The sequence below is a fragment of the Carcharodon carcharias genome, chromosome 6, assembly GCF_017639515.1.
Source record: "Carcharodon carcharias isolate sCarCar2 chromosome 6, sCarCar2.pri, whole genome shotgun sequence".
Taxonomy (NCBI): domain Eukaryota; kingdom Metazoa; phylum Chordata; class Chondrichthyes; order Lamniformes; family Lamnidae; genus Carcharodon; species Carcharodon carcharias.
The window spans coordinates 141286276-141358364 of NC_054472.1; positions in this window are offsets into that span (position 1 = coordinate 141286276).

The window sequence follows — 72089 nt, forward strand, 5'->3', positions numbered from 1 at the left end:
AGCAGGCCGTTCTTAGAAGAAACACATTCTGTTTATTTACAAAAGGAACTCAGCAGCTACACTTGTGTGCTTACAACTCAAAACTCTGTCTTTATTCTTCAGACTCTAACTCAAGACTACTGACTACAGAGGTGCTACTCTGCGCTACTCTGCTATTGGGTATCAAGATCATGTGATCTTAAATTACAACATTTGTCTTAAAGGTATATTACACGTAAGATTACTACAGGGTTTCATTAACACAGGAACTTACAGTACTTACTGCCAACTCACCTGATAACAGGTAATTGCATGCAAAACTTTAAAACCCCTTTTACTCACCTTAACAGGGCGGTACAAACTGATCTCTTCCATTTGATACAGTTTGATGCCATCTGAGAGATAAACCTCAAATGCTAGCTTTTCCCTAAGTCATTCAATCTTATTGTTGCAACTCTTAGTGAAGCCATTCTCCATGGTAGGAGGGGTGGGCCTTATCACTCACAACTCATCCATCAACATGATCTTCCTTGAAGAGATCAGGATCCTGAATTCTGAAGGATGGATGCGTTGTGTGCGACCTTGCATTCACATTGAAGGTTCTTTGCAAGTGGTTACACACAATACGCGTACTGAGTAAGTGAGTGGCAGTCCTCTTACTTTAGGAAGTTTGATGGGGTTGATCATAATGCAACATGGATGCCATCTGTTGCACTTTGTACTTTGTAAACCCAGGAACACTCATTAAACCAGGTGGCCCTATCTTTCCACTGTCTTGCCGTGGTTCCAAATTGGATGGATTCCCCAGCTCTATGGAAAAGTGTATCTGTCACCCGATGATGAAATTCCCAGTCAGGACCATGGCTGATAAAGTACAAATCTATCATAGCTATCTTGCATGACCCAGAGTCCTAACAATTGAGTGAGGGCATCTTCTTCAAAATCAGAGCTGTCTGAATCACCTGTCAGAGGTGAATGACAATAACCACAGGTCACATTTTGTTCCTTTAGTGAAGTGGAGTCTTTTAATAGATATTGCCTCTTGAATATCTTCATAGAATAGCTGTTGCCTGATTGTTCTATGGTGTGACGAGTAACAGTAAATGGGGTTCATCCTCCTTAAATATTGCCCCATGCACCTGTCTTCCATTGTCTCTTGCTCTTCCTTTATGGAATGCCCATAAGGAATGTCATGCTCGCTCCTGAAAGGCTCTCACAAGCGGCAGAGGCACAATATTTCTGAACAGTCTCACAGTCTCATAGGCAAATCCCAGAGCTGTCTATGCTTAAAAAGGCCACTCCAAAAAGTCATTCCCAGTTGCAGTAATCACCGCTCAAACTCTCACTAATTTTCAGGCTTGAAAGATCCTAACTTCCAGCAATCTCAGCTCAACCTGGCAACAACTGTGTCTTATATTTTCCATTCTAACTTATTCCTAGTGGATTGTGTGTGTAAAACTAGATACAGTTAGGGACTGCGCTGCAATTGGCCCTCATCTAAATGCATTCAAATTAGACTCATGGTGAATCAACAGACAGATTGCGGAAGCATTTGGAAATGTGATTGCTTTTTTGCAGGATGCAAAATGCCCAGAAATAGTTTCCACTCGAATTTGTTGACAGGTACAGTGAGTTGCTCCAATATTAAGCCACAGAAAATTCAGCACTTGTACTGTTTCATTCTGAAGTGGCATGGGAACAGCAGCAAAAAAAAAAGACTTGCATTTATATAGGCCGGAACTTTATGCCCCGTCGAGGTGGGCACGGGGCCAGAAATTGCGGCGAGCCATTCTAAACACCATTGACTACAGCGGGACCGTAAAATCCTGCTGGAGTAAAATTCAGCGCTTTTCACAATCACAGAACATCTCAAAGTGCTTTATAGCCAATGATGTGGCTTTTGAAGTCACTATTGTAATATAGGAAACAAAGCAGCCAATATGCGCGCAGCTAGATCCCACAAATAGCAAATGAAAATGACCAGATTATCTGTTTTTGTGATGTTTTCTGCCCTGAGGGGACATATTGGCCAGGACAACAGGGATAATTCCACTGCTTTTCTTCAAAATAGTACCATGGGATTTTTTACCCGAGCCTTTGGTTTAATGTCTCATCCAAAAGACAGTGCAGTGCTCCCTCAGTACTCCACTGGAGCATCAGCTTTTATTTTTGTACTCAAGCCCTGGAGTGGTACATGAACTCAGAACCTTGTGACTCAGAGGAGCATTCCATAAATTGCTCGGTCTCAGCTTCTTTCACACTACTCCCAATTTCCTGGTTCATCCTCCAACTATTGTGGCAATTTTAATCCCTTGGAGCAAAATTCAATTTAAAGCCAGCATTTTGCTATAAATATTGTCAAGATCTTTTCCACGGTTCCAATGTAAAATGGTCAAAAGTAGCACAAGCTGACAGTGCCCAGGTGTACCATGTACAGCAAGCATTCTCACGTAAGCCTCAAATAGGAGCATTTCCACTTCACCAGCCACTAAACAGCATGAGGTTGCAACAGTACTTCATTATTTGTCTTGGGTTCTGTTTACTGCCTCCGTGTTTGGTTTTTCCTTCCCTTTGTTTTTCTGTTCCCAGTTATTGCTTTATCCCCACATAGATTCTGGAGGGGCTGAAAACTAAATCGGCCCTGACATTTTAAAGGTGTTGTCCCACTGTAACTTTGGTAGGAGAGCATTCAAACTCCCGGGTAAGAAACATGAAAGACTGTAAATGGCCACTTATGCTGCTTCCCTACATATTCGGCCACTTTGCTGCTGTCACTCCTATGGGAGATTCCTCCACAAAAAATGCAAAGCAATTAATATATCTGCAGCATTTGGAAAAGCTGAAACTAGACAGCCACCTCCTTTTAAGTGGCTGCTTCATTTTAAATGATGTATTGAAGGGCTGATGCCACCTTTTTTTGGCAAGCTCCTGTGGTAGATACAATCTATGCCGGGAGCTCATTATTTTTAGCTAATTCATGTTAGTCCAGTGATGTGTCAGGGAAAAGTTAGCCTGCTACGCTTCAGTTGGACCATTTCAGCACTAGAAAATGCGCTTAAATATATTTATTACTGTCAGAGAACAAAACATTATTTAATTGAAAAGAGTTCTGAACTGATTGTGTAATTTTTGAGTCAGCAAATGATGCTAAAATAAACACTCGTTTATGTTTAGGTCTGGATGCATCATTGGATTAAAATAGAATTGAGGGAAATTAAGTAAAGTAGGCTCACATTTTGGGATTTACACTGGAATGCAGTGCAGGAATTAAAATGTGAGTCTGTAAGGCAGACTGCAGTGTGCTATTGGGACTTGCTTACATGATCATGAGATCTTAGCCTGGAAGCCGCTGTCAGCTTAATGGCTTATGTCGGCACAATTGTGTGGTGAAGGACAGGAATTTCATGAGTTATTGAACTTGTCCACTTCCTGCTAGTGGAGTACAACACTCATAAATGACTGCAGGGCTTGTCAGCAGCCAGTGCACTTTCTCACACAGACCATGCATTCAACTGATTATCAATGCAAATCTGCTCATAAATACTATTTAGTGGTAGCCTGCAATACTGTTATCTTCACACATTGTATGTGCAGTGCACTAATCTTGCCATTTTAAAAAGGAATTAGAGACCACCCAGCTTTTTGCATGTTAACAATTGGAATCCAACAGCAGCAGTACTAATTTGTTTTTGCTGGAAGATGTTATGTCAAAATGACAATTCTAATTGCTATGTTAATATGTTAACTAGCTGCTTTCTTTCTGGCATCTATTGCAAGTCCATTTGCCTTAAATAAAAATTAGGTCTTTCTATATGTTTCTGTACCCAGGCATCCACAGCAAAATTGAGAAGGTTATTACGAGATCCTGGCACCATACATTAGACATTAAGTTTACTTCATTTCAGTTAGCACAGCTCACACCATCACCAGTAGGACATCAGCTGAGTTATTCACTGGAAGAAAGATACACACTTGTTTAAACCTGCCTTGGAAGCATCAACATTGAGAAAGAAACATCAAAATACTGGATCATTCAGAAATCTCATGCAGGAGCAAGAGTATTATGTCTTGATTATCATGGGACTGTGCTGAAAAATGAAGCGCTGGCGTTAATCATCAAATTACTGGATGTGTCATGTTTTAGTTTTGGTTTCAGCAGAAGCATCACAAGGATCAGCTGTGAGAACAGAACGACTGACTTCCATTAATGTGCCATAATAATGTTTTATGTGACCTACCATCAATGCCTATTCCATCTGAAGGTTTACAGCTCTTATTACTCCTTCTCATCCTGGCCCCACAACAATGATTAAAGATTAACCTTTGGCTCCTCAGACTCCTCTGGACTACCAATTGAAACTCGGCACAGTGATCATGGGGCATGTTCCAACAAATGAATTCTACTATGATAATGAGGGTCTACTTGTACAGCATAGAACCCTGGTTTGTATTTGATAAAGCTCTATTGCTCGATTCAGGCAAGCAGTTCAACCAACCAGCAGTCAGCTCTTGGGAACATAGTGATGGCCGCATTGTTGGCAGAGATTGGGCAGAGTGGTATGATGACCTTTGACCTGGAAGCAGTACGTTATGGAAAATTTGTAATTTCTTTAAAATGTCTGTGGAACCTGCAATTGAATTTAAGAATGTTTCGAAAAGACCCTTAAGAGTTTGCATCAATTGTAAATGGACCATTTGTGATTTTCTTGAATAATAAGAAGTATTGGTTCATATGACCTGGTGACCCTTTACTTGGAAGCAGTACCAACAGGAAAGAAGATAACATATGAAAGATGTGTGGCCAGAAACAAAGCAGAGCTGCAGACCAAGGGAAGCTGCAGCACAGGAAAGAACAGAGAAGGCATATTTACACGGGTAATACCGTTAACCAGGACAGAAAGCTGAAGACAGGCTTAGAGCAGGGATTGTGAATTGGACAAATTTACTGCTACTACTTCAGTTTTACCAGACCAGTTAATGGGATTTACTAAAGGGGTGGATAAAGGAGTCTCTGTGAAATTTGTGCTGTCAACACTGTCATGAACCTAGCTGAGGAGGTTCTGCAGGAGTGTGCATTTCAGGTGACAATTGTCTCTGCAGACATTGGATGGAAAATGGCAACCGGCGAATGTGACTCGAGGGCTGAATAGACTGAGTCAGAAATTGAGAGATCCCCGTAATAAGAGGCTGAGTTAGAGAACTTTGAAATTGCAGGCGGTGCCACATGTCTGTGGGGTGTGAATGTGGGTGTTTGTGGTTGTGTAAGATGTTATATTGACTTTTAAAGTGTAATTTACCTTATAATTAGAAGCATTTTTGCCTGTTAATTCGAGTTTAATTTACATTGGTTCTGATTTATGTTCAAGTAAAAGTTACAAAAAGTGAAATTGTGTTGGCAATTTCTTCCTTAGGGGTCATTTAGTAAATTTGGTTATTTTGGTTTACAGTTCTCCCACAGGGATTGTAACAGTGTCCTACTTCACTTGTTATTTTGAGGCTATAGCCCTGTTTCACCAGACAGGAAATCTTAAAATCTTCCCTAGTGGGCTTTAACAAATAGCACATTTATTCACAAATGTTGTAACCTTGGGCAGAATTTTATGTCCCCCACTGGAAAGTTTGCCTCAGACCACCTGCCCACCCTTGCCCGAATTGAGACTTGTAAGTGACTTAAGGGCTGCACCTTTTTGGCTACTGGGAGCAGGTCAGGGATTGGGAGGAAGCCCAGCAGGTTAGCCTGCTTGGGCCTTGAACGGGAAATGGGGGTAGCACCTCCCTTTTCCGATTTTGCCACACCCCGAGGTCTGCTCCCAACCCCAGGTGACCCCTCCACTCTCCTGGCCTTTGCAACCCAGCCCCGATCCTTCTGGAAATCCTCCCCCAACACCCACTCCTCCCCCAACCCCCTCCCCATCTAGAGGCTTTTTCTCCTGGCCTTGCCAAGAGATTCCTATGCTGACCTGCATCCTGGTCTCCTAGCACTTTGTCCTGCAGGACACAGTGTAAATCGAGAAGTGAACACCACTTCCAACAGTGCTGCTGGGACTAGAGAGTTGCTGGCCAATTAGATTGTTTGGCAGTTCTTTGAGGCTGAACTTCCATTACAGATGGGGCAGAAAACCGCATTCAGCCAATGCTGCACAGAGCGTTAAATGGCTGCAGGGTAACTGTCAGGAGTGAGGCTGCCCTCACTGACTTTTTTGGTGGCGGAGCAGGAAACCCTGGCATCGGAAGATTCTGCCCGCTAATATGAGTGGTGGTAATAGCTTCATATTAAAAGTCACCAAACCTGCATCAATATATAATATTCAGTTTCCTTATTTACAATGACTACAGGCAGTTTTCCCTCCAATATGTGCTTGCGTGTGAATACGCAGCTGGAAGGTAACCTGCAGGCTGTTCACAAGTTGTCCCGCTTAACATAATGCATGTGCATGGCCACACAAAACAATGTGAAGGTATCAGGCATTGAAATGAATCGGCCTGGCTCAGCTAAAATAAATAGGAGGGAACATTGGTTATGGGTCTTTGTGACTTTGGATATTTGTGTATTTTGATTGCACAAGCACATTGGCCCAATAAAAGGGATTCACTCTCGCTGCAGTTCACAGAGGGAATAATTTATTTAAACCTTGCCTTGCAAAATAAACAGGAATTCTGTATATTTGTTCTAATGAAAGCTGCTACTAGTGTTGTAAGGGTTAAGCTGTGAAATCAGACTTACAGATGACAAATGGAAACTTTCTCCCAAGAGAGGATAGCCAGGCAGTTTAAGGCTCATTAACCTTTATCCCTGGCACCTTGCTGTGTTTTTAAGGTTGGGCTGTTTCTGGAACACTTACATTCATTTGCAGATAAATTAGGTCAACAGTACAATTAACAGAATAGTAAGTGCTTGATCTTTTCAAGTTAGTCACCCGTGCTTGCGTTCTGTAAAAAGGGAATATGCTTTGAACATAAGAGGAATGATTTTGAAACCTTCAGGGTTATTTTGAAATAACAGATTATAAATATTTTAATGAAAGCAAGCACCCGCACCATTAGAGATAGTTTTATATTAAAACTAATCATGGGTAAGCGCATGACATCAGGCTTGGGTGTGTATGGCTTTTTTGTTGTTGCTGCTACTGTCATGGAGAAAATCACCAGCGATGATTTATGGATTCATTTGTTTCAGCTAATTTAGTGTTTTCCATGTCTGCCTGAAGCATTCTCCTAAACAAAGAAAAATCAATCTGCAACATCGTGGGAAGTGTGTAAGTGTGACTCAGTCATGCTTGTTACTCTAATCGTTTTAAAAGTCTTCTGAAGATTAGAATATTGCTATTAATTGCAGAAAAGAGAACCTTTCAAACAGTTTAATGATTGTCATTTCAGCCCTCCAGTAATCTCTTGAGGGCAGCACATTCACTCTGTGCAAAGGATACGTAACTTTTTTTTCTTTCTCTCTCTTGGATTCTTTAAATTCTTTGAGAATTTAGAAACAAGTCCCACCATGGGGCAATTCTAATTGATTGACAGTTAGTTTTTGCTACTATTAGGCCCTGCTATTTGGATGCCCTGTGACCTCCTCTGAGCTAATTGTTTGAAACAACATTGATGTATATGGTTTTATCTCTGCTGAAAAAGTCCTTTAGGGTCACCTACTCAAGCAGTGGCAGAGTCATTACCATGGCTTCCTAAAGCAAACAGCAGCCATAGTCTCACTAACCAAATCTCCAAATACAGTTCTCCTTATAATAGTCCAAATTCAGCACATATCCCGTTGAGCACAGTTTTTCTTTGACAGGTCCTGATCCATTACTCCATAGTCATTGTTAATCCCAGATACCATCAGTTTCTGATCGCAGTCAAGGTTTTTGTTGGCAAAGTGAAGAAGATGTTATCAGGGCTTAACTGTATTTGCACACCAGAGAGAATATGCCTTCTGCGGAAATTCAAGTTAAAGCTCCATTATCCCTTTTGAAACTAATCTTGGTTCCCGAGCAGGTTTTTTTTTCTCCTTAGCAGACATATCAGTGCCAATTATGAAATAAACAATTATAGTATCTTATAGTCCATTAAAATCTTACAGCTTAAATATAACATTATAACTTCAGCACAAATAATTAATCCTTGGTTTCCCATGAGGCTCAAGAAAGGGAAATAAGGATCATGTTTAAAAAGAAAATTATGAGCTCAATTAAGAATCACCTTTCACATTTAACTGAACCCTCATTCACAATAGATGTAAAAGCTTGACAACAGGGACTTGTTGGATGCAACAGCCATAATTTGTGGACAAGCTCATGAAAGCTGCCAGACAATTATAAAAACCAATGGTTTCACTAATGTCTTGCCACCTCTACTGGGCACACATACACTCCAGACCACACCACATGGTTGTTTTTTAATGCTTTGAAAGTGGCCTTGGCTCCCGACACCTTTTCAGGGATGGGCAATAAATGCAACCTTAGCCACATAATTCTATATCTTGTCATGACTATGGCTCATAGCCCCGAATTACTTACAGATATATTGAGCTTTTAAGTAAGAAGTGCTTTTTGTTTAAAAAGGACTAAGAAGCAAAAGCTGGCTGAGACTGTAAAATAACCACTTGCTGGAAAATTCCCATGTGTATTACACTGGGCCAACTATTCCAGAGAGAATGGAATGTTGCATCTAAAAGGGTGTCAAGCTCTACTTCAGACAGAGACACTTCAAAGGGAGGGATGCAATGCAAAAACTGAACTGTAATCTCCTGTGGTTGCAGAGATAATGGGGGCTGATTACCATCTCAGCAGAAATCAGCTCCTGTTGAGCTATATCCCTGACTGTGAACATGATCTAAGTTGAAAGAAAGCAGTTTCTCTGCTAAAGACATTTGTTTCTTTCCCTTCCAGGAATACACAAGAAAAAGGATTAAAAAGCCAACTGCAACCCTGGTCTCTGTGTGCTAGTCTGTTGTTCTAGTGTGTGCTGCGTCAATGTGTGCTGTGAAGGTAACAGTTGGAGAACATCAACGAGGCATCCTGGAGTTTGCAGGTAAAAAAAAGTTTCTCCCCTTGCTTGTTGGAAGCAAGTCACAAGTCAGCAAAGCCACAGTCAGAAAGGAAACAGGACAATTCCTTTCAGCTAGCCTGCAGACCCTCATTTTTTCTCTCCACAGGTGCTGTTAGACCTGCTGACTTTTGCCAGCATTTTTTGTTTTTGTTTCAGATTTCCAGCATTCGCAGTATTTTGCCTTTAGCTCAACTGTCAAAGTCAGGTCTACCAGAATCATCCAACTTAACGGCTGCAACGTTTCACCATCTATTCCTCACTGACAAGCCAAAGACTGATTCATACATATTTTTTAACTTCTGTTTCTGGATTCACATCTCATTTCTAATCTGTGTGTATGTGTGTTGCATTTTTATTATTTTTACTTGTGCTTTAGTAGCTAATAAACTCAAGCTTTCTCTGACTCAAGAAAGCCTGCTTAAATTGGCTCTTTTTAAAACATAAATACATTTGGGGCTGACTTTTGAGGTTGTCAGGCAGGCTCAGTGGGTGGGCCTGGGAGCAGCCATGAATTGGACCGCCACCAGAGATCAGGCAATTTCACACTGGCGGGACAATTAAGGCCTGCCCAATGTGAAACATGGTTCTGCACTAGCCATGAATGGCCAAGCAGGGGCGGGAGCCTGTCGGCCGCCAGGTCCAAAGGTGACCTGGCGGCCATTTTAAAAACGGTCCAGGTAGCCCCTGGAAGGCTGCCAAGGAGGACATCACCTGTACGTTCACAATGGAGCCGAGTGCGGCTGGACACGGCAGGTGGGAGGGCTGTTCGGGTGGGCACTCGGCCACCAGCTTTTCGGATGAGTGCCTCGCTGTCCTGTTGGAGGAGGTGGCTTCCAGAAGGGACACCTTTGTCCTCAGGGATGGGAGGAGGAGGCTACCGCACCTCACAGAGAGGGCATGGGAGGAGGTGGCAGCAATAGTCGGCAGCCATGACATAGTGCAGCGCACCTGGGTCCAGTGCCAAAAGCCTTTCAATGTCCTGCTGCGTTCAGGAAGGGTGAGTATTGTGTTGGCATGGGTCAGTGTGTAGAAGTGTTAAGGTATGGCCGTCCCCCCGTGGACCTCAGGGGTGCTAGAGTCTGTGTGCCAACTGTCAATGATGCCGGAGCCAGCCTAGGGCGTGAGCCCTGGTGCTTGGACTGAGTGCCTTGAGGCTCGAGGCCCACGGCTTGGATGTGCCCTGCCAGGTGCTCCTCAGCTGGGGTTGACCTGGCTACAATGGCGCTGCAGGTACAGGGTGGACTAATCAATACTCCTCTGTTGTTTCAGGAGAAGATGACCCAGAACAATATTGAAAGGTCGAGGACTGACGGAGCCTCCTGATCGTTACCGGATACGAGCAAGATGCCCTGAAGCTCAAATGCAACTGGGCGTGGGGAGGCGGGGGTGCCAGACAAAGTTAAGAGTGCAATGCACAGAGGTGAGAGTTTCAGTTTGTTCAACCATTATAGTGTAGTCTTTTCATTGATGTGAGCCTCAAACATGGAATCCCCATTAATCATTGGAAGACGAGGGCACCATAATGCAGATCTCCGTTGTCTCACCAGGGTTCCTGGCATGCACAGTGACAGTGTGATGGCTTTAATGAATGACATGTCCTTGTTCTCCCTTAGATTCGCCAGCAGATGTTCAGTCTCTGGACCCCGAAGGTCCATCCCTGACATCGGAGGACCACTATGCTTCAGCTGCACCTGCATCACACCCGCTTTCTGAACCAGTGCAGACACCAGTCCCTCGGTGGGTATTAGTTCAGCAGCTAGTATCTCGGTGCGCATTGATGAGGGCACATCACACTCGCTTGAGGTGCAGGTGCAGGCAGAGAGTGCCCAGAGCGCTGGCAGTCGGAGGACTGCTGAGGGCCAGGACGATGCTCAATCGAAGGCTGAAGATGAGGCTCTGGGGTCATCCATTAGGCGGCAGATGCTGGATGTCCAGCAGGATGTGCGGAAGGATCTGGTGGAGATCTATACAGGTCTGCGTGCCATGGTATCCATGATAGAGGAGTCCATGCGGAGTGAGCACTATGTTCGCCATCATGACCGAGCTCACTGCCTCCTCCATCGAAAAAGTGGCGACTCTCAGGTACAGAATCAGGGGTTCCTGGGTTTGCGCTCGAACCTGCAAGCCCTCACACAAGCAATGACCTCAGATGGTCAGAGATGGATGAGGCACCCAATATCCCAACTAGGTGCCTGACCATTGATAGTGAGCAGGGAGGTCCAGAGTGACCTCACGTTGGCGCACGAGTTGCCTGTCGTCTCTGTGGGCTCCTCTCAGGGTGCTCTGGATGACGGCAGCAGCTCATCCGCCAGTGACCATGATATCTGATGAGGTTGTGGCAACTGAAAAGATGCCAACCATGGCACTGGTCACTTCCTCCCAGGCAGGGCCAGCACAGGCTCCACTGGCCAGAGGACGACCGCCAAGGTCATCGAGGTCAACAAGACAGCAGAGTCAGCAGGCTGTCTCCAATGCTGCTGCCACCGAGGGGGAGCACCAAGACATAGCACTCACAGCCGTAAGTTAAAGGCACCATGAGCACAAGAGGGGCAGGTCACAGGTGATTTTATATTCATTTATGTTTACTTTATGTATACTGGTCTGGTGTTGAAGACCAGAAATGTTTATGTAAATATTATTGAACTGTCAGAATGAGATAAATTGTGTTTTTGTGGGCATGGCCTGAGTATACTTCATCTTTTTATTTTAGTGGTGCGGGGAACACCAGCACATTAATGCTGGACGTAGGTGGCTCTGAACTTTATTGCACAGGTACTGAGTGTTCTTTGTGTTCAAATGAAAGGGTCATTTCAGACATCTGGGATGGAGGCGGCAGCCCTGGCATTTGGTCGAAGCTGAGCTTTGGTAGCCTAGCTGAAGATGATTTGGATCAAGGTATTCCTGGTGTCCCTACCTCCTTGCAAGTTACGGAGGTCTGGCTCCATGCCCTCAGCATTCTCTTCCCCATGCTCCTCTTTGGACTCACTACTGGATTCATCCTCTGTGGCCTGTGCAGCTGTGTCAAGATCCTCTTCCTCCAGTGAGTCCCCCCCTTGTCAGTGCCAGATTGTGGAGGGCGCTGCATGCAACCACTATCAGTGACACCCACTCTGGGGGGTATTGTAGTGCAACCCCTGAACGGTCCAGGCATTGGAAGCACATCTTGAGAAGACCTATGGTCCTCTCTACCACCATCTTTGTGGAGGCATGACTTGTATTGTAACAATTCCCTACCTCTGTTCTTGGGTGGTGGACAGCTGTCATGAGCCACCTCTTCAATGGATAGATAAAGGCAAAATACTCCGGATGCTGGAATTCTGAAACAAAAGCAAAAAGTACTGGAAAAACTCAGCAAGTCTGAGAGCATCTGTGGAGAGAAAGACAGAGTTAATGTTTCAAGTCTGTATGACCCTTCTTCAGAACTAAAGAGAAGTGAAAATATAGTGAAATATATACTGTTTAAGGGGGATGGGGCAGGTGAAACTGGATAGAAGGCCAGAGATAGGTGGAGGCAAAGGAGAGATTGCAAAATATGTCATAAACAAAAGGTCAAAAGGTTGTTGATGGTGGTGATACTGGATAAAGGAGGTGCTAATGGTGACATTAGGAGTAAAAAGCAGAATGAGCAAGTGACAGATGGTGCTACTGAGGTTGGGATGGGGGAGGGGACAGAGTGGGAATAAAGATCGAAATAGGCTAAGAGATAGGGATAAAACAATGAATAAAAATGGAAATAAATTTTAAAAATAATGATAATAAAAATAGCTGGGAAAATATATATATATAAAAATTTTAAAATAGATATTTGAACAAAGGGGATCAAAAAGGAATGCGCTTGGAGGAGAGAGTTCATGGTCTGAAGTTGTTGAACTCAATGTTAAGTCGATATTAACATCAACACCCCTTTGACCTTGTGTTTATGACATATTTTGCAATTTCTCCTTTGCCTCCACCTATCACTGGCCTTCTATCCATCTTAAACAGTATGTATTTCACCATTTTTACTTTTCTTTAGTTCTGAAGAAGAGTCATTCAGACTTGAAATGTTAACTCTGTCTTTCTCTAAACAGATGCTGTCAGACCTGCAGAGTTTTTCCAACACTTTTTCTTTATCTTCAATGGCTAGCCCTCGTCACTCAGCTGGAGCACTGAAGAGCCTCGGCACTTGGGAGTGTCTCTGGATGTCTTGCACAGACTTGCAGAATCTGCGTCCTGTGATCACATATTATCTGCACATTCATGGAGTAGAAGCCCTTCCTATTGACGAAGGCACCCGGCTGACCCACTGGTGCCAATGATGGCCATAGGTGTGCAATCGATGGCATGCTGGAAGCGGGGGAAGCCAGCAACCATTGCAAAGTCTCTGACTCGCTGTGCCTGGCTGACCGCACCTATATAGTAAAGAATAAAGGTCAGTACCCACCTGAACAGAGCTTCTGTCACCAGCTTGACACCACTGTGGACAGCTGATTTGAAGGCGCCACACAGATCCTCCACTGACCCCTGGAAAGAGCCAGAGGCAGAAAAGTTGAGGACCACTGTGACCTTCAGGGCCACCCACACAGTTGGAGCTGATCTCAGGCACAATCATCTGACCCGATGGAAGTCACGGTCTCCCTGGAGAGGCAGAGCCTCCTTCGGCTTTGCTCCTCAGACTATTAAGGTAGCTGCATCGCCGCCTGTAAACGCTGGCAGCAGGTTAGTGGCATCTTCTGCGGCCCCTTCCACCTTGGACTTCCTGCTGGCCCTGTGCCTCCTGTACCTGTGCCCCTCCTCCCACAGATCGCTCCCCTGGAAACTGCATTGGGACACCTGGCCTCCTCTTCCTTCTGCCCCTCTCTTCCTCAGAGGAGGAGGTGCCTCCAGCAGCGACCACAATCCCCATTACCAGGGTAATGGAAGGCTGTCTGATACCTGGAAGTGTTCACATGGTCTGAATCCTCCAGGAGCCTTGCAGACATCAAGGATCCCTGAAATGAAGCCTGGATATGCTAAGAATGAAGCCCTGAACAGAGATGAAGCTGCCAAGTACGAATAAGTCACCAGCAGCAAACTATCTACCAAACTCCCCACTACTCACACTGGCAATGCCATTAAAAAGCCAATTGATGGTGATTTTTCCTTGCCTGTGCAATTTCATGCTCGTCGCATGGGAGAAACGGGCAGGCAATTTCAAAAACCTCATCCAAAGGCAGGATAAAAAGGGTCATTAGCATTGCCAGTGTGAGTCGTGTGGAGTTTGGTAAAGAGTTTGCTGTTGGTGACTTATTGGTACTTGGCAGCTTCATCTGAACTCATAACAGTTCAACAAACAAGAAGAAAAATGAAGAAAAGTTCCTGTGGTTTGAGATGGTATTATTAGCAATTGGACATATATTGGGTTCTACACTATAGGACAGATACTGAGGCTTCAGAGAGAGTAAAATACAGATTCAGTAAGATTCTGCCTAATAAAAAGAAATGCAAGTACAATAAAAAACTTAAATGGTTGTTTATATTTTTGTTCGAAAAATACAGTTCAAGAGGTGCAATGCGAGAAACGTTTCAAATTATGTAAGGATAAAAGAGGTTAGATTTTTGCAGGTTGCTTAACAGATGAGGCATCAAAAACAAATGGCCATAGATACAAGATTAAATGTAAAAGATTTAGAATAGAGCAGAGGAGAAACTTATTTATACAGACACTTGAGGGGGACGCAGTTATAGTTCGATGCCAAGGTTAACAATTCACTCAACAGCTTCGGCTGACACAGTGTGAATAGTTGAGATGCCACCAGGAATGGATCTCTCAGGGCAGAAGTTCAGTATTAGGTCATGGTCTGACTTGGATGGCCACAGTCACAATTTGAGCTATTCCTCATGTTCCACTTGTGGAGCATGTTGTCACATCTTCCCTGGCCCATCCTCAAGCGGTTGAGGATTGTTCAGAGTTTCTGTGGAAATTTGAAATCTGTGCGTTCACCACTCGGATCAGTTACCAGTTTGCAGTTGGTGATGTTTGCAATCACCAGGAGGTGTACCATCGAGAGCTGGGGCTGTCGTTAGTTTGTAGGGTGTAGATGTGTTCCAGTAGGCACTGCATGGGGTTTTTGAGGTCCTGTGTCAATGGGAGTGCTTCATTGATTGTCAGCCAGTGGTGTTCTTTGAGGAGGAGGTTTTCCCTGCAGACCTCAGGAGGTTCAAGATATGCTAGCACAGGAAACCACTCAAGCTGTGTTGGTCTCGACATTCCAGAAATAATCCTCATGACTTCTTGGAGGTGGCTATCTACCACATTTGTGTGGCAGCTCCTGAACCAGGTTGAGCAGCAGTACTCTGCTGCTGGGTAGACGACAGAGAGTGAAGCAGTGCGTAGAACATTGGCTCTGCTGCCCCAAGTGGTACCTGCCAGTTTCTGTTGATATTCACTCTCATCTTGACCTTGGCTCCAGTGTTCTGGAGGTGTTGCCGGTAGCATATGGTCAAAAGCGATGCCTAGATATTTTGGGGTTGGGTCGTGGGTGACTGGTCGGCCATAGAACTGGACTTGAAATTCTTTCTTGGCCTTCGTGTTGTTCAGGTGGAAGGTTGAAACAGCAGTCTTAACAGCACTTGATCAAAATCTCCATTTTCTAAAGAATGCTTCCAGAGAACATAGATCATTAGTGAGTGTTTTCTCAATGTCCTCTCAAAGTTCATTAACCTGGAAAGTCTGGGCCAAGTCATCAACAGATGCAAAGAGCTATGACTTTGTTGAGGGTCAGGGTGCAGGTTTGGGTGGGGGGTTGTGGGGGTGGGAGTTCACTGATATATATGTTGAAGGAGGCCAGTGCAAGGACTGACCTCTGTGAGAGCCTACTTTTGGTTATGTATGGATAGCTGAGTTGATCTCCAATGTGCACATGAAACTGTTGGTTGCAGATCTAGGGTTAATGATTGAAGCAGAAACTGTATGCATATTCAATATTAAACTCACGGGTAAGTGAAGAAAAGGGGATGACATTTTATGGAAAGAGGTAAGTAAATGCGGTTAGCACCATTTGTTCACATGGAGAGTGAATGCTGGACCCATGTTCTCTGGTCAGCCTCTCACTCAATAAGCATGAGTTCATCCAGAACACTGCTGCCCATATTCTAATTTGCACTAAGTCCTTTTCACAAAGCACTCATGTATTCACTTCCCTACCTTGGCTCTTTATCCAGTAATGCCTTCATTTTAAAATTCTCACCTTTGTTTTCAAGACTCTCCCTATCTCTAACCTCATTCAGTCCTACAGCCCTCCAAAATCTCTGCACTCCTCCAATTCTAATTTCTTGGGCATCCCTGATTTTCAACACTCCATCATTGGCAGCCTACCCCTATGAGCAAGGTTTTGGTCACCAGTCCTGATATCTTCTTATGTGGTTTGGTTCCAAATTTTGTTTGCTAACATCCTGTGAAAACCCATGGGGTGATTTATTATGTTAAAGGAGCTATATAAATTTAAGTTGTTATTGCTGTTTCCACATTGTAATATAAATACTCCAAGTACAGGAAAGGTTATAGGGAGTAATACTTGGTAAGAGAGCACCTTGCAAACAGTGAATCTAACATGATTGAATTTGATATTAAGCTTTGGAGGGAGAAGGGAAGAGCTACAAGCTAAGGTAATTTGAATTTCAAAGGGATGGGATATAAATTTGTCATAGTAAAGTGGGCTGAACTGTTAATGGGTAAAGCGACAGTCAGTATTCAACAAAGCATTTGTTGCCTATATATGGTCAGTATATGTCCATAAAGGTAAAATCTCCACTTGTGTAGTTAAGCAACCTTGGTCAATATATAAGGTAGAATACTGTATCAAGCTTAAAGGAGTGGGCTAGCATTAAGGGAAAGTCAAAACTCTGCAAACCAGGGGAGCTAAACAAGTTACAATGGGATACTAAAAGAGTTACAAAGAAGGAAATATGTGGAAAAGACACTTGCAAGGAACATCAAAGCTTTTATAAACAGTAAAAGCTTCTATAAATACTGTAAGAGAGTGTCAAAGGGATATAAAGATATGTTAAAGACTGATGTAGGTGATACTGTAGTTAACAATAAGAAAATAAGACAATGGAGAAAATAATGGAATAGAAGTAGATACATTTCCAGGACATCATAGTTTCCATTTCAGTATATTAAAAGTAATAGATGAGGAAATTGTAGGTTTGAAAGTTATAATTTTACCAATCTCTCTTATGAATTGTGCTGTTGGATTGCAAAATTGCAAATGTCACTTCATTATTTAAGAAGGGAGGAAGAGTGAAACCAAGTAACTACAAACCTGTCAGTCTAATGTCAGTCGTTGGAAAGCTATTGGAGTTTATCATCAGGGACAGAGTGGCTAAGTACTTTTTCTTTACAAGGTATAGAGAAATAGTTTTTCCTCTTTGTATCATTTTAAATATATCTGTTTGTCATTGATTTTTGAGTCACATTTATTTGGTTTCAGATTATTTGTTTGGTATTTATTTATTCTACATTTTCAGTATTACATCTCCAAAGGAATTTCACTTGTCTTCCTGAAGTATTGTTGAACATAAATGTTAACCTACTTGCTTTAATTGTTCCCTTATTTCATTGAAGTTATATTTTCTAGGATCCTGGTCCTCAGTACGTCTAACTCTCCGATCATGTTAAATATTATCATACCATGGGCACTAAAGTCAAGGGTTGTTCTGCCTCGGTTTCCTGTACACTTTCTGTAATCTTTGAAAATATCAGTTCAAGGTATACATTTCCTCTAGTTGCTTCATTGACACATTTTTTCAAATAATATAAAGTGGATAAAGTTTGCCAACTTTGATTCTAAAGTGTTTGGGTTTTCCCAGTTTATATTTGTTTGACTGAAATCTCCTATTGAAATAGATTTCCTATTCTCATATACCCTTCCCATGTAATCATAGAGCAATTTGTCCTTCTTTGTTTCCTGCTTGGACAACTGTAGTTTTAGCTAGAATATTTTTTCCTTAAAGCATTATGTCCAGAATCATTCATTCTGTACACTTCCCCCTTCATGTCTTTAGCTTTGTTTACTTCCCAGATGTCCTGGACATATAAGGTTACACCACCTTTTTTTCCCTTTCTGTCTTTTCTAAATATTCTATACCCATAAATATTATTTTTATTTCCATCTTCATAGAATCAACATCCATTGCAGCAGGTAGACTTGCTCCACTTCACTCCCTGTGATGGAACAGCGAGCCAGGGATTTTGGGCCCTTTGTTTATCCACTCATGCACCTCTTCATTCTACTTCACATTAAGGGCTGGATTTTATGTAGCCTGTCGTGGCCAGAACCATGGCTGTCAAGCTCGGGAGAGGCCCCGCGTCAATCTCCCAGCTTTGGGAAAACTTCCCACCCAATTAAGCTGGAAGGTGGAAGGGACTGACGCAGGATTCCCAATGAGGGGGCTGCATGATGTTAATTTAGGCTTATTAATGCTCACTGCAATTTGGTCGTGGATCAGGGATTAAATGGAGACTGCACTGGTCTCAAGCGCCCTCGGAAGGCCAGCCAGCAGAACCAGTTAGGTTTTCCAACAGCCTCCCAGTTAGGGGTCCCTCTCTATCAGGCACTCTGTGCCCAATCGAGGGACCCAGCATTGGCTAGGGGGTTGGCAATTGAAAGCCACATCCCTACCCCCAGCCTCCTTGCCCCTCCTGCAAACCTCACTCCTCCTCGACTCACCTGCAGCCTAGGGTTTCTCCACAATCCTGGGCCTCGGGTGGGTGCAGGGCCAGCAGCAGCTGCTGTTCTTGCTGACACTGGTGGCGATGATGAAGTACTGGCCTCTGATTGGCTGGCAGCTCTCGCTGGGTGGAAATTTCGGCGCAGGGGGTTCAATCATGGGCAAGGCCTGATGGGGGCAATGAAATTCCTAAAATGCAGTTGATTCCATCAGGCCCTCTCCACAAAACTGACAGGGGTTCCCTGTTGATTCTCCAACCGGGGGCCAAGAGCCTTGTCAGCCTGACTTGGAAATATATCACTGTTCCTTCACCGTCGCTGGGCCAAAATCCTGGAACTCCCTCCCTAACAGCACTGTGGGTGTACCTACACCACATGGGCTGCAGCAGTTCAGGGAGGCAGCTCACCACCACCTTCTCAAGGGCAATTAGGGATCTGCAATAAATGCTGGCCTAGTCAGCAACACACACATCCCATGAATGAATTTAAAAATTCATGGGGGGTTGTGTCTGTCAGACATCAGTTTTTCACTAAAAGTAAGAGCAGTAAGAGTTCATTATGCAGTATTGTGATTGAAATAATGTAACGGATATTTTAATATACTGTCACAGCTACAATGAAGCTAAATATTATTCTATTTATAAACATAAATCACGCATTTAAATTTAGCACAATTGGCAAAATAACCATTTTGAATAATTTAAATATACCCTAATTATATTTATTACTCTTCTATACATGTTTATAAATTAAATATTTGTGTCACTTCCACTGAAAATTACTGTATTCAATTCACTATCTTCATTATCATATCTGCAATAAGAAATAGCTTTACAATAATTTAAAAGACTGCCCCCATGTGGTAAAGGTCAGACTTAGTACGTTTCTTTCAATTGCACTTGTATTTATAACTGATCTTATCTTGCATGTTACTATAAAAAGCTATTTTATTTCCTTTATTGTTGCAGGCCAGAATCCCTTTTGTAGTTACACAAAGACTTTACTTATTAATGATGATTAAGACCTGCATGGTAAGGTTTTGCACTTTGCACCGATTCATTAAGCAAAATGTCTTTATGGCTGTGCTGTATATAGTTGTTAGGACTATTCAAGCATGCACACCACGTGTAGAATACAAACATTTTGACTTTTACCGCTGGATAAACTCTTCATCAACAATCACTTGTTTTTAACACACTGATTCAACAAAAGACACCAGTACTAAAGTGATTTACAGACATTTTAAACCTCAGGCATACTGGGTACACTGCCGAAACTTAGAATTTAGAGAGAATTATTGACAGACAGAATACAACAGTCTATACTCGCTTGACTGAGGTTAAGCCTCAATTTACCATTAATTGGTAGCTCCACTCCTCCCATTGCGTGCCATTGTTTCATACTCTAAGGGAAACATTTCTATAAGGCCCAAAAATGGATGCAGAGATCGCAATGCGTGATGTCCCCATTTGTTCTGATGCAGGCAACATGCAAGCTTCATGTCTGCTCATTAACATGATTGCAGCTTGCAGCTAGTACTAAGCCTGTAACTGAGGAGCTACCCACCTGAGTAGGGATGCAAAATCGTGATAAGCGAGCACAAGTTCATTCCAGCTTGTATTATTACATAAAGGCAACCTGAACCTCTTAAATAGGAAGTGCAGTTTGTCTGAAGGAGCTACTGGAATTCATTGCAGAAATAACCATGGTCTTGGAAAGACGCATGAATGGCCCAATATGCCACTGAGCATGAATGGCCCAATATGCTCCCAGTTCCTTCAGTACAGCACTGGAGGCCTTGGTGCAAAAGGTTAACAGGAAGACCGAGGTCCTCTATTCACATGGGGCCAAGAGGCTTTTCAAATAAATTCTGAGAAGGCAATGGGATCAGATGCTGTGGAGGTCAATGTCAGGAGTGTGGCCCTGAGACCTGGATATAATGCTGGAACGAGTTCAATGACCTCATGCAAGTAGTCAAGGTCAGGGAATGCATCCTCAAATGCTACATCCAAGCAACTGCATCACTATCCTCACAAGCTGTCTAATGTACCACACCTACATCACCCACCTACTAAAACTCTATCAGTCACGACTCATACTCGTATACTTAGCACTGCTGCCAGCCTAACAGCCACATGTTACAGTATGCAAACACTGCTTGCTATTCAACCATGCTGGCCACATTATCCGAACAGACTGCATCACACTCACTGACCCACTCCTCTTTATATTGCAGTACAAGTGACGCAAACTGAAGGCAGAAACACATAACTGGCAGGAGACAGGCACAGCTCCATGGCCTCACTACTGTGCAAAAGATGGTTCTCACCATTGTTGGAGTGGTCACGACTGAGGTCATGGCTAATGGTGGAGCTGATGACAATATGTTCCTATCTAATCTACAATTCTCACATTATGCTCCCTTCATCCCACAATCTCTTCCAAATTACAAACTGCTGATGGCATAAGCATGCACCTCTTGCTTTCCCCTTCATTTCCCTCACCTCAACTCTGCCCTTGTGCCTTTCTCTTTTTAGAAACCCAAGAATTGCAACCTGGCCAGAAAGTGGTGGAGAAACACAAAGTGTAAGAGAAACCAAAGGCTGATGATGATAAAACACTATCACTCAACATTATATTTGCAGCCACCAGTTCAGACACTGACATTGCACATGTTTTAGAAGGAACCTTAGAGGTGAAGTTTTCACATGGTGAGTCACCAGGCACAAGTGGACTGCAACCAAATGTCACACTCATGCAATGCAAACTTATGAGCTATAAATATGAACTTCACAGAATCACAGAATCACACAGTGCAAAAGAGGCCCTTCGGCCCATCGAGTCTGCACCAACACCTGACCTACCTACCAAATCCCATTTACCAGCACTTGGCCCATAGCCTTGAATGTTATGACGTGCCAAGTGCTCATCCAGGTACTTTTTAAAGGATGTGAGGCAACCCGACTCCACCACCCTCCCAGGCAGCGCATTCCAGAATGTCACCACCAAAAAAAGTTTTTCCTCACATCCCCCCTAAATTCCTGCCTCTCACTTTGAACTTATGTCCCCTCGTGACTGACACTTCAACTAAGGGGAACAGCTGCTCCCTATCTATCCTGTCCATGCCCCTCATAATCTTGTACACCTCAAACAGTCGCACCTCAATCTTCTATCTCTAACGAAAACAGCCCAAGTCTATCCAACTTCTCTTCATAACATAAATGTTTCATCCCAGGCAACATCCTGGTGAATCTCCTCTGCACCCCCTCCAGTCCAATCACATCCTTCCTATAATGTGGCGACCAGAACGGGCACACAGTACCCCTGCTGTGGCCTTACCAAGGCTCTATACAACTCCAACATGACCTCCCTACTTTTGTAATCTATGCCTCGATTGATAAACGCAAGTGTCCCATATGCCTTTTTCACCACCCCACTAACATGCCCCTCTGCCTTCAGAGATCTATGGACACACACGCCAAGGTCCCTTTGTTCCTCAGAACTTCGTAGTGTCGTGCCATTCGTTGAATATTTCCTTGTCAAGTTACTCCTTCCAAAGTGTATCACCTCACACTTTTCAGGGTTAAATTCTATCTGCCACTTATGTGACCATTTGACCATCCCATCTATATCTTCCTGTAGCCTAAGACACTCAACCTCACTGTTAACCACTCAGCTAATCTTTGTGTCATCCGCAAACTTACTAATCCTCCCCTTCACATAGTCATCTATGTCTTTTATATAAATGATGAATAATAGGGGACCCAGCACAGATCCCTGTGGTACTCTACTGGACACTGACTTCCAGTCACTAAAGCATCCTTTTGTCATCACCCTCGGTCTCCTACAACTAAGCCAATTTTGAATCCACGCATCAAATTACCCTGTATCCTATGTGTATTTGCCTTCTTTATAAGTCTCCCATGTGGGAGCTTGTCAAAGATTTTGCTGAAATCCATATAAACTACATCGACTGCACTACCCTCATCTACACACCTGGTCACCTCCTCAAAAAATTCAACCAAATTTGTTAGGCATGACCTCCCTCTGAGAAAGCCATGCTGACTATCCCTGATCAAATCTTACCTCTCCAAGTGGAGATAGATTCTCTACTTCAGAATTTTCTCCAATCATTTCCCTACCACTGACGCATGACTCACTGGCCTGTAGTTCCCTGGCTTATCTCTACGACTCTTCTTAAATAGCAGGACCACATTAGCTGTTCTCCAGTCCTCTGGCATCTCCCCTGCGGCCAGAGAGGAATTAAAAATTTGGGTCAGAGCCCCTATGATCTCCTCCCTTGCCTCCCTCAGCAGTCTGGGACACAAATTATCTGGACCTGGAGATTTGTCCAGGAACTTATGCAGTATAAATCCAAAATGAACACTTCCCCATAAAACAAAATGGAATAGAGAGATCAAGTGACCTTTCTTGCCAATACACATGGAACTGCAAAAACTCTGACCTGTTCGTATCTATACAAGTCTTGACAAAGTCATAAAATGCAAACAACCTTCTAGGACAAATCTTTGAGAAGTTATTAAAATGCAAACAGCCTTTCCTGTGGTTAATGGCTAAACTTGTCCAAATAATTAAAAAGACTGGTTTCACATGACTGTTGTGGACTCTTCGATTCCAAACTTGAAATCCATAAAATGGGAGTGGAAAGCTCTATTTTATCAAGATGGTATGTAGATGAGTGACATCCAGACTCCATTGCCTGACAATAGCCTAACCATCAAAAACTATTCATGAGCACAATGGAGAGATGTTCTGATCACATGGCAGCAACTAGGTTTCAGATAAGGAGGCTTAATAAGGCATATTCTGAGTAGACAGGACAGAAATATCTATACCAGCGAAGGGAAAAGACCCCACCTAAAAAACACCAATAGGCAGAGACTCGCGTTGGCCTTGAACTCCCTACCTGAGGAACTGCAGCAATGCTTCAATATTGCACCTTGTCTGGAATATATTAATTGAAATCGGCTACTGTGAACAGCAAGTCCATCCTCCTAAACCTCCAGAGCTTTTCTTCTGTGCACACAAAAGGATTACAGGCCTGTATCATTTCAAGTCTTCATCTCAGGGTAAGGCAAGTCTAATAGAGAACTCTTAAAATCATAAGACCTAAAAACATGCTACTTTTATAATCACAATCATTTCTTGAGTGTGTATGTGTATCTGCACGAGTGAGGGTGGATGTACTTGCATATATTCGGGGGTTGAACAATAAGCATTTATCTTTCTTTCAAAAAGAAAACCTGTTATTTATCTGTTCCTGAAAGTTACAACACAAATACCACCCCTATCACTCAATCTTACACTTGCAACCATCAGCTCAGATACTGACACTGCGCATGCTTTAGAGGGTATCCTAGAGGTGAAATTTTCACATGGTGAATAACCAGGCACAAATGGACTGCAACCAGATGTCACACCTACGCAATATGAACTTATGCACTATAAGCATGAACTTTATGAAGCATAAACCCAAAATGGACACACACTGGAAAATAGTGGTTAAATTTCTTTTTGAAACACACTATCTTCAGTAAGCCGAGAGGTAGAAATAAAGGGGAGCCATCTTTATCATCTTTTCCCTGTCCATAACACAGAGTAGAAGGCACAGGTAGTGCAGGTGCCAGACTTGCAAAGGGAAAGTGCTCACCCAGGTTCTGCTGCAGAAGATTCAGGTAAGGACTTCAATGGGGTGGCATAGAGAAAAAGGCTGATGGATAAGGACAATAAAATGTTTGCTGACAGAAAGCCTGCTGCCACTGTCAAGAAACATGGAGGATTCCGGCATCAAGTTGGCACAGGGCTTTGCGCAGAACTTGGTGCCCATCCTTTGCAGTTTGCATGTGATGACCAACTCTATGAGAACACTTGCAGACCCAGCCATGGTTCAGCATCTGGTGGCTGGTGTCTCAGCTTGTTGCAATGCTGCCATCATGGCTATGGATACTAATGTTCAAGGGAGCTTTCAAGATCTAACAGCAATCCAACAATCTGTCTTCCAACAAATCTCTAGGATTGCTGAGGCCTCAGAGGGAGTGACAATGGTTTGCTGGGCCAGGAGTTCACTGTCCAATCTCCAGATGACGGGGTTCATGCTATCACCACTGCCAGTCTCCCAGTGCTCTGCCATTGACTGTCAGCCTGCCAGACCAGACTGTTGCATACGAACATACAAGCATACGTACAAACATACAAACATGCTAGGGTTCTGCTATCTTAACCCCCGGCAAGGTAAATGTATTCAGTCAAATTAATTGTCAGTCTAAATTCTCAACTAAAAGAGATTTTAAATCATTATTAGAGCTTATGTCAGCTATGGGCTTGACCTTAAGATAAAATGTCCTCTCTCTCAGGAGTATTGAGACTAAACAAAGATATCTCAGAATAAATCATACACTTTACAGATATATTATAGCACAAATTAACTCACTAAAGAGTTTATCTCTCTCAGAACTTAGAATCCTATAAGGAAGAATTCTAGAAGAGTTAGGGTTCTTGAGGTTTACAGAGTGAGACTACAACTTTTTTGTAGTGGTTACTTAATAACACTTTACTATAAGCTTAAATCTTGGATTACATTCTATTAATTTTTTGGGTATTACAGAGTATAAATGCAAGATAATCTATCCATGCATAAATATAAAGTACGAATTTACTCAAAAGTAAATGAAAGATTCAAATCCACTTAGAAAATAAAAGTAGGATATTCAAACAAACAACAGCTTTTTTAATTCTCACAATCAAAAGCATAAAATGTAGTTTCTGCTGCCTTTGTCTCAGCTTGAGAGGAAACCGTATGTATTAGGTCTTGACTCTCTGATGGTCGCACAAAGCTGACTGGCTTGTTCACCGAAGTTTCTATTTTAAAGAAAATTTTTTTAAAAAAGAATAACCTAACCATGGTCTATCTTACTGTTAGACCCTTTTGTTTGAGTATTTCTTGAGGAGCAAAAAACACCAAAAAAACATGTTTTTCTGAAATGCAGCTGCAGTGGCATCGCTAGTTTTCCTGTCTGGAAAAGCCTTTCTCAGTGTCTGCATGTGTGTGTGAAATTAATGTGTGTGTGATATTGTGTCTCTGCTTTTTGCAAAGGATTTTTAGCTGTATTTTTAACTGAATTAAATTTTTAACCCTTTCATTGACTGGATCAAATGGGATAAATTCTCTTGATCAGGAAGAAATCTCAGATAGGAACATACGAACATAGGAGCAGGAGTGGACCATTTGGCCCTTTAAGTTTGCTCCATTATTCAAAAAGATCATGGCTGACCTGGTTGTGGTCTCAGCTCCACCTTCCTGTCTGCCCCCCATAACCCTTCGGTCCCTTACCTAACTAAAATCTTTCTAAATTCAGCCTTAAATAAATTCAAAGACCCAGTCTCCACTACTCTCTGGGGAAGAGAATTCCATACACCAATGACCTTTTGGGAGAAAAAGTTTCTCCTCAGCTCTGTCTTAAAAGGGAGATCTCTTATTTTTAAACTATGACCCCTGGTCTTAGTCTCCCGCACAAGAGGAAATATCCTCTGCGTATCCGCCCTATCAAGTCCCCTCAGGATCTTATATGGTTCAATAAGATCGCCTCCATTCTTCTAAACTCCAGTGGGTACAGGCCCAACTTGTTCATAATTTCTTCATAAAATAATCCCTTCATCCCAGCAATGAGTCCAATGAACTTTGTCTGATCTGCTTTGAACCACAATCATATCTTTTTTTAAAATAAGGAAACCAAAAGTGCACACAGTACTCCAGGCCTGGTTTCACCAAGGCCTTACACAGCTGCAGTAAAACTTTCCTACTTGTATATTCCATCCCTCTTGCAATAAATGCCAACATTCCGTTTGCCTTCCTAATCACTTGCTGCACTTGCCTACTAACTTTATGTGATTCATGTACTAGGACACCAGTTCCCTCTGTATCACCAAGTTCTGCAATCTTTCTCCTTTTAGTTGTATAATGCTTTTCTATTCTTCAAATGTTTCAAATGGGTAAAGGGTGATTTGATTCCTGGGTCAGTATGGTCTCTAGTGGCCAATTGTGTTAACATTGGAAGACAATGTGTAAACATTCATTTTTTAAATCCTTGAATCACTCTATTAGTGATTTTTTAATTTGTTCTGTTGAATTCTCTATCTAATTAAGAGATATTCACAAAAAATGTTTAAAACCAAGGGTAGCCATTCATTGTAAGAAAACAATGGCCAGAATTTTCTGCTCGTCGGGTGGACTCATGCCCAACCTGAACGAGCGTAAAATGCTGCACGATGACATTGGGTGAGTGTCCCAATGTCATCGCACACTCAAGTGATATTTCAGTTGGCAGGAGCGCACAAGAGTTGACAGCACGCCCATTGACAATTAACAAGCCTTTAAGGCCATTAACAAACTAATTGAATTAATTTTTTTGCTGCCCGTTCAACATTACAGATGGCGGGCAGGCAAAAAGGCCATGCGACCTTTACCTCTTTTGCAAAACCTCATCCATGGGATGAAATTTTAATCCATCATTAAAAAAAATAGTAAAACATTTTCATACTAATTTCTATCATATCCCTGCTCATGTCACATGAGAGGGCATGTTTTTTAACATCTTAAAATTCTTTATTTTTAATTTTTTATATCTTCATCTCCCTGAGGCAGCTCTGTGCCTCAGGGAGCTTTAATTGCACGCACTCGTATGCATGCGTGAGCTTGCACACTCGCCCTCCTCCCCTCCACATAGGCAGCGCTGAGTGCCACAGCACGCATTTCACGCCTTAATTGACCCACCAGCATGAAATCATGGTCGCGGCCCGATCGTGGGTGGCAGTCGGCTTCCCAACCGCTCCCGCCAGCCCCTGCCAAGCCCACCTAATGAGTGCAAAATTCTGGCCAATTGTTCTGATCTCGAGCCCTCTAACTGTTATTGAAAGTTTAAATCCTGAAAGTGATATCTCAAAAGAGAGTAAGCTGATGTGTGAATAACACAAGGATTTTCAATTCTTTCATGTGAGAATGTGGCAACAGGTTGTTTATGAGATTGTCATTTTTTTCCCAACCTTTGAATGATAAGAATTCAGTAAAATGAGGGTTTCCCTCCTGACAGCATATTACAGTACTCCTATTCTCATGAGTAGTCCTCAAATAAGTGACAAAATAACTAAGCTGCATCATTGTTTTTTCACAATCACTCAGTGGTAATCAAAGTTGTTTAATTTGTTTTTTCGCATAGAAGACAGTCATTTTTTTTGACATCCTGTAGCACGGACTTATCCACGATGTTGCATCATTTTCGTCGGAAGGTCATTATCAGTTGGAACACGTTGCATGATCATAGCCAGTGGTTGCATAGTCAATCTAAACGGTTTCAATACCATCACATGGTTGGAACTGGCCCACAAGAAATACCTGGTGGTGTGGTGGAGGAATGTCTTGTGGATCAGGTTCCCATTTGTCACCATTCATGTTCAGTGTAACTTCCTCGAACTGTAGGGTAGGGCTGAAAGATGTGTCTGGACTAGAATCATCATAGATAAAAGGTTCACAATAAGTAAATATAATTATAGTCATTGCAATGACAACTAAAATAAAACCATTTAATGTATGAGTTTTCATTCAATTTGTGAATGACAAGAATATAAATCCTCTTGCTCAACATATGGGGCAAGATTTTTCAGTTGGCGTGCAGAGGCAGGCCAGACACGCTGATGTATAAATGATCTGCGATGATGTCGAGCATGCATCCCAATGTCAATCGTGCAGTCCCGCAATATTTTGTCTGGCAGGCACATGCCGGAGTCGGCTACGGGCCCGCTGACAGGTAAATGGCCTATTAAGGCCATTAAGAAAGTAATTCATCTAATTGTTAACACTGCCCGTCCAACATTAATGTTGGCAGGCAGGCGAAAAGGCCAAGCGGCCTTCACGTTTTTCAGGAAACCTCATCCACGAGCGGGGTAAGGTTTCCTAAAGCTCTTATTAAATAAATAAAAAATTTTACCTAAATATAAAAATATGTCCCATCTCATGTGGCACATGAGGGCACATGTTTAAATAAATTTTTAAACCATTTATTTCATTATTTCAATATCGATTCAATCTCCCTGAGGCAGTTCCGTGGCCCCGTCTCTCCACCCCCTCCTGCCTGCGCAGGTAGCGCTGAGTGCTACAGTTCGCGTATTATGCTGGGTGGGCCTTAATTGGCTCGCCCTCGTAAAATGGCAGTGCGGAGCCGATTGCAGGTGGCGCCCGCTGCCCTCTCCCACCAAGCCCGCCTGCCGTCTGAAAAATTCAGGCCTTGGTAGCGGCAACAGTGATAGCCTTTAGGATCTAAGTGAGTACTCCTAGAATAAAACCTACAATGGTATAATAATTGTATCATAATTCCAATAATTAAAATGCCATATGCTCCAATAAATAGTCATAATCAATACTTGAAGCAGTGTTTGGTGTAATTGAATTTTCTGTCTTTAAGTGACATGTCAGTAAGACATGAAAGAAATCATAATCTGTGTTAATCAAACTTTATTCTTTTTGTTTATTTAAGAATGGACTTTGCTGCACCAAAAGCTGGCTGCTACAGGTCTCATACCTCACAAGACTGACCACAGTTTCTGGAAATTTGTGGAAATCACACCTCACTGTAGTAACCCATTATGAAACCAGAGGACTATAACAAAGAGTAAGACATTGAAATTCAATATACCTGCAGAGGTGCTAACAGCCACCATCTCACACCTGGGACTTTCAAAGTCCATTTCAAAAAAGAGTATGGGAGGGAAATGGATGTCATATGCATCTTTATAAACTTGCCCCTCTAGCAGAGTCCGAGGATCTACTAAGCCAGTAGCTACTCAAAACAAGGTCATTCATATGGATAATGTCTCTTTCAGAGGCTAATGCCTGAGACGTTATAAGCCATAATACAAAAGACAGGTCCAGACACCAGAGAAACATGAAATAACTGTGGACTCACAAGAACACTTATCCTAGCATCGTTCAGGTGAAGACCCTTATAATGGTACAGCTCCCTCTTTGCCTAGTACTGGTGCCAGTGCCCCATGAATCAAAACCTATTTCTCCCTCATCTATCTTTGAGCCTGGCAATTAATTCCCTTATCTGATTCACGCTATGCCAATTTGCTAGTGGGTCACGTATTAATACAAAGATTATTACCTTTGAGGTTCTGCTTTTTAATTTTGCTGCTAGCTGCTCATTCTCCCTCAGCAGAACCCCGTTCCTAGTTCTACTTATGTCATTGGTACTTATGTAGACCACAATGACTGGATCCTCTCCAGTCCAGAGCAAACCCTAGCAGGGCAGGCAACTCAGCCATCTGGACTCCTGCTCTCGGCTGCAGAGAAATGTGTCAGGGGTTCTCTGACAATACTGTCCCATACCACCACTACATTCCTATTAACTCCAACAACTTGAATGGCTTCCTGTAGCATGGTAACATGATTAGTTTGCTCATCCACCCTGCAGCCCTAGCTTTCATCCATACAAGTTACAAGTACTTCAAACCTCTTGGACAATTGCAAAGGCTGAGGGTCCTCCACTCCTATCTTCTGAGACCCCATACCTGCCTCACTCACCAACTCAGAAGACCCTACCCTAAGAGGTGTGACTGCTTCCTGGTACAAATTGTTCAGGTAACTTTCCCCCTCCTTGACGCATCAGTTTCTGCAGCTAGGTCTCCAGCTCAATGACACTGAACCAAAGCTTCTCAAGCTGCCGACACTTACTGCAGCCATGTTTGCCCTGGATCACCGCAGTTTCCAGGAACTCCCACATTCTGCAGTCACTTCACATCACCTGCGCTGTTGCCTTTATTATGTATTAATGAATTTATTCTTAATTAATTTATAATTATTAAAAACTGCTACTCCCAATAACCTGGACTACTGCTAGTAAATCTTATTACAACTAATAAAACCTAATAAACCTTATTACTAATAAATTACATGAGTTCTGAAGATAAACAAGCAAAATATTCACCAACCAATCACTTATCTGATTTCCTGTGATGCAACACTTTGATTTCTGTCAGAACATAGTCGTTCCACTTTGGAGCCACAGATTGGACTGGATTGGTCAGCTCTTCCAGGTTTGGCTGACTGCCTCTCGGTCCGCTTTTCCCTCATTATTATAAGTGCTGCACACTGCCTCCGGGTCTTCTTTTCACCCGATCTTCAAAACCCTTATTAGAGCTACCTATATTCCCCTCCCATTCATCCTGATGGTGGAGAGTTGAGGTAGAGATCAACCATGATCTGACGGAATGTTAGGGCTAAAGGCCAGTGCGCAGGTTACAGAAAGTATTTAAAAGTCAATTGGAATGTTTAGTTTTATCAACAAGAGAAAGTGAACATTTAGCTGTATTGAGCCCTGGTCAGACCCTTTTTCTCCTTGGAGCAGATTTACTACAGGTGCCCCAAATTTAAGGGATTTTGCTGGAATAGGTAAGGTGAAACAGACATGATGGGCCAGATGTTCCCCTTCTGTGCTGTATAAATCTATAATTCTATGAAACCACTCGAGGGTCTAACTGGTCTACTTCTATTTCTATATTCCAAGGAGTCAAGGATATGAAGGTCAATCATCCACTGTAATTTCTACCAAAGCCCCATAGAAATGTTGGAAAAAGCCAAAGCTCTTGATTGAAGTATTGCCCCATTCAATAATAAGGGTCATATACCCAGATTGGCACTAAATGCAGTTGCGGGTGGGTAAAACAATGGTTGCAATGGCAGCTTTTCATGTTCTGTCATCCCAAACCCGCCACATTAATTATGCAGTCTTGGGAAACATGCCGATTCGATGGCAGGCAGGCTCCCACTTGCAGGCACACCATCGGCTCGCCTCTTCACAAGTCATATTTAAAGTCCAGCCGCATGCACACCTCTCAGTGCTTCCAGCCCACGGCTGCTGCAAAGACATGGCCCTGAAAGGCAAAAAGACTGCAGCCCCCAGGTTCAATGACGCATCCCTCGAACACTTTTTGGACATGGTGGAGGCTCGCCATGATGTCCTCTACCCCAGCTCTGGCCGCAGAAGGGGCAGCAAGCTCACTTATCCTGCTTGGGTGGTGGTGGCAGCAGTGGTCAGTGCCAACCCCCTGCAAAAGAGGACAGCCACCCAGTGCTGCAAGAGGATGAATGATCTCCTCCATTCCACTAGGGTAAGTCACTCTGCTCATGGCTCTCAACTCATAACTCACTAACCCATCACACAGCTTTAAGGGCCCTCATTCACTGCTAGTTCAAGTGACATCACCATTCACTCTCTCACACTCACCTTCATTGTCCTCACCCTGTCCATAGGACCACTCATCACCCATGTATGCCAGGCATACTTATCACCTGGCAGGATAGGCATCCTTCATACACTTCCTCCATCCATCTCTATTTATGCAGAACACGCTGGCACACAACAAGAGGGAGAGATTGCAGACTGATGGATGAATGGCTGAAATCAAAGTCCTCATGGACTTTGAAAACAGAGCCCCCCAGCTGGCCGGCGAGGATCTGGACCAGTCCTGTGCTGACAGTGAGGTCAGTGGTGATCTACCAAGTGAGGATCCAGCAGTGCAACATCCATCAGACAACCATGCTGTGAGTGATGTGTCCTCTTTCACAGGCCACTGCCACGCACTATTTATCTCCCCTTGCTTTCACAGGCACATCTGGGAAACAGCTGACATAGTCTATGACCCAGGGCCTCCAATCAAGCCCCGAAGAAATCTCTGAAGAGGAATCTGAAGGCACCTTCCCTGAAGTGCCGTCATAGTGCTCACCCACCCCCTCCACCAGCACAGAGATACACACCTCAGTGGGCGCTAGCTTTAGAGTAGCCTCGGGATCACAATCTGGTGAGCACATCGCACTGTTTTATCCACAGCAAGCGGAGACAGGAGCTTCCCAGGTCCCCAGCACTCAGAGGACTGCTGAAGGCCAGAAATTTGCTGAGTCAGAGCCAGATGAGGAGCATTTGGACTCAGGCATGTCACAGTTGCCGGAGCTGCAAAGGCAAGCTAGGGAACAACAGGAAGGGATGTCCGCTGCACTCCTCAGATTGCAAGGCACGATGGAGGAGACTGCCCACCTTCAAGCTCAGGTGATAGCGTTGGCATGCCAATGCATCAAGGTCAGCACTGGTAGAATGGCGGCCGCCATGGAGACCTTGGTCCAGGACATCGGCCCTGCCCTGCTGCACGGGCTGAACTCCATCGCTGATGCCATAGATAGTTGTCCTCCAACAATGTGTACATGAGAGGGGTGTGGGGCAGCTCAATCTCTCTCCAGCTAGCCCTTCTCCTCAGAGAGTCAGCCTAGGGCCCTTGGCCACACATAGGGGGAAGGATCAGCAGGTGCACACCGCAGGGCCAACCACCCAGGTGACTTCCTGAGTTTCCAGCCCATCCAAATCCCCTCTTCCTGTGACCCCAGCAACTCTAGCTCTGCAGGCTGAGGAAGGTGCCACTACCACACAACAGGACCCCAAAAGCAGGCCAGGGCCCTCCAGTTCTCAGTCCTATAGAGGATGCCTGCCATGGTCATTACAGACAGTGCATAGCAGTCAGCAGTGCCTCCACCTCCGCTGTGGATGTCTGGGGAGCACCAAGCCATTGTGGCAGGGTTAAGAAAGTTAAGAAGATGTAGTTGCACATCCTGGGCATGGGTGTTAATCATGTGTACATACTGTCCATTATTGTCAATAAACTCCCAAGAATATCCCCCTGCCTATGGCTCCTTGTTCTGATGAGCAGTGTTCATGTCACTCAGATGTGAAACCTTTCTGCGCAAGATAAAGGCAGGTGCCTCAGTCCAGGCCCTCTTCCCTGTGCTTTGTGCAGCCTTCAGACCAAAGTAATGGTCCAACATCACTCCCTGAACACATTACTGATGCCTGTACCTCAGTGGTGCTTGTCATCGCTGCCAGAATGTTGTGGGCAGGCGTCACAGAGTTCTCTCATTTTCTATGTGCTCTCAGCACCTTTAAGATGGGGCTAACCCCCATCTCTTCAGCATCTGTGACCAGTGACTCTGTGTCTGCTTTCAGCACCTAAGTCCTTCAGGAACAAAAGATCAGATCCTTTTACAGTATACAGAGTAGATAGAGAGAAGCTGTTCCTGCTTGTAAAAGGATCAAGATCGAGAGGGCACAGATTTAGAGTGATTTGCAAAAGAAGGAAATGTGATGTGAGAAAGAACTTTTTCACACAGCGAGTAGTTCGGGTCTGGAATGCACTGCCTGGAAGTGTGGTGAAGGCAGGTTCAATTGAGGCATTCAAGAGGCCATTAGATGATTATTTGAATGGAAACAATGTGCAGGGGTAGGGGGAAAAGGCAGGGCAATGACACTAGGTCATAATGCGCCTTTGAAGAGTCGGTGCAGACAGAATGGGCTGAATGGCCTCCTTCTGTGCCATTAAAATTCCGTAATTCTGTAATTCTGTGAAGCTACATGGCTGCGTTTCTATGAAATGATCATGGGGCGCAAGCAAGCTGCCCTCAGTCAGACATGAGTCAGACATTCTCAGAGGCTGTGTGAAGATCTATGGAGTGTTCTCACTGCATGTCATCATCAACCTCCTGCAATCAAGCGACTATTAGGGCCTCTACTGCATCTCCATGACAGGAGTATTGTCACAGAGGGTATGTGTGTTGCCATAAGCCAGACTAGAGTCAAACATTCAGAAATGCAATGTGAGGATCTATGGGATCACCTCCTTGAATGATGTCATCATCCTCCACAAATCTAGCAGCTATGAGGGCCTCCCAAGTGCACCTGCTCATCTGGCCATGGCTTCATCCCTGTCATCGTTGCTTTCGAGGACTCCCTCACCCTCATCCCCGTTGATGACTTTCTCATCGGAGACAACCTCCAGCTCATCCATCTCCTCCTCAGCCAGCTCGTCTCCCTGTTGCAGCACTAGGTTATAAAGGGCACAGCAGACGATGAGGATGTAGTGACACCCTTTGTGCATTATATTGCAGGGCTCCACCGACCGTCCAGGCACCAGAACCTCATTTTCAGCATCCCAATGGTTTGCTCCACGTAGTTGCGAATTGCAACATGAGCCTCATTATATCTTTGTCCTGCTGCAGTCTGAGGCTGCTGCACGGGCATCACCAGCCACGTCCTCTGCGGGTAGCCCTTGTTTCCGAGAAGCCATCCCTGCAGCTTCTATGGACCCTGAAAGACATCAGGGACCTGTGACCGACTGAGAATATAGAAGTAATGCACAATCCCTGGAAACCATGCGCAGACCTGCAAGATGCATTTGTGGTGGTCACACACCAGCTGCAGGTTCAGCAAATGGAAGCCCTTGCTGTTGACATAGTTGACCATGTGTTGCAACAGAGACCTGAGCGCCACGTGACTGCAGTCAATGGTATCCTGCACCTATGGGAAACCCATGATCTGGGCAAATCCCATCACCCTTGCTTGCTGGCACTCCTGGTCCCGGTCGAAATGCACAAAGTTGTGTGCCCTCACAAAGATGGCCTCATGGATGCATTTGTGGGTGGGGGCTTGTGAGATCCCACAGAGGTCAAATGTGGGGCTCTGAAAGGAGCCACTGGCATAGAAATTTAGTGTGGGTTGGCAGTGGATGCCCTCCAGGTCCCCTTGGCACCAATCCTGCAGTAACTGGCAGATGTGATCAGCCAGTTCCCTAGACGTGCACGGTCTTCAGCAACACTCATTCTCAGTCACCTGTAGGAATGAAAGGCAGCATCTATAGACCCTGGGTCTAGCTAGGCACTGACCAGCGGTGGCTTGCTGTGGCTCTTCAGCGGCATGTGTGGGAGCCCCAGCCATCCCTTCTTCCAGAGGGCTTTGCTCCTCCCTCTGCACAGCCAGGCGCCTCAGTCACTCTCTTCTCTATCATCTTCGTTCTCTGTATGCCACGAGCTATACAGCTAGCTCACCAGGCTCCATGCTCCTGATGTACCCCTCCTGCAGGATGAAAGAGGGAGGTGCATGCGTTAGCATGGGTGTACTAAGAACATGTCCTGGTTAAGTCTGAAGGCCCATTAATGCTTCCCGGATAGTGCTGGCCACAGCTTGGGTGACCAGAGATTAGTCTGCTTCATGGCTACCCGAAACCCCACCTACCTCCGCCCCACTCCACCTGACCGACTGGCTGCAGCTTTGCCCATTGGACTGCATACTGTGCTCTCTGCTCAGGTGCAGGCACTCTCCTAACCCACGCTGCAAGGCTGCACTGTTAACTTGAACTATGAGAGGGACTGGTCCAAACCAGGATGATGACATTGAAAGGGGCTGTGAACGCATCCACCACTGACAGCTCAATGGCCAGCTTTAGCAAGGGGATTGTACAATGTGCCAATTCGTCCAATTGTTCTGCAATCCACTAAAACTCTCATTAGTTTCCAGTCTGTGCCCGAGGGGTGAAAAGCTCTGGAGCATTTGGTGACACATTGATGCCTATGTTGCTTGAATGGGCAGTGAAGCTAGAGGCCCGACTCCAATCATATTAATGTGGCTGCACCTGAACTGTCTCAGCTGCAGAGGAATGGTCACTTTATACAAGGTGTCCTGTAGTAATTATGGTTTTATTTAGTGTGTGATGTACCTTTAAGAATAATACATGTTAGGTAAGATCACATGATCTGTAGTAACCAATAGGAGAAAAGCGCAGGCTTCCTCAGTAGTCAGTGTAGAGATAGAGTTAGAGTTGAAAGCACACATGTAGTTGCTGCTGAGTATATTGTAAATAAACTTAATGTTTCCACCCAAGGAGTGTATATCACTTATAGTACAACTCAGCCACGCTATAACAAACTGGCGACAAGGACGAAACCAGATTGACCAGAAGAAATCAGGTTAGAAAGAAATTGAGGCTGTACCTCGCCCAATGATTGTAAGTAGCAAGCTCCATTAGAATTGAAGAAGTTATCCCCTCTCAAAATGCCACAATTTGGGAGAATTGATCCTTTAGAACCAGCCACAGCCAATTTGTCTCATTACATCGAACGCCTCATGTTCTTTTTTTCAAGTGAGCGAGATTACGGGAGAAGAGAAGAGGTGAGCAATCCTCTTGAGTACTTGTGGGAGAAAAAAACTAAGGTTTGATTCAAAGTTTGATGGCACCCAGTGCCCCAGATTCAAAGAATTTTGATGAATTGATGGAACTTGTGAAGGGTCACTTTCAACCCGAGCCCTCAGTCATGGTGCAAAGGTTTAGGTTTAATTTGTGAAATAGAACCCTTGGTGAGACAATTTCATGCTATGTGGCAAATTTGAAACAGCTAACAGAACATTGTGAGTTCAGTACAATTCTGAACGACACGCTCAGAGACCATTTAGTGAGCGATGCAAAAGAGGTCTCTATTCAGAAAAGATTATTGTCCAAAGTGAATCTGGATTTCAAGAAGGTGCTAGAGGTAGCGCTGGCCATGGAAAGAGCTGTAAGAGATTCACAAGCAACACAGGGTGTGCAAAATGGTGCCGGCCTCCACATCGGGCGGGAAACCTCAGCTGAAAGTGACATGAGAAAGGAAGACTCTGCCAAGAAGTGGGAAACAGCCCCGTTGGCTGAAGAATAAAGAGAGATAAATTAGCAGCGAAATCGAAGAATAATTTTAATAGAGGTGGAAACAAGCAGTCTTTTAGCGACTGGCAGTTTAAAAAAATCAAATGTTACTATTGTCACAGGAATGGACTCATAATCAGGCAGTGCAAGGAAAGGTTCAAGCCATCTTGCAAACAGAAGAAGAAGCCCAATGAAATCTACAATGTAGAAGGGCCTGAAACAACAAATTCTGACATTTACTTATTGTTTAATCTGAAAGTTGGAAAGGTTGTGAAACCTCTAGCATTGCAAAGGTGTCCAGTGGTCAAAGAGGTGCAACCCACTCCCATAACCACCTCCCACCATATAGTCCATAGCACTTCTGTTGGCATATCCCAGGCCTTAGACTCCAAATAACCCATCCCTGCTGTTCCATATTTCCATAGGTCTAACTCCTTGAAGTTTTTGTTGATCGTTTCTTCAAGCTGCTATCTGTACAGATTTGAAATATCAACTCTGTTTTCCTCTCCACAGATGCTCAGACTTGTTGAGTTTTTCCAGCATTTTCTGTTTTTCCTCCTAATAGAGTTGGGCTAATTGGATAGCTCTTTCAAAGAGCCAGCACAGGCATGATGGGCTGAATACCTCCTTTTGTGCTGTGTTCTGTGATTATATGAATAAGAAATTAAAGGAACAATATTGGGAAATACAAATCCCCTGCCTTCACATTTCTTGCAGTGATACATAATGAGGTTCTTTTCTGTTAATTTGGCCACTTTAATTTAACTTACTGCTCCCAATATAAATAAATAGAAATCTATAGAAAGAATTGTGTGGAATTGTCTCTGCTTCACATTATATCATTAGGGCCAATATTATTTCTTATTCTGAGTATTTGACTCTAGCAATTGATATTACTATAAACCTCTATACAAATCTTGTTACGGCAATGCAAACCTCTTCAAAATCACATTCCTTTTCTGACTATGACAGGGGAAATTATATTAATTGATTAAATTAGCTGGCAAATAAAACTATGTCCAAGACCCATGGGTATTTTAATACTTAAATAGTCTTCGTATAATGTTGGAGTGGTCAATAACAGTCGTGATATTTGAAACCCAGTCAAAGCTTGTAACACATCCACTTGTGCTGTGAGAAAAGTGGTGACTTGGATCAGGTTGGAATCATGCAAATCAAGGGTGCAGAAGGAAAACTGGAGCATGTGGTTACATTAACTTAGCAAGGATGTTCAAAAAGCACTACAGAAAGAGAGACAAAATGTGAGAGAGAACTGTGGACCATCACTGCTCAAATTCCAACCACCTCCAAGCACCTCCAAGCACAATTACAAACATAGCTGATTTAATTTATGTTATGAAGTAAATAATCATGCAAGTTACCAAAATAAAACATTTCTGAATAAAACCAGTGCAATCAAATCCATTGCCTTTGTTCTTCCAATGCAATTTCCCCATTAACCTGCACAAGAGAATGTAGTTCTTTTATTCTGACTTCGACTAAAATTTTTACTGCCATCCAAGCTCATAGATATATTTTCCCTCTAATTTTCTCCCAGGCTGTTCTGCTTCTGATAGAAATGTCTGCAGTATTTCTGTTATTATGCTTAAATAACCATTCTCACTGTGAATGTTGGCAAGCTATTTGACAGAGACAGTGGGCAGGGTGAGGAATTGTCATGTCAGATCAGATCAAACCTGACATCATAGTTACACATTTCCCAACAGAGGCCTTGGCTGATACTCTTCTGCTTAGCCCAAGCACACAGGTCAGTTATCATTCCTATATTGCCACCATCTCTGAGATCAGCTTGGCAAAAGCAGATCTGGAATCAAACTTTGCATCTTCCTGGCCCAAGGAGTTTAGCTACCCTTTATATGATGCATTTACATTCTGGCCCATAAGGAGAGCATGATTGTGCATTTTTGGTATGCATGTATAAATGGCATGGAGATGATCTTGAACAATTTAGTGAAAAATGTCTACGCGACCTGAGTAATTGTAATTTGTGGGTAGGAATGAACAAATAATCATGATCTAGTTATCACAAGATTTAAAAGTAAAAATGAAAGTTGCAACAAAATGATGCAGTAAAATATGTGCAATGTGGAACAAAATGCAGACACAAAAGTGGGATCATGGAACTAGGCAACACAGTTATATCCTACATGTGTAAACTGCCCACAGTAGGGAGATTATTTGAACCCACAATTATGTATTGTAACTCAAATTACATTCTGGCATTAGTCCATCTTTTGAGGTCTTTTCTGAAAGTTAAGAAACTTACATAAAATATAAAAGCTGCTAAATATAATATTTAATATACTCCAGATGTCTAAACAATTCTGGCTGTTGGTTAAAAATCCAATTTGAATTGATACCTTGGAGATTTTTTTAATGAATCCCAGCAAACCTAGATATTTATCTCACTATCATCATTATGAAATACTTTTTAACAGAAATAAATTCATAATTAATCGGTGACTTTCATTTGATATAGCGAGCTGCATTATCCTTAAAGCTAGTGAAGCCTTCAATAAATGATATTGCAGATTGATAAAAGATTTTTTTTTTAAAATCGATGAGTTGTAGCATGTGAACCTTTTGCCCACACGCTACAAATTATTTACTCACTGCTTGACTGAGAGCCTGTCTATTATGATAAGTGACTCAAGCCAGAAAGCTGTGGAAGAGCTTCTCCATAATGAGCGTAATGCTAGGCAGCTTCAGAAATCTCTTACAATGCAGCAGAATAATTAATATCTCAGTGAGCTTTTTTCACAATATTAGCCATATTTTCAGTTACACAAAATCAAAATTCTATCAGTGTTTTCTATTTATTTCCATTTAGAAAAAAGACAAAACTAGGTGCAATAAGACTTGAGATCATTTTCACTTTCATTGAATGAGTGATAAACTGGTGAAGTGGGTTGCATCACTTCTATGGGACCTGTCTGATTTTTATTCCATTTATTTAAATAGAGATGAAAATTGGTGGACCATATCTGTTTTCCAGTTTATCACCAAGGTGAAAGTTGTCACCACCATCTGCAGAGTTATATGTAATAGAACATATATTTTTTATTTTATAGGAAGTTCACCACATCTTCTCAAGGGAAATTAGGGCAATAAATGCTGCTCTTGACAGCGATGCCCACATTTCATGAACAAATAAAAAAGAATGTTGCAAGTATGACTTGCATTTCCAGAGCTCTCTCTTGCAGAGTCATCACAATAGGCCTTTACAGGAAAAAGTAAATGCTAAGTAGAATGTAGAAAGATAAAGGAAACCTTGAGGAGGTGATCAAAGAGAATGATCATGAGGAGGCTTTTGAAGGCAAGAAGAAAAGTGCTCATGGTAAGAGATCCAGAGGGCTTGTTAATGCTGTAATGTTGGAGAACAAGTCAGGGAATAAAGTGTAGGCTAGTGTCATAAGACAAAAATAGCAGCCATTTGGATAAATGTGGATTAATTGAGACAAGTCAGCATGGACTTGTTAAAAGCAAATTGTGTTTAATTAACCTGATTGAGATTTTTGATGAGATGCCAGAGTGGATTGATGAGGATAATTTGGTTTGATGTATATGGACTTGCAAGTGTCTGATAAAGTGCACATAATATGGAATGAAAGAGAGTCACAGCATGGACACAAAGTTGGAAGAGTGACAGGAAACAGAGAATAGTTCTGAACGATTGTTTTTCAGAGTGGTCAAAGGTGTATTGTGTGGTTCCCGGGGTCAGTATTAGTGCTTTTCTTGATGTAGATTAATAGCGTAGACTTGAGTAAACAGGGCATAGCTTCAAAATTTTCAGATGATGCAAAACTTATGAACTTTTGAGGGGGATTGTCATAGGTTTAAAGAGGACATAGACAGGTGGAATGGGTTGGCATAGCTGGAGTCATTCTCTATAGAGAAGAGAAGGTTGAAAGAGGTGTTCAAAATTGTGAGAGGTCTGGGCGGTGTAGATAGGGACAAACTGTTCCCATTTGCTGAAGAGTTGAGAACCAGAGGTCACAGATTTCAGGTGATTGGTGAAGGAACCAATACTATGATTCAAGGAGAAGCTGAATGAGTACAGTGCTGACAGAATGGAAGAGCCCAATGAGTCAGATGGGTTAAATGAAGCAATGGATGGATTTGAAAGTGATTAACATGCAACATGCATTGAACAAATACTATTTTTAAACAAAATCTTGTGTTTCTGAAAATATTGGAGATAAATGTAGCATTAAGTAAAAAGGGAACATTGGTAGATTAATAAATGGAAGAATGAATGTTATTCAGTACAGACATAGGGAGGCCGAAAGTGAAATGAGAAAGAAAAAACTAATCAGAAATTGGGGAAACTCTGAAAGAATCTGAAAAGAAAAATGAATAAATGCAAAACTGGAACAGCGGAGAGAGACCAGTGAAGAAAAATATGGAAGAAATAATCAAAACGATTCAAGAACACAGGCAGCATAGATATGAGGTTTAAGCCAGATCAGAGGGAAAAGCAGGAAAGATGGGATGGAACCTACAATATCTAGTTGTGTAGCACCCATATTTACTGTGCTTTGGGTGATATTTTAGAAAAATAGTCATCATATTTCTGGATTTAGTAGATCAGGCATTAGGAGCATGCACTAGAAGTACAAAGAGTAGGCAGGTTGTGACATTAGTCAGTATGTAGGACTGATTTGACACTAGGTGTGTCAATTCTGCTTCACTGATGCAGTTAATGCATTCTCTTGACCTCACACAGCTGAATATGTGATTAGCAGCAAGAAGGAACACCAACCGGCACTATTTAAAAAGATCATAAGCTACTTTCAGGTTTGTTTCTGATCGATTCCTGGTTCCTGCTGGGTTTGTGGAAATGCTGTGAATTTTCAACTGCTATTTAAAATTGGTGAAGTTGATAGGCAGTGGTGTTGCACACAATAAAGCCCTCCTTTTCCCTTCAAGGGTTCTACTCAGGTCACTTCCTCCCAGCAGCATTGGATGTTGTAGTTTCTACTCTCCTTGGCCTGCAGTATGACAGGAAGAATGAGTAGAGGTGACACTGAGGTGGGCAAACTGTTCACAGATAGAGAAGAAGGGGCGAAGGGCTCTCAGTAGGAGGCCTTATCCACTTAAGGTCTTCAGAGAGTTTTTCTCTTACCTCAACCTCAGCGAGGAACAGTTTGTGCAATGCCTCAATTTTAAGAAAGAAGTGTTCATTGAAATCTTCCAGAAAAGGGGAGCGCATTGCATTCTCTCTGGTCAGAGAGAAACAGGCGGGGTGTTCATTTGTCTTCATCAGGATAGGTAGCCCCATAGTGCAGGGTGTCATCAAATGCACATAAGTGGCTTTGCGGACAGTGCATCTAAATGCTGAGGTTTATCACAATGCCAAAGGTGCAGTTTGTGTGTGCCTATGTTCAACATATCATGCAGGTGAATGCCTGGTATCCTGGCAACAGTAATGGTGCCTTTATTCTGCACCAGTTCTTTGCCATCTGCATTTGAACCACTACGTCTAACCAGAGTGTGCCTACTGGGCAACAAGGCCTATCCATTGACTACCTGCTCATGACTCCAGTGTGAAACCCAACTACATATGGCAATCATGCATAGAAGGAGAATCGTAATGCCACAAAAACTATCTTTGAAGACATCTTTGGGATATTCATGCTATGATTCTGCTGCGGAGGAGGAGGAGTCCTGTAGGACTCATAAGAGTGTGTGTCACAGTACATGGTCGTCTGCTGGATCCTGCACAACCTCACTGTCATGAGGGCACAGTACTTGTCACCAGATATATGGCAAACAGCGAAGGAGTTGGAGGAAGAGGAGGCACAGAAAGAAGAGGGGAGACAATCAACATAAAACTTTCCAGCCATGCTGTCAATAACCAGCTTATCCAATTGCCCTACCAGTGAACAAAAAACCCAATTCCCCATTAAACAATATTAAACAATAATCTCAGGCCTTACTTTCCCACTGTCACTGACCACTAGAGCATCTTCTTAGAAACAGTGAAACAACTATTCTAAACTAACTTTATCAAACAAACCATCCAGTAGTCCTTACAAAAAAAACCACCCTTGTGCATTCCCTTAGTGTTGGTGTTCCCTATGCCTTTGCCTGACCTCGTGCTCCTGCATAGAGCGATCTCAGTATGACTGAGATAGCCCTATGAGATGCTGCAGCATGACTGATAGTAGGCTGCTGACTTTGTGGGGAAGACTGCAGATGCTTTGCAGCACACCCTCAAGCAGGTCTGACTCTTGAGGGCCAGGCTTTGGACTACATTACATACCATGATGGGATTAGCTCAAATGGTAGAGTGCTTACTTAGCATGTGAGAGGTAGTGGGATCAATACCCACATTTTCCACTTCACATGCGCAGTAAGTGTCTATAGCTTGAGCAGTTTCAGCTCAGGGTCACTGAGCTGGAGGCCAAGCTGCCAACACTGTGATGCATCAGGGAGGGGGAAAGTTACCTGGACACTTTGTGCCAGGAAGCCGTCACACCCTTTAGGATAGGGTATTTTGATGTGGTCAGCGACAAGAGAGTTTGACTGTGAGTGAGGCAGGTATGAGGTCTGCCTTCTTATTCCCCACTGCCCCCTACCACCCTCCACACCCTCCACCCGCACCCCCACCCCCACCACTTAACCCTCCCCTCAATCATGCTTGATATTTTTCCTCCTTTTAAGATTCACCAATCACAGAAACGTACTAGTAAAATGATAATCCCATTGTTGGCATCTGGTCACAAATATCATCCGATATATATGCAGCATGGGTCATTAATATTAAGAGCATCAACAATATAATGCAGTGTTAGTTTGTGTGTGTCCTATAGATGTTCCCACCATGACTATTAAACAAACCAGGGAATACAAATTTTATTTTATCAGCGTTGTGCAATTTTGTTAATTTAACAGAAGAATATCCCATTAGTTATTTACAACACTGTGTAGATGATAACATTGATTTTGGTGGCTGCCTCAGCCCTCATTAACATGTTCTGCACATTGCACCATATGAATGCAATGACAATAAATTCACATTTGGGGGAAAGATTCAATACCTGCAATCCAAATAAGATTTTTTTCCATTCTATGGAAGAATTAGAAGACTTTCTCCTGCCCGGGTGCATGAAATTATTCAGTATAATTATTTCATAGAAGCAGTGTAATTGGATTCTATTTTATCAGTAATCTCACAGGGTAGGAAGGTCAAATGGCTCCTGAGCAACAAAGTGAATGATTGAACAACATAGGGCTTTATTGTCAATGAGAAGTATTGGAATCATCAGGTATCTCTGTGTGACACAACTTTTAAGAGGTCAGAGGACAAAGACTGAATAGTTCAATATTGCATTGGTGTTTTCTTGATTAGCAAGTCTGAAGACTCTCCTGATTGCTGCTTCTCACTACAATATATTTTCAATATCTACTATGCAACACAACTTTATCATGATATTGCATTCCTCAAAAAGTTCATAAAAGCACCAAGATAGAGTGAGATAATATGTAAGTAGACAAAAGGACCAGATTGAAGTTAATGGAAAAGACTCTTGGAAATCATTTGCAGGATAAAACATGTTACTGATTTACTATGGACTTGTTATGCACACTTGTCCTGACATTTCACCCCACAAAGCCTGCTCACAGTAAGCTTCCATTATCAACAAAATGAAAAGAACTCCAGCCATGATTTCACCTTCTGTTCGCATCTCGTCATCCAGAATGACATAGAAACATACATATTATGAGAGGAGTAAGCCTTTCAGTCCTACCATTTGATAACATTGCCCACATTATACCAGTGAGTACAACTCAAAAGTATTTAATTGGCTGTAAAGTGATTTCTGAAATCACTTCATGAAAGGCGCTATGTAAATGTAAGTTTTGTCTTTCTTTCATTACATATGCATGCAGTAAGCAGAGTGACTATAGCAATGGTGAAATTGGAGGCCCAATACTGACTCTCTAAGGAGAATTAATTTCAGAGCAATCAACTGATATTAAGAAAGTGGCTATAAAAAAAATCACTACAATTACAAAACAATTCAATTCAATAGCTAATACAGCCTTACCATTCTAATTTCTCTGGCGCCAATGCACAATATACCATAAATGGCACCTGCTCCTTTTATGCTTATGACACTATTCCCAGGATTAGTCAATCAGACATCTGCCAGCAACTTAGGAAAAATGTAGATTGAATTCTTGATCTGAATTTTTCAGAGAAGAATGACACAAGGCACATAAATTCAGTCCAGCCTTAACTCAAAAACTGGATTGTTTCCCCTTCCCCCAGAAATAGTCATACAAATTATGTTGTAGACTATAAAATGAAAAAAAGTAATAAATAAATAAATAACTCAAACAGCAAAAAAAGAATGGCACAACAGCCCCAACCTCGGCCCAATTCTCCAACAGCCCCAAACCCCCATCCCTCCAACACCCTCCAATCTCCCCCCTCTTCACAAACAGCACCCAACCTCTCCCAACTCTTCAACAGCACCCAACCTCCCCCAACTCTCCAAAAGCACCCAATTTCCCCCAGCTCTCCAACAGCACCCGACCTCACCCCACCTTTCCAATGAGCCCAACCTATCCCCACCCTGCCCCTTACCCCTCCATCAGCATCCAACCCCCCTTCAAACCCAATCTCCCCCAACCTTCCAACAGCCCAAAACTTCATCTGACCATTTCCAACATCTCCCCTCCACCCCACCACCACCCCAGCATCCAATTGATTCTAAAATAGAGATTTCACTTGCCATTTTCAAGCAAGAGCTCTTGCAGTTGCTGTGCAGCTGCTGTTGGCCTTCAGGCAGCTTTGTGATTTTCTGGTGGGCTTTTTCAAAAAAATGGGAATCACACAGCTGCCTGAAGTTCAACAGCAGCAGCACAGCAACTTGGATAAACTGACTTGACAGACCGGCTATTAAAAAATCAGAACTCTCAGTATGAAGGTTCCTATTTTTTTTAATGTTGGCCTTTCAGGTCTGCAGCTCTGCCTCTGGCTGCTTAGGCTGGGGGACACAAGAAATTACATTTAAAGCAATAAGCCCAGGCCCCTCTAGCCCCTGGGCTCTGGTGTTTGGCACCATCTTCACCCATTCCTTCTTCCAGGTCCTGACCCAAAAGGTAGAAGTGGAGGAGCCTCAGACATTGCAATTGTCCATCAGGTTCAAGGTTCTTGCAGCTTGTATGGCTGAAATTGGGGACTTCAGGGTGGATAAACAAACTGACCATGGCACCATGGTACAGAAAGCCATTCAATCGGGGAGAGTTAATGGGAATGTAGTGGTAGTTGGGGAAAGTGTAGTCAGGGGGATAGACACTGTTCCCTGTAGCCAAGAGTGAGACTCCAGACAGCTGTGTTGCCTACCCATTGCCAGGGTTCAGGAATCTGCTCTGAGCTGTAGAGGAACTTGCAATGGGAGAGGAAGGATCCAGTGGTCATGGTCCATGTAGGTACCAACGATATAGGTAAGACTAGGAAAGAGGTTCTGCTGAAGGGGTATGAGCAGCTAGGGGCTAAATTAAAAAGCAGAACTTTCAAAGTAATAATCTCTGGATTTTCATTTGAGCCACAAGCAAATTGGCATAGATCAGGATAGAGTGTTAAATGCTTGGCTCAAAGACTGGGGTGGGAAGAATTCGATTCATGGGGCACGGCCCCAGGATGGTCTTCACCTGAGCTGCCCTGGGACCAGTGTTCTGGTTAGTCGTTTAACTAGGGAGATAGAGTGGGCTTTCAATTAAATACTGGGACGAGGGGTCAAGTTTGGAAAAATGTGATAAACTAACTAGAGAAGACGAGGCAAGAGGGCAAGATAACAATAAGGGAAATGAGCGTATCAGGAAGCAACAAAGCGAACCAACCTAAGAGCGCACCAGCAGGTAAGGCTGTAGATTACAAAAGTAGTAAACAACAGGACCATAAGCTTTGTATCTGAATGCGCATAGCATTCATAACAAAACAGAGGAATTGACAACGCAAATAGGAATAAATATATGTGATCTGATAGCCATTGCAGAGACATGGCTGCAAAAGACAAAGAGACAAAGGCCGGGAGCTGAATATTCAAGGATACATGACATTTAGAACGACAGGGAGCTAGGAAAAGGTGGAGTGGTGGGTCTTTTAATTAAGGATGACATTGGTACAATAGAGAGAGATGACCTTAGTTAGTTCTGAAGGTCAAGATGTAGGCCAAGATTTTCCAGTCCTGTCTGCAGCGGGAATCAGCATTGGCAGGACCACAAAATTTAGAGAGCAGCCAAAAGTCCGTTGACCTTGGCCGGGTCTTTCCAGTTCCATTGAATCAGTTTGGGTTGGGATGAGAACTGGTAAAGATAAGAAGTCACTTGTGGGACTGCTTTATAGGCCCCCTAACCGTAACCACACTGTAAGATGTGGTATACAGGAAGAAATGATATGGTTTGGGAGAAAGGTATGGTGATAATCATGGGTGATTTTAACCTTCATACAGATTGGATGCATCAAATTAGCAAAAGTAGACTGGTCCATAGATTGGTTTTGGGACAGTTTCTTAGAGCAGCATCTTCGAACTATATTAGATCTGGTAATGTGCAATTAGTGTTAATTAATGACCTCATAGTGAAGTTTAGTTAGCAATGATCATACTAGGATTGAAGTTCACATTCAATTTGAATGAGAGAGGAGTGGATCTGAGACCAGTGTTTTAAACATAAATAAGGGCAATTATGAGACCATGAAGACAGAGCTGGCTAAAATGAACTGGAAAATTGGATTAAGGGATAGGCCAGTACACATTTTTTTATTCATTCATGGGATGTGGGCATCGTTTGGTAGGCCAGCATTTATTGTCCATCCCTAACTGCCCTTGAGAAGATGGTGGTGAGCTGCCTTCTTGAATCACTGCAGTCCATGCGGTGAGGGGCTTCCAGGATTTTGACCCAGCGACAGTGAAGGAACGGCAATATATTTCCAAGTCAGGATGGTGAGTGACTTGGAAGGTAACTTCCAGGTGGTGGTATTCCCATGTCTGCTGCCCTTGCCCTTCTAGATGGTCATGGTTGTGGGATTGGAAGGTGCTGCCTAAGGCTTGGTGAGTTTCTGCAGCGCATCTTATAGATGATACACACTGCTGTCACTGTGCATTGGTGGTGGAGAGAATGAGTGTTTGTGGATTTGCTGCCAATCAAGTGGGCTGCTTTGCCCTGGATGGTGTCAAGCTTCTTTAGTGTTGTGGGAGCTGCATTCATCCAGGTGAGTGGAGAGCATTCCATCACACTCCTGACTTGTGCCTTGTAGATGGTGGACAGGCTTCAAGGAGTGAGTTACTCAGCACAGGATTCCTAGCTTCTGACCTGCTCTTGTAGCCACAGTATTTATATAGCTAGACCAGTTCAGCCCCGCCACCACTACCCCCCACCCCCAACCCCACCCCCCTGCACCACCCACCCCGAGAGCTCACAAGCAACCCACACGGGTTTAGAAACATAGAAATATAGAAAATAGGAGCAGGAGTGGGTCATTCGGCCCTTCGAGCCTGCTCCACCATTCAGTATGGTCATGGCTGATTCTCTATTTCAGTGCCATACTCCCGTACTCTCCCCACACCCCTTGATGCCTTTAGAGTCCAGAAAACTACCTATTCCCTTCTTAAATATACTCAGTGACTTGGCCTCCACAGCCTCCTATGGTAGGGAATTCCTCAGGCTCACCTCCCTCTGAGTGAAGAAGCTTCTCCTCATCTCAGCCTGAATGGCCTACCACGTATCCTGAGACTGTGACCTCTTGTTTTAGACCCTCCAGCCAGAGGAAACATCATCCCTGCATCCAGTCTGTCCATTCCTGTCAGAATTTTATTCATTTCAATGAGATATCCCCACATTGTTCTAAACCCCAGTGAATACAGGCCTAGTCGGCCCAATCTCTCCACATACAATAATCCTGCCATCCCAGGAATCAATATGGTGAACCTTCGCTGCACTCCCTCTATGGTAAGTATATTCTTTCTTCGGTAAGGAGGCCAAAACTGCACACAATACTCCAGGTGTGGTCTCATCAAGGCCCTGTACAGCTGCAGTGAGATATCCTTGTTCCTGTACTCAAATCCAATCGCAAAGAATGCCAACATACCATTTGCCTTCTTAACTGCTTGCTGTACCTGCATGCTTGCTTTCAGTGATTGGTGTACAAGGACACCCAGGTCTCTTTGTACATCAACACTTCCCAATCTATCACCATTTAAATAATACTCTGCCATTCTGGTTTCCCTACTGAAGTGGATAATTTCACACTTATCCATGTTATATTGCAACTGCCATGTATTTGCCCACTCATTCAACCTGTCTAAATTACCTTGAAGCTTTCTACTTTACTTTGATCCAACACGCCTTTAGTTGACTCGGTCCCACTTCCTGGATTTTTTTTTCCTCCAAATGAGGTGACATTCTTCTCTTCTCTTAAGACCCTCCTTAAAACCCATCTCCTTAACAAGCTTTTGGTCACCTCCTTATAATCCCTCTCTGTCTTTATCTTGTCTTCTGTTTCTGTCCATGCCTCAGTAATGAGCCTTGGGATATTTTCTACATTAAAAATCAATATAAGTGTAAGTTATGAACTGATCACAATGCAAAATTGCAATGAACTTAACCACTGCAAATCGGCAGCCAAACTTAAAACATCGAATGTGTGTTTATATGCACATGTCTGATATTAAAAGTCTATTAAAAGCATAGAAAAGGGACTAATTAGACAGCTCTACAAAATAACAGGCACAATCATGATGAAGGAATAGCCTCCTTCTGTGCTGTTCCATGATCCTATGCCTCTATGAATATTTAAGTATTTAACTGATTAAATTAATATTTGAATTATGATAATTTCAGAAAGACAATAATCATTTTATTAATATTTTTTCATTGCAGTGTGGTTCAGTCAACGAAAAGCTTAGAAATTGGGCGGAATCGTCTGTGCCCACTGGAGTCGGTCATGAGTGGACAATATGGCAAGAAAGCCAAAAATCAGTTTCATGATGTTGTGAAACCAGTTTGCGGTTGTCCACTCAGCCCATCAATTGCAGGCCGTGCTCCCTACCATAGGATGCCCAGAACCTCTTTGAAATACATCAGCATATCATTATAAGCCCAGCCTGCAACTTTGACATACAGAAGTCGGGACTTACTGCTAGGCCCTTGCTCACATCGCAGACATCTGAGGATCAGAAGATTCAGGAGCCCAACAGCAACGGGATCCTGGAGGAACGTCCCTGTGGCATGCTGGGTGGATTCTCATGGGCATGGCTCTGCTGCACGGCAGCTCAAGGAAGTGGAAAGTCACCGTTGATACTCACAATGGAATTTGGTCGAGGGTGTGGGAGGGGAAGGCCTAGGATTGACTGGGGGAGGAAGAGGTATTGGTGGGGGGAAGTTGGAAGGGGGGAATGAAGGTGTTAGGAGGGTGAGGTTAGGAAGGGGAAGGGAGTACATGGGAGGAGGGTTAACGATGGAGAAGATGACAACTCGGGGGGCTAGGCATAAGGTGGGTGAAAGGTGTAAGGGAAGGAGATCGGAGGGAGGGAAGGAGCACAGAGAGGGGAGGGAATCCGGTGGGGGAGGAAGGAGTGTGGAGAGGGGAGGGAGGAAGGGTGGAGGAAAAATAAGGGTGGAGGAAGGAGTTGGGAAGGGGGAAGGAGCAAAGCTGGAGGAAGAAGTGAGGGTGCCTGAGGGAGTCAGGAAGGGGAAAGGAATGAGGCTTGAGGAAGAAGTGAGACTGGAGGAAGAGGTAAGACTGGAGGAAGGAGTCGCAGGGGGAGGACAAAGGGTGGTGGAAGAAGTAAGAGTGTCTAAAGGAGATAGGAAGGGGGAGGGACTAAGTGGGAGGCGGGGGAGTCCATGGGGGTGGGAGGACTAAGGTGGGGGAGGGGGTGCTGGTGGGAGGAAGGGGTTCCGGGGGATGGGGCTCTGGGGAGATGGGGTCCAGAGGGGGGAATAGGGTCAAGAGGGGGATGGGATCCGGGTTGGGGGAAGGGGTTCTGGAAGGGGGGGAACCAGTTCCGGAGGGGATGAAGGGGTTTGAGAGGGGGAAGGGATCCAGAGGAGGGTGCTTCCAGCTGTACGTGCAAGGGAGGGTCTGATGGGTCGATGACTGCCTCCTGGGGAGTGAACTGAGGATAGGCATGGTATGAGAGAATGGTGAGAATAACCAAGAGCTGAGTAGGTAGTAGAGTGGGAGGATGAGGGTTCAACGGAGCAGAAGGGATGGCAAGGGTGGTTGGTGGGGACTTGGAGGCAGACACGGACCCTGGGGGTGTAAGGGAGGAGGTGAATGCAGATGGGGATGGGATTTTCAGGAAGGAAGGGAACATGCACATTCATCTGGACATCCCCAAATGAAAAGGGCTGTGGCTGATAGGGGCACAAAGGGGAAGTGGAAGATGATACCATGGGGGTCAACTGTGAAGGGGGACAGGAAATTGGTGACTGGGGGAGGGGAAAAGATGGGGGAGGTGATGAAAAAGCAAATCCAGACCATGCTGTCTAAATCGAAAGTGAAACAACAGTCATGGTGGACAAGATCAGGTGCTGCAGGGAGTGTGTTCCGTGGGTGGGTAGAGATGCAGGTCATATGGACAACCGAAAGCAAACCCCAGCAGGCAGCATTGAAAATGCTCAGGGCTTTGAGGTGAGTGCGATACATGAAGGATCCATGTACGTAGGAGAGTGATTGCACTAGTCTCTGAAAGGCCCTGCCACACACAATTCTGCCTCCAGAATACTTGTTGGCCAGCTGCTCCCTCTGTACTGACAGAGGATGAGGTTGAGGGGGCAGGCAGAGGGGATGGGGAGGGAGAGGACAGCCCCTGAGGTTCCTGAGTGGATAACCCAGGGGTGTCCAGATGATGCTCCTCCTCCCTTCGGATGCCCGGAGGCCCCAGCCTGATTCCTTGAGTGGGGGCAGAACCTGGAGGGGCGTTGAGGTGTCCCATTCCCGTCTTGCATTTTCACGACAGGAACTCACCCACGGCTCCCTCAAAGGAGTGCAGATCTGCACGCATCTCTGATTCTGCTGGACCAGTGTCTCAATGGCATTCGCAATCCTCCCCATGGAGACCTCCATGTGCACACATGTAGGCACCACTTCATCAGAGAGCAGGTGGCTGCACTCCTCTGACTCGTGTGCCACTCTGTTGAGGGCTTTCAACAGCTCTGCATGATGATCTCACGCCTTCTGCTGACTCTCTAGGATGAGTTGGAAGGCCAAATCCACAGGCTCATCATCTGACTCAGACCTTACAGATGCCTCTTCCCCAGCAGTCCTCCCAGTGCCGGGCAGTTTGCATGAACCTACCTCCTGCTGCTGTGAAAGTGTGTCCAGATTGTGAACACAAGCCTGCTCTAGATCTAGGTCCCACTGCGGTGTGTGGCTCTGCGCTGGTGGAGGGTGTGATTAAGCGCTGTGATGGGTCTTCCAAGCTGCTTATTTCCAGCTCTTCAATGGAGGAGGAGTCCTCTTAACTGGAGGTGAGGACATGAATGGAGCTGAGGAACTGGCCGGCTAAGGGTGTTGGTTGCTTGGCAGAGCTCCTTGTGAACCAAAGTACTGCATTGCAGCAGAGTCAAAAGCAGGAGAGAGAGCACTCACAGTTGCATTGAGGGAGTGATGATGTGGTGCAGGATCCTCATGAGGGCATTTGCCTCCGACCTCACTGTCACCGCAGGCACAGTCCACATCCTCACCACTCAGCATAATGGAACTCTCCTCAAAGTGAGTGAAGGGCCTAATGTGGACCACTCCACCTCTGGTCTGGGACCTCTTCCTGTTGTGAGCCAGCTTCTCCTGCATGAAAAAAGATGGAGAGAGCGTGGGCAGGATACATGGCACTGCCCTGGAATGTTTGTGTGGTGAGCGGAGCCCATGGTCAAGATAAGGACGTGAGCTCAAGAGGATATAAGGCTGATGGAGAGGTGGGGGTGTGTGAGAGAGTTAATGGTGTTGTCCCTTGAGTTGTGAGATCCCTGTGGATGTGCGATGGGTTTGAGAATGTGTGAGTTGAGAGTGATGAGATGAGTGACTAACCCTGGCAGAATGGATGAGCCCATTCATCCTCTTTCGGCACTGGGTATCTACCCTCTTTTGCAGGGCATTGTCGCTGACAGCGGCTGTCGGATTGGTGATGCTGCTGACCCTCCTGTGGCCAGAGTGGGGGTGGAGGACATCATGGTGGGCCTCCACGGGGTCCAAAACACGCTCAAGGGACGCATCACTAAACATGGGTGCTGCAATCTTTTAGCCTTTTGGGACTGTCTTGTCTTCCATGCAGCAGCCGTGGGCTGAAAGCACTGAGAGGTATGCATATGGCTGAACTTTAAATATGGTGCCCGGCGTGTTGAAACACCGAGGTGATGGCATGGCAGGTGAATGAGAGCCCGCCAACCATGGAAACGGCATGTTGCCTGGGAATGCATAATTAATGCATGGATTGACGGATGCAGCATGAAAAGCCGCCATTGTTTTATTCGCCCGCTACTGCGCTTAGTGTAAATCAATATCCTTAAAATACTTATTTCACTTTTCAGCATTTCAGGCAATGCCATCATGAGGAGACCTTGATATAAATGGGGAAAAATTTTCCCCCCCAGGGGGGATGTACAGGAGCGGGCCCGAGCAGGCGCGCCTCCAATTGGCGCCCCCAATCGGAGACGCACCGCCATTTTACATGGACAGGCCAATTAAGGCCCACCCAGCATGATATCCGCCAGAAAGCGCTGAGCACTCCCTGTGCGTTCAGGGTGGGGAAATCCCTCAGCTGGGAGTGCGCTCTTTCGCACATGCACGCAGAAGAGCGCATTCATCTTCCTGAGGCTAAGTGCTGCCTCAGGGAGATCAGTTCAGAATTAAAACTTTTAAGACAAATGTTTAAAAATTTCCCTGACATGTCCCCACTCATGTGACTCTATCACATGAGTGGGAACATATCCATCACTTTTACTCAAACCTTTACTAAATATTTAAAAACCCTCATGAAACCTCATCCCAGCCGTGGATGAGGTTTCCTGCTTTCTCTGAAGCCCACCAGGGCTCCCAGACTGCCCGCCAACCATAAGGTTGGACAGGCAGCCCTGTCAATTACCTAAATTGTTTATTAATGGCCTCAATAGGCAGTTGACAGGTCAGCAGGCTCACAGCTGATTCGGCTGCGCCCCCGTTGACCTGAAAATGGAAATGACGCGAGGTGACGTCAGGAGCTCTGCCCAATGTCATCCTGCCCCTGCTCGCCTACCGGAAGATCCTCCCTATGATGTTAAAATGCTACAGCTCAGCTTAGCAGTATCATAGCATGTTCATTACTTTTATATTATTTCACAAAGATGACAACAACATCAAATTGAATTTATGTTGCTACATAGAAAATATCACAGAACCCAGAAAAATATCCCAAAGCCATTTACAGAGTGATAGCCACAAAGGGAAAGTAAAACTGATCACAAATGTTCATTCACAATATATATTAATGATTTAGATGAGGAAATTAAATGTAATATCTCCAAATTTGCAGATGACACAAGGCTGGGTGGGAGAGTGAGCTGTGAGGAGGATGCAGAGATGCTTCAGTGGGATTTGAACAAGCTGAGTGAGTGGGCAAACGCATGGCAGAGGCAGTATAATGTGGATAAATGTGAGGTTATCCACTTTGGTAGCAAAAACAGGAAGGCAGATTATTATCTGAATGGCTATAAATTGGGAAAGGGGAATGTGCAACGAGACCTGGGTGTGCTTGTACACCAGTTGCTGAAGGTAAGCATGCAGGTGCAGCAGGCGGTAAAGAAAGCAAATGGTATGTTGGCCTTCACAGCCAGAGGATTCGAGTACTGGAGCAGGGATGTGCTGCTGCAACTATACAGGGCCTTGGTAAGACCACACCTGGAATATTTTGTGCAGTTTTGGTCTCCTTATGTGAGGAAGGATGTTCTTGCTATAGAGGGAGTGCAGCGAAGGTTTACCAAATTGATTCCTTGGATGGTGGGACTGACATATGAGGAGAGATTGAGTCGATTAGGATTATATACGCTGGAGTTCAGAATAATGAGGGGGATCTCATAGAAACCTATAAAATTCTAACAAGACTAGACGTAGATGCAGGAAGGATGTTCCCGATGGCAAGGGAGTCCAGAACCAGGGGTCACAGTCTGAGGATATGGGGTAGACCATTAGGACTGAGATGAGGAGAAATTTCTTCACCCAGAGAGTGGTGAGCCTGTGGAATTCGCTACCACAGAAAGTAGTTGAGGCCAAAACATTGTATGTTTTCAAGAAGGAGTTAGATATAGCTCTTGGGAAGGAATCAAATGATTGAGAACAAAGCGAGAGCAGGCAATTGAGTTGGATGATCAGCCATGATCATGATGAATGCGGAGCAGGCTCAAAGGACCGAATGGCCTACTCCTACTCCTATTTTCTATGTTTCTAAAATAAAGCTGCTGGACAATTTCTATAAAATCTTGTCTTACCAAATGTTTGTTTAGATAGTCTTGACTGAGTCTAAAGAAGTATACTTGCAAAGAATACGAGCATATAGTCCAAAGAACAAGAGAATGTTTTGCGTCCTCAGTTTATAATAATGTACAAGCCTTTTGTGTGAGCTGCCATAAAAGAAGCTCAGACTGCTTAAGGAAGTGACTGACACCATGAAACATGTGTAAGTATCTAAAGCAGCATAGAATAGTTGGAACTTTCCCACCCTAGTCGTGGCAGGCAAGGCGCAGGCAAGGAACAGACCGTACCCAATCAGGCCGTGTTTGCGAAACTCAGAACACAGTGTCCAACATTAGATGTGATTCCGCGATTGGACAACATTCGCTAAATAATCCTCAGTGTGCTAAGAATTATGCTGACAACCAATTTAAGATTATCACTTTTGCTCGCAGTGTGGCAAACTTGCGTGTACTGGAAGTTACATATATTAATACACAGAGCCATGTTCTTTACAGACAGGAAGAAAATGTACACACATTGCGCCTGTTTCAGCTATTCAATGACTAATTTCTCAGGGCAATGCCTTGATCAATCAGGGTCAAGCTGCTTGGTTTAAATTTCAAACAATGCTTGGCAGATAACAGTCAGTCACCATCACTGGTGCATTCTTCATGGCAACGCCTCTACCAATTAGAGTCCATTTGCTAACCAATCGGCATGCTCTTCTAATGCAGTATAAATTTTTGTTTTCTCCTTATACTGGTATTCTTGTGAAGTGCCTTGATGAATGCAGTACAAAATGTTTCAATGTGTCTCTTTTTTCAGCTAAAGTCAAAGTCCTTGGTCTAGTGCCAGCAGATCTGAATCAGAGAGTAGTGATACTTCTTGGCTCACAGTCAGGAGTTAGAGAGTACAGACTGTCCTTGGGCTCTGTGGACTTCACAGTGAAGAGTGAGCAAGATGAGACAGCCCTGCAGTGCAACGGGCCAAGCTACAGGGCTATGTGTGGCATGCGCATTGTACTCCCCCTCCAGAGAGGGGCAGGGCGTTTTCACAGTCACTCTCCCTGGGCTTGTCTGTCTCTGCACTCGGCTGCACATGGGATGGTAATGATTATGGGAGGCAGCTGCAGCCTTTATTTGGGGAAAAACATAATAAAGGGGGTGGGAGCATATGAAGCTTTCCTGGGGGGCTCTCCTCTGTAGGTGGGGAGGATAGAGGCCCACATGGTGAAAGGGCATTTCAACAGTGATGGGCACAGGGGGAGAGTACAAATATTGACAACAAGAACTATGGGACCCAATATTATTGGAAGAGGCTAGAGAATAACTGGAGGGAGCCCTACCTTCACAATGTGAGGTTCCAGGTAAATTTCTGAGGTGTGGACAGTGAGAGAGGGAGTGTCGGAGCTGGTCTCGAAATAATAGTGTGGAACCACCACCTTGCACTATCAAACTAATGGCACAGGTGTAAATCAAAAGTAGAAGCAAATCTGCATGGGAGGGGTCTGAGGCAGTATGGGAGGAGAGCACTGCTGAACTATGGGGCCCTTTTCTGTGGGCGCCCTCTAACTTTGGTGCCATAAGATTAAACGGGAGTCTGAGCTGAGAGAAAGTAGTGTGACCTCCTTGAGAAGCCAGCCTTTGGAACCCATGCCTTTTGCTGCGCTGTAACAGGGAAATGTAGGACTCACTGGCTTAACATCAAGTCACTGCATTTCAACATTAGCACACAAGAATGTGAAATTTGGGAATGCAGGCAGCCATTAAGTAGGCAAGTGCAGCATATTTGGCATCCCATCAATGTAAGACTTTTGTGATTTCCAGAATTGGCATGCATAATGGGCCTAAGGGCATCCAGTCATTAATCATTAGCAACTTATTGTTAATTAGTACGTCAGATCTGAGATTGGAGCACTGAGCCATGTCAGTTCACGCATGTCATTGAAACCTTCTCCAACCATTGTAGGATTCAGGTGTAAAGGGCAGAATTTTGCTCTAGGTTGGCGGGCAGGCTCTGTCACCATTTTAAGTGAGCGGGCCAATTAAGGCCCGCCCAGCGGCCTGCCCGATAGGAAGCGTTATGCGCTAGCTCTGCAAGGGAGGGAGGGATACCCCATCTATCAAAGTGCACTCATTCGCGCATGCACACGAAAAAGCACACTGCTCCCTGAGACTAAGTGCTGTCTCAGGGAGAGCACTGAAATGTTTACAACCTTAAAAAATAGAAAAATAAAAAAATTATTAACATGTCCCCCTCATGTGACAATGTCACACGATATGGGACATGTTAATAAATATGACATAAAATTTATTAAACATTTTTAAAGCAGACATGAAACCTCATGCTGCCAGTAGGTTTTATGTTTTTTCTATTGCCCAGTGGGGCTCCAGGCCTGCCCACCAGCCTTAAGCTTGGACGGGCAGGGCCTTTAACTACCTTAATTATCCTGTCAATGGCCTTAATTGGCCATTGACAGGTCGGCAGGTGGACAGCTGATTTCGCTGTCCACCCACCTTCATCAATATTTAAATGGACCAGGGTGACATTGAGGGTTCCTCCCGACGTCATCCCGCGTCATTTTCCTGTTGGCAAGTGGGCCCCGCCCCCAAATCACCGACGGGAAAATTCAGGCCAAAGTCTCAGGGATGGCATCTTGGTCACCTCGACGCGTCTGTTAGCATCTCAGATACAAAGCTGCATCAGTGATAAGGCTAGTAGGGCAGAAGCCACTATTGACAATTATAGTTGCTACTGCTGAAAGATTGTGAGCTTCGCTATTTTCGCCCATTATTCATTAATCCATTCAATCTATCATTTCAGAGAGATGGACAAAACAATTATGGATCCAGGGCTCAATGCTGCAGTTTTGAGGGTTCTCATGGAATGGAGGAGGAGAAGAAAGGGCAGATGACATTGGGCTCAGCTTCAACAGGAGGCCCCGCCTGAGGTCCAGGGTGGTGGGGAGCCACAGCAAGAATATGAGGATCAGGAGGATAGACCCAGACCATGGAGGCAACTCACTACACCAAGGGCCTACTGAAGAAGACGCTTCCATTTGGAGATAAGTGAGATGATACTGCACACACCTGCACTTATCCAATCTCTGGTAGATCACATCTTCCACGTTCTTCGGGAGAAACTAATGAGTTGTGGAGTCAGAGGCTATCCCCTGCCAGTGACCTTGAAGGTCACCGCTGCACTCAATTTCTTTGCCTCTGGGTTATTCCAGGGACGTCAATGGCATCTCACAATCTGCCATACATAGATGCATCAAGGAGGACACAGATGCCCTCCCAGATGCAAGGCACATCATTATGTGAGGTTTGTACTCGATGAACAGATTCAAGGGGTTTGCAGCTATCTCAGACTTCTCAAGAGTGCAGAGTGTAATAGATTGCATCCATGTAGTTTTAAGGGCTCCATGGTAGCAGCCCCTAATGTTTAACAACTACCTATCAGTCATCAGCATTCTGCGATCAGAAGCACATAATACACATTTGTGCCAGGTACCCTGGGAGTTGCCATGACTCATACATCCTGAGTCACTTCAGGTGCCTCAGATATTGGAAGGGCCTAAGCATCTATAGGGATGTCTGCTTGGAAATAAGGGGTACCCACCAAAACGTTCACTCACGATACTCTTGCGTCAGCCTCAGAGTGCTTTGGAAGAGAGGTACAATGCAGCTCACAGTTCCACACAGTCCATAATCGAGCAGAACATTGACATTCTAAAGATGCACTTCTGATATTTGGACCGCTCAGGGGTGCGCTGAAGTACACTCCAGGTGAGGTATCCCACATCATCATTGTGTGTTGCGCCCTTCACAGTCTGACGCTCCAAAGAGGTGGTCCCCCGCCAGAGGGAGAAATGGAACATACAAACAAAGAGCAGGAGTAGGCCATTTGGCCCCTCAAGCCTGTTCTCCCATTTAATAAGATCATGGCTGATCTGATAGTAACCTCAAATCTGCATCCCCCCTGCCCCCGATAACCTATCATCCCCTTGCTTACCAAGAATCTATCCACCTCTGCCATAAAAATATTTAAAGACTGCTTCCACCACCTTTTCAGGAAGAGAGTTTCAAAGACTCAACTCCCTGAGAGAAAAATTTTCACGTCATCTCCATCTTAAATGGGCGACCACATTTTTAAACAGTACAGTGGCCCCTAGTTCTAGATTCTCCCACAAGAGGAAACATCCTCTCCACATCCACCCTGTCAAGTCCTCTCAGGATCTTATGTTTCATTCAAGCAGATACAAGCCTAGCCTGTCCATCCTTTCCTCATAAAGACAACCTGCCCATTCCAGATATTAGTCTGGTAAACCTTCTCTGAACTGCTTCCAATGCATTTACATCCTTCCTTAAATAAGATGACCAATACTGTACGCAGTGCTCCAGATGTGGTCCCACCAGTGCTCCATATAACTGAAGCATATTCCCCTTGCAATATTTGATAACTTTCCATTATATTCAATTCCCCTTTCAATAAATGATAACTGTCTATTAACTTTCCTAATTACTTTCTGTATCTGCATACTGGCCATTTGTGATTCATGCATTAATACACCCAGATCCCTCTGCATCTCAGAGCTCCACAATCTCTCACCATTTAGATAATGTGCTTCTCTTTTTATTCTTCCTGTCAAAATGGGCAATTTCACATTTTCCCACATTGTACTCCATTTGTGAGATCTTTGCCCACTCACTTAACATACCTATATACTTTTGTATCCTCCTTATATCCTCTTGATAACTTACTTTCCTATCTATCTTTGTGTCATCAGCAAATTTGGCAATCCCATCTATCCCTTCATCAAAGTCATTTATATAAATTGTAAACAGTTGAGGTCCCAGCACTGATCTTTGTGGTACACTACTCATTACATTTTGCCAACCTGTAAAAGATCTATTTATGCCTACTCTCTGCTCCCTGTTAGCCAGCCAATCTTCTATCCATGCCAGTATGTTACCCCCTATACCATGAGCTTTTATTTTCCGCAATAACCTTTGATGTGGCACTTTATCAAATGTCTTCTGGAAATCTAAGTATAGTACATCCACCGGTTCCCCTTTAACCACAGCACATGTTACTTCCTCAGAACTCAAATAAGTAGGTTAAACATAATTTCTCTTTCACAAAACCAGGTTGGCTCTGCCTGATTATCTTGAACTTATCCAAGTGCCTTGCTATAGCTTCTTTGATAATAGCTTCTAAAATTTTCCCTGTGACAGATGTTAAGCTGACTGGCCTGTGATTTCCCACTTTCTGTCTCCCTCCCTTTTTGAATAATGAAGTTACATTTGCTATCTTCCAAACTAATCGGTCCTTCCCCGAATCCAGGGAGTTTTGGAAAATTGAAACCAATGCATCAAGTATCTCAATGGACACTTCTTTTAAGACCCGAGGATGAAGTCTATCAGGACCCAAGCTCTTGTCAACCGCAGTTCCAGCAATTTACACAGTTACACTTCTCTGATAATTGTAATTTTCCCTAGTTCCTCCTTCCCTTCTATTTCCTGATTTATAGTTGCCTCTGGGATGTTACTTGTATCTTCTATAGTGAAGACTGATGCAAAATACCTGTTCAATTCTTCTGTCATTTCCTTGTTTTCCATTACCAATTCTCCAGACTCACTTTCTATAGGACCAATTCTCACTTTTTTAACTAATTTCTTTTAAAAAATATTTATAGAAACTCTTACTATCTGTTTTTATATTTCTGGGTAGCATTCTCTCATTCTCTAATTTTTCCTTCCTTATGAATCTTTTAGCCATCATTTACTGTTCCTTGTATTCTGTCCAATCTTCTGGCCTTCCACCTATCTTTGCACAATTATATACTTTTTCTTTAACTGTATACTATATTTAACTTTTTTAATTAACCATGGATGGTGTGTCTGTCCCTTGGACTTTATCTTACTTGTTGGAATGAACGTTTCTATTCTGTGTAGTCTGAAATATCCCCTTAAATGTTTGCCTCTGTATCTCTATTGACCTATCCCATAACCTAATTGGTCAATTCATTTTAGCCAGCTCTGCTTTCCTGCCCTCATAATTGCCCTTATCTAAGTTTAAAAACATAGGGCTGAATTTTCCCAGAATTGCACTAAGTGCAATAGCGGGCAGGTAAAATGGAGTCCTACCCACCGATGAAAATGACGGGTTTTCACGCTGTATCATCCCGAGCCCACCTCATTATATATTCACTCCTGCAAAACATGCCAGTTCCATTGCGGACGGGCTCTCATTCGCCCTCTCGTGCATCATGCTGGCCGCCATTGTTAAAAGGCAGCCGCCAGCAAAGTGCTCATCATCACCATCGAACCACCACTGCCTGAGAAACATGGCCAGCAAAAGCAAAAAGACCACAGCTCCCCGCTTCAACAATGGGTCCCTCGAGCGACTGCTGAATGCCATGGAGGCCGGCCAGGATGTGCTATACACCCACTCTTGCCGCAGGATGGGTAGCTATGTCACCAGCCTGGTTTGGGAGGTGGTGGCAGCGGTGGTCAGCGTGAACGCCCTGCAGAGGTGGACAGCCGCCCAGTGCCTCAAAAGGATGAATGATCTCCTCCATTCAGCCAGGGTACATCACTCTTTTCATCACCCCCAACTCTCACACTCACAAACCCATCACACATCCATAGGGCTCTCACTCACTGCCAGTGCAAGGGACACCACCATTCACTCTTTCACACACACCGTCATTGTCCTCATTCCATCCATGGGACCACTCGCCACCCACACAGGCCAGGCATACTTATCATCTGGCCCAGTAGGCTTCCTGATACACTGTCCCCATCTCTCCCCATGCAGGACAAACTGGCTCACAACAGGAGGGAAAGGTCACAGACAGGTGAAAGGATGCTAGAAATCAAAGTTCTGACAGACTTTGAAAACAGAGCCACCCAGCTGGCCAGCGATGACCGGGATTGGTCCTATGCTGACAGTGAGGTCAGCGCTGCTCTACCAAGTGAGGATCCAGCAGTGCAACATCCATCAAACAACCATGCTGTGAGTGATGTGTCCTCTTTCACAGGCCACTGCCATGTACTAATTGTCTCCCCTTGCTTTCTCAGGTACATCTGGGAAGCAGCTGAAGGAGTCCACAACCCAGAGTCTCCAAGCAAGTTCCGAAGAAACCTCCAAAGAGGAATCTGCTGAAACCCTCCCTGAAGTCCTGTCACAGCGCTCACCCCACACTCTCTACCAGTGCAGAGATACACACCTCAATGGTATCTAGCTTTAGAGTAGCCTCAGGATCACAATCTAGTGAGCGCATCAGACTTCCTGATCCACAGCAGGTGGAGGCAGGGACTTCCCAGGTCCCCGGCACTCAGAGGACTGCTGGAGGCCAGAACATTGCTGAGTCCAAGTCAGATGACAAGCCTCTGGACTCAGTCATGTTACAATTGCTGGAGCTGCAAAGACAAGCTCGTAAACATCAGGAAGGGATGTTCACTGCACTCCCCAGATTGCAAGGCATGATGGAGGAGTCCACCCATCTGAGGTGGTTGTGCCAGCATTGCAACGCACGAGGTCAACCCTGACAAGTTGGTGGCTGCCATGGAGACCTTGGTCCAGGAGGTCACTCCTGCACTGCTGCACAGACTTAACTCCATTGCTGATGCCATAGTTGACCTCCAACAGTGTATATGCAAGAGGGGTGCTGGGCAGCTCGATCTCACTCCAGCTACCCCTTCCACTCAGGGATTCAACCAGGGGACCTTAGGCACCCATAGGGAGGAGGATCAGCGGGTGCACACTCCGGGGACATCAAGCCTGGCGACTCTGGGAGTGACCAGCCAATCTGGCTCCCCTCTTCCTGTGACCTCCGCAGATCCAGCTTCACAGGCCGAGGAGGGTGCCACTGCCACACAGCAGGAGCCTGAAAGCAGGCCGGGGCCCTTTAAATCTCAGCCCTCCAGAGGACACCCACCAAAGTCATCACAGACAGGGTGTCACAGTCAGCAGGCTGCCCCCCCCCTCCGCTGTAGATGTCCAGGGAGCACCAAGACAGAGTTAGGACAGTTAAGGAGAATTAGTTGCACAGCCTGGGCATGGGTGTTAGTTACTTGTACATAATGTTCGCTATTGTCAATAAACTCCCAAGAACTCCTATGGCTTCTTGTTCCGATGAGCAGTGTTGCTGTCACTCAGATGTGAAACCTTTCTGCACAAGTGTCTTAGTCCAGGTCCTTTTCCCTGTGCTCAATGCCAGTGGGTCCTTTCAGGTGACTTCTGTGGGATTTCACAATCCGGCACCTACAAATGCATCCATGAGGTCACAGATGCCATCTTCTCCATGGCACACAACTTTGTGCATTTTGCCCGGGACTGGGACAGCCAGGACGCAAGGTCCATTGGATTCACAGGAAGAGGGGAATCAGATTGGCTGGTCACTTTCACAGCCACTGGCAGTGGATGCCCTCCATGTCCCCTTGGTGCCAAGTCCTGCAGTAAGTGGCAGATGTGAGCCACCAGGTCCCTAGACATGCACAGTCATCGGCAACACTGGTTCTCAAGTCATCTGCAGGAATGACAGGCAGCGTCAATAGACCTTGGGTGTCACTAGGCACCGACCAGCCACAGCTCGTTGTCACTCCTGGGCAATGTGTGCTGGAGCCCCTGCTGCCCTTTCTTCGTGAGGTTGCTGCTCCTGCCTTTGCAAGGCCAGGAGCCTCAGTCACTCTCTCCTCCTTCTTCTACTGTCTTTGTAGGCCATCAGGCATACAGCTAGGTCACCAGGATCCAAGATCCTGACATGGTCCTCCTGCAGCATGAAAAAGAGAGAGACATTGTTATCATGGCTGTACTTAGCACCTTCCCTGGCGCCCGAGGCTTTTAAACAACAGGCAAGCCATAGAGAACGTGGACGGACAATACGGCGGGGTTCCAAGAGCCTGGCAGGATGGCCTTTTAAGTAATTGCTAATGTATTACAATTAGCTGCCTGCTGACTGATGAAGGGAAATGTGGCCTGCCAGTGGCGGGCTGAGCGGAAGATCGTGAGCTGCGTTCACGCCTTCGTGAAGTGTGTCCTGCCACATTTTCCGCACATGCCACCTATCACACTCACCACCAGTGGACTCGGAAATTTCCGCCCTTAGTCACAGATTTACCCCTCCCTCCCTTAAACTGAATGTAAAATTCAATCATATTATAGTCCCTGCTATATAGGGCTGCCTTCACTATGAGATCATTAATCAATCCCATCTCATTATCTCACAATACCAGGTCTAGTATAGCTTGCTCTCTGGTTGGCTCCAGAACATGCTGTTCTAAGAAACTACCCCAGACACACTCTATGAACTCATCTAGGCTACCTTTACCCATCTGACTTTTCCAGTCTATACTTGGATTAAAATCTCCCATGATTATCGCTGTGCCTTTCTGGCAAGCTCTCATTATTTCTTCCTTTATGCTCCATCCTACTATGTGGTCACATGACTCCCACAAGTGACTTCTTGCCTTTACCATTTCTCACCTCTACCCAATCCATTTCCTGGTTTCCTGAACTTGGGTCATTCCTCTCTACTGTGCTAATACCATTATTAACTAACAGAGCCATCCCTCCACCTTTCCCTTGCTTCCTGTCATTCCTAAATGTCCTATACCCTTTAATATTCAGGTCCCAATCCATGTCTTCCTGCAGCCATGTCTTTGTAATGGCTATCAGATTGTACTTATTTATTTTTATGTGCGCTCTCAGTTCATCTGTTTTGTTTCGAATGCTTTGTGCATTCAGATACAGAGCCTTTAGCTTTATCCTTTTATTCTTTTTACAACCTTTGGTCTCATCTGTTGATTTACTGTTAGATTTGTACTCCCTATCCCTTCCTGTCACAACCTGTTTGTCATTTCCCATAATACCTTTCTCTTTTGCCTTGTCTCTACTCTGATTTACCACATCCTCCCAAATTAGATCCCTTGCCCCTACTACTTAGTTTAAAACTCTCTCTACTTCCCTAGTTATGTGGCTCACAATAAACCTGGCCCCAGCACGGTTAATGTTTAGACTGTCCCAACGGTACAGATCCCACTTTCCCCAGTACTGGTGCCAGTGCCCCATGAATCAGATCCAACTTCTCCCACACCAGTCTTTCATCTCCCTAATCTGATTTGTGCTATGCCAATTTGGACATGGCTCAGGTAATAATCCAGAGATTATGACCTTTGAGGTTCTGCTCCTTAATTTGGGGCCAAGCTCCTCATACTGACTATGCAGATCCTCCTTTCTTTGTTCGTTGGCTCTGTTAGTTAATGATGGTATTAGCACAAGAGAGAGGGATGACCCAAGTTCAGGAAACCAGGATGTTGTTTGTGCCAACATGGACTATGATGACTGGGTCCTCCCCTTCCCACAGCAAGTTCCTCTCCAGACCCGAGCAGATGCCCCAAACCCTGGCACCTGACAGGCAACACAGCTGTCTGAACTCATGCTCTTTGCTGCAGAGCATGGTGTCAATCCCTCTGACTATTCTGTCCCCTACTGCCACTACATTCCTTGTAACTCCCCCGCTTGAACTGCTTCCTGGCCATGGCCAGTCAGCTCATCCACCCTGCAGCCCCCACTCTCATCCAAATAAACCTGTTGGACAATTGCAAGGGCCAAGGCTACTGTACTCCTGCCCTATGGGTCCCCTTACCTGCCTCACTTACAGTCACACCCTCCTGTCCCTAACCACTGACCAAATCAGAATACTCTGTCCTAAGTGGTGTGATCGCATCCTGGACTAAAGTGTCCAGGTAACTTTCCCCCTCCTTGATATGCCGCATTGTCTGCAGCTCGGCCTCCAGCTCAATAACTCAGAGCCAAAGTTCCTGCAGCCACAAACACTTACTGCAAATGTGTTTGCTCTGGATCACACCGGTATCCAGAAGCTCCCACACCCTGCACTTGCAGCACATCACCTGCCCTGCCATCTCTAATGTATATTTATGAATTAATAATTGCTAATTAATTATAATTAATAAAGCCTACGCCTCCCAACAGCTTTTGGCATTGCCAGTAAACTTTACAATACTGATTACACTAATAATACCAGATGCTGGTTTAGCTGCTCCTTCTCCTACACCAAAATGGAAATCAAACACTGGAGGCTGAAAAAGAAAAAAAGCACCTCCTCCCCACCCTTCACAGAACTCCCCAGTCAGCACACTTTACTTCTTACAGTAAACCATACCTAAAGCACCTCTTTCCTTCTATGTACTGAATCCCCACTTTGAACCAAATTCCCAAATATACTCATTCGGTCTCTGTCTCACCCAGAAGCCTCCTCTCACTGACCATGCACCTCTTACTGGGGATGAGAGTTCCTCAGCTGATGAATAGCAGGAGGGTCAGGAACCTGAAGAGGGCGATGAGGATGAGCTTCCATGGGTCAATGCCATCAAGGCAACACAACATGGGAGACATGCCCAAGCTATTTTAATCGCTACCAGATTCCAGGAGAAGTATAGTGAAGGCAATGGGAGATGGTCACATTCTTCCTGTCCCTTAATGCCATTACATTGCACTGAAAGGGATGTCCAAACAGTCACATTAAGAGCAAGTTCAGCATTCAATCTTGCATCTTTCAGCCTAATGATTCACCAGGCCATGATCTCTAAGAAGGTCAGCAGTGCACTCTGTATGCACTGAGTTTGGAGGGTGCTGTCGAAGGAGCCTTGATGGGTTGCTGCAATGCAACTTTTGGATGGTACACACTGCTGCCACTGTCCATTGGTGGTGGAGGGAGTAGATGTTGAAGACAGTGGATGGGGTGTCAATCAAGTGGGCTGCTCTGTCCTGGATGGCATCTTGAGTATTATTGGAGCTGCACTCACCCAGCCACTGGAGAGGCCTTGTAGAGTGTGGACAGGCTTTGGGGAGTCAGGAGGTGAGTTACTCTCTGCAGAAATCCCAGCCTCAGACCTGCTCTTGTAGCCACAGTATTTACATGGCTAGTCCAGTTCAGTTTCTGGTCAATGGTAACCCCCAGGATGTTGAAAGTGCAGGATACAGTGATGGTAATGCCATTGAATGTCAAGGGGAGATGGTTAGATTCTCTCTTGTTGGAGATGGTCATTGCCTGGCACTTGTGTGGCATGAATGTTAATTTCCACTTCTCAGCCTACCTGAATGTTCAATGAAGACAGATGGAATGCAGTTTGATGAGAACAGGTAGAAGGGAAGTTGAGAAGCATTCATGGCTGCTGTGTGTGCTGTGCCCTCCCCAGTAAGGCAGACGATTTTGATTGCGCAGGATGATAGATGAGATGGTGGTGATGTTAAAGTTTGTGAGAGACATTCAGTGCAGTTGTCCCTTCTGCTAATAGTGTTTGAGATCCTTAAGGACTGTAACCCTTAGAATGCCTGATGCCCTTGTGACAGTGTCAGTCTACAGTGAGTAGAAAGTCGACTTACCCTGGCTGGGTAGATGAGATCATTCATCCTCTTTCTGCACTGCAGGGTATTTCTTTTCTGTGCGGTAGACTTCCCTGGTGACCTCTTGCCACCCTAACGACATCAAGTTGGTTGTTCTCCTGCTGCCATCCCTCGGGAAGATGACATATTAGCATTTGCGACAGCCTGCAGGAGACACAGTAAGGAGCCATGCCTGAACATGACACAGAGGGTTTGCTTCTCCAGTGGACATTTTGTTCAGTGACACCAAACAGCAGGCATGCAGAGAATAAATATGTGTTTGAGCGCTGCTTAAATATGGTGCCAGGATCTTCGACTCCATGAGGTAACGGCAAGCGGATAAATCAGTGCCCACCCCGTCACATGATTTGGCGAGCTTCTTGCCAACACATAATTAATGTGCTTTGAAGCGGAAGATCGGATGTGAGAACCTGCCCAGCCAATCAGCGGGAAACACCCCGAATATCCCGCCCCCCCACCGCACTGAGTCTGAAAATTACACTCTCTGTTTTTGTCAGCCATGGCTTAGTTGGTAGCATACTAGTACAAAGGAAGGTGGTTGTGGTTGTTGGAGGTCAATCATCTCAGTTCTCGGACATCACTTCAGGATTTGCTCACGGTAGCATCCTAGGCCCAACCACCTTCAGCTGTTATATCAATGACCTCCCCTCCATCATGACGTCAGAAGTGGGGATGTTCACTGATGATTGCACAATGTTCAGCACCATTCGCGACTCCTCAGATCTGAAGCAGTCAATGTCCATATGCAGCAAGACCTGGACAATATCCAGGCTTGGGCTGATAAGTGGCAAGCAACATTTGTGCCACACAAGTGCCAGGCAATGACCATCTCCAACAAGAGAGAATCTAATCATTGCCCTTTGACATTCAATGGCATTCCTATTGCTGAATCCCCCATTATCAACATCCTAGGGGTTACCATTGACCAGAAACTGAACTAGACCAACCATATAAATACTCTAGCTACAAGAAATGTTCAGGAGCTGTGAATTATGCAGAGAATAATTCACCTCCTGTCTCTCCAAACCCTGTCCTTCATCTACAAGGCACAAAACAGGGGTGTGGTGGAATACCCTCCAGTGGCCTGGATGAGTGCAATGCCAACAACACTCAAGAAGCTCAACACCATCCAGGACAAAGCAGCCCACTTGATTCGTACCCCTTTCACTCCCTCTACCATCGACACACAGCAGCAGCAGTGTGTACCATCTACAAGATGCACTGCAGGAACTCACCAACGCTCGTTTGACAATACCTTACAAACCCGCAACCTCTATCTCTAGAAGACAAGGGCAGCAGACATGTGGGCATTCCATGAACTGCAAGTTCCCCTCCAAGTCACATGCCATCCTGACTCAGAAATATATCACCATTCCTTCACTTCGCTGGGTCAAAATCCTGGAAGTCCCTTCCTAACAGCACTGTGGGTGTACCTACATCACATGGACTACAGCAGTTCAAAAAGGCAGCTCACCACCGCCTTCTCAAGGGCAATTAGGGATTGACAATAAATACTGGCTTAGCCAGCGAAGCCCACATCCCATGAATAAATAAATAAACGAACTCTTGCCTGTCAGTTGGAAGTTTTGGATTCAAGTCCTGCTCCAGTTCTTGACTAAAACAACTTAGGCTGACACTGGAATGCAGTAGTGATGGAGTTGAAGACAATATATTTTCGATGAGGCTCTGCCTATCCTCTTAGCTGGATGTAAAAGATTGCATATCACTCTTTTGAAGAGGAGCATGGGAGTTACCTTTGGTGTCCTGGCCGATGTTTACCCCTCAATCAGTATCACACACAAAAAAAAAAACAGATTATCTGGTCATCAGCATATATGTTTGTTGGGGCTTGCTGTGTGCAAATTGACTGCTGTGTTTCCTACAATACAACAGTGGCTACACTCATTGGTTGTAAAGTTCATTGAGATGTGCGGTGGTCATGAAAGAAGCTATATAAATGCAACTCTTCCTTTTTTCAGGGCATGTAATTCACCAACTACTATGTCAAATGTGGATTTCTTTCTAAACCTATTAATAGGAATATTGCTTGACTAGAAAAGGCTAATGCCCATCTAGTTTGTCTTCTTCCACCCTGGTACTCACATAATATGGTGGTAATGGAGTTGATGGTGGATAATAGCAATCAAGATATATGTGGTTATAGAGAAGAGTGTGGGTTGTATTTTCCTCAACAGTAATTTCTCTGCAACTTTGCAGGGCAAAGGTCCCTCCTGGAAGTGAGATGGATTTTTGTCCACCCCATTGGTTGTGCCAACTTCCCAGGGTTAGCCTCAATTACTTAATTTTGACATACTTCCAATGCAATTGCTGCCTTCTTGACTTGAGGGAAAGGCAGAAATGATTGCCTTAGACTTTAGATACTTACAACAACTAAGTGTGCATGCCTGTCTCCAGGGCAACTGAAAAATTGCATGTTACGATGCAGAATTACTGAGCAGAAAGTGTATAATCAATCATACCATGATTGATTCCAATCTCTTGAGATATGGGAATTTAAATTACAAAGCTCCCTGCATCAGCCTAACACCAGGTTCCTAATATCCAGCACTGGTATATGCCATAAATGACTGGGAAAATCCTATACCATGTTATTTGTCCTTATAACATTATTTGAATACTCCTGTCCATACTTAGGTGGATATATCCAACAACAGCCACTACTTTTGGCATAAAATCCCAGACATGGTAGCGCAATCCCTTTTCTACACCTGTGCATTGGAGAGATGCCAGAAAGCTGGTATAAACACTAAAGGAAAATCAGCTTTGAACTTTTCATTACAACAACTGCTAACACATTAGAGCTGAGTGGGTGAGCAGTGCAAAGCAGGCAACAAGCCATCCAGCTGCCCCAGAATGTGAGGCTCAGGCCAGCAATAAGAATGATCTGCAGGCTGGCTGGCGGGCTGGAGTGGGAAATAGTGGGATATTTTCTTAACATTTTTCTCCGCTGTTATTAAAATTATCATGAGTTTTTGTGACATTTGTTTCATTTCTTTCTAGCACCATCACTAAAATTGTGAGAGAGGTTCTTTGTTTCCATTAACCAATAGCTGAACACACATTTGCAAATGGTAGTGGGCATATGTCACTTTGGCATAAAATGAGTGCATACAGGGGGTCCAATTCTTAAATATATAGTAACCATTGTGTGGGTTGGATCTTCAGAGGCACTCCCAGTTTACAGATGTCATGCCTTACATTGCACTGCTTAAAAGAATACATACCAGAATAATTATTGGTCAGTGAGACCTGAATGACCATACCTATCAAGGTGACATAATTGCTGACATTATCACACTGTTCCCACAGAAAGCCAGGTGCTGAGTTGTGCCATCTGTTGTAAGGACACCTTTTGATAACATGCTCCGGACAATTGGTGTGACCAGTGACAGAAACAGTCAGCTTCAACATCAAAGTTGCCTCCACCTTACCACAATCTCCTTTCAACACTACCAGGCAGAAAGATTGGGGAAAACCACAGTCAGATATGTGGCAAAAGGAGACAGAACCATCCTTAAAGAGGAAAAAAAGTGCCTCACAGGCATTGGGAGAGAAATTTATGAGCCACTAAGTTTGGGCATAGGGCCATGATTCACGAGCTGTTTGTGCCCATTTAGATTGTCTTGAATGTCAGCCTAGAGTTCGTGCTCAAGTGTCTGGAGTGGAACTTGAGTACGTATCCTTTTGGAAGAGACACTGTCACTGTTTATGTTGGATATCCTTGCCTTGGCAACTTCTTCTTTATTCAAAGCTATGCAATCTGATAATTGCTGATAGCACTCCCCTGCCATCTATCACTTGTCAAGAAATTTGGATTACTGTTTTTTTGGGGGGGCGAATGCTGTTGAGAGTCAAGAGAGGCAGTCCTCCTTTACCTTACTTCATGCAGCTTT